At 42.7% G+C, this 72,089-nt stretch overlaps 1 protein-coding gene across 2 annotated transcripts; it reads right to left on the bottom strand.

Moving 5' to 3' along the window:
• Positions 1-33,977: 33,977 nt before the first annotated feature.
• On the bottom strand, positions 33,978-49,112 carry LOC147608524 (ATPase 11, plasma membrane-type). 2 transcript variants are annotated; one of them, XM_086789480.1, is made up of 21 exons: positions 48,328-49,112; positions 46,368-46,487; positions 46,094-46,192; positions 45,786-45,923; positions 45,530-45,664; positions 45,273-45,452; positions 44,947-45,153; positions 44,634-44,753; positions 44,426-44,545; positions 44,215-44,337; positions 43,981-44,085; positions 43,759-43,903; positions 43,438-43,602; positions 43,020-43,258; positions 42,888-42,920; positions 40,947-41,028; positions 40,676-40,836; positions 40,415-40,588; positions 35,101-35,283; positions 34,621-34,799; positions 33,978-34,443 (listed from the first exon to the last, which is right to left on the bottom strand). In XM_086789480.1, the coding sequence occupies exons 1-21, from the start codon at positions 48,379-48,381 to the stop codon at positions 34,347-34,349; spliced, it is 2,859 nt and encodes a 952-aa protein (XP_086645606.1). In that variant the 5' UTR covers positions 48,382-49,112; the 3' UTR covers positions 33,978-34,346. The 2 variants fall into 2 exon arrangements, with proteins under 2 accessions (XP_086645606.1, XP_086645607.1); XM_086789481.1 differs by having other exon boundaries at positions 45,786-45,918; positions 48,328-49,107.
• Between the last annotated feature and the right edge of the window lie 22,977 nt (positions 49,113-72,089).

Below are 72,089 nucleotides of genomic sequence, written 5' to 3'. Positions count from 1 at the left end.
TCACCTCACAGACCACCCTCACCCCCCTCTTTCGTTCCCTCTTGCAACCCCCCCTTCATCGACCCCCTACTCCCCCCTACTCCCCCTCACTCTTCTTCACTGACCCTACCCCCCTCTCTTGCGCTCCCCACCACACCCCCTTACCTCTTGCACTCCCCACCCCCCATCGTCGTTCATCATCCACCCCCCTTATCTCTTGCTCTCGCTGACCACCCTCCTTGCTCTCACTCCCCACCGACCTCTCTCCCTTTCTCCCCTGTGCACCCCACCACCCCCCTCTCCTTCCCTCTCCCGCGACCCTCACCCCCCTTCTCTCACTCCCCCCACTGACCTCTCTCCCCTGCGCACCCCACCACCCCCCTCTCCTTCCCTCTCTTGCGACCCCCACCCCCCCTTTCTCTCACTCCCCATCAACCTTTCTCCCTCCCTCCCTCTCTCCCTTGTGCACCCCACCCCCTCTCCTTCTCTCCCTTGCGCACCCCACCACCCCCTCTCCTTCTCTCCCGTACGCACCCCTCGCACTCCCCTCACTGGCCCCCCTCTCTCCCTCTCCTTCGCAACCCCCTCCTCCTCCCTCTCTCCTTCGCAACCCCCTCCTCCTCCCTCTCTCCTGTGCACCACCAACCCCCCCTCTCCGTCTCTCCCTTGCCCCCCCCTCTATCTCCACCAACAAAAAAAAACAAAAAAAGAGAAAAGAAAAACAAAAAACATAAAAAACAAATTACAAACAAAACATACCCAAAAAAACATCTCTCCCACTCGCTTTTTTTTAAAATTATTATTTTTCTATGTCCCACTGACCCCCTCTCCCCCTTTTTTCTTTCTCATACCTGCATCCCCCTCTCCCTCTCTCACCACCCCCTGCTCTCATCTCACCTCACCAACCACCCCCACCCCCCTCCCACACTGACCAACCTCCCTCTTTCTATCTCTCACTGTCCAACCCCTCTCATTTCCCCCCCCCCCTCTCTCTCTCTCTCTCTCACACACACACACACACACACACACACACACACACACACACAAGCCCAACCCCCCCTTTTGCTTGCACCTGATCCCCCTTTTTTTTACCCCCCCCCCCTCTCTCTCTCTCTCTCTCTCTCTCTCTCTCTCTCTCTCTCTCTCTCTCTCTCTCTCTCTCATTCTCACCCCACCCTTGCATAGCAGCAGTCGGGTCATCCCCACTATCACCATGGAGGAGCGCCCTATTCTCGCCGCTAGCACTTTGGCAACCAGCCAGCAATCATGCCTGCACCTATGGGTTGACTTCTACCCCAAGAGTGTCGCTCCTCTCCGGCCCACCATCGACTGTCACCTCAACTTCTCGGATCTTGGTCGTGCCTACCACTCTCGTTGCTTCCATCACCATCACCTCCTTGACAGTCGTCGCCGCCACCACCACCGCCGTCGCATCATCGACCCTACCACTAGCTGAGGTATCATCTCCTCGCCACCCCTTTCGGTCCTTCTTTATCTCGTGTTTTATAGCCAGACAAGCTTGCCCTAGTAAGTAGGGTTGGCTCATTTTGATTCCTTAGACTTCACCACGGCATCCGAGGACTTATGTCGCTCCTTCTTGGTCGACCTTGCCACCAAGCGCATCCCCACCCTCACCACCGCTTACATAGTCGAGGTCTTTCATTTTACCACCATTCCCAAGCCTGCAGCATGCATGATGGGGTATTCCAAAATTTCAGAGGCTGTTTGGTTCCTTAACTTCTAGGGGTCAATAGTCCATGGCATGATTCCTCGGTGGAACTCCCCTCATGACCCTGCATCCCCCATCATCTCCCTGGACATGAGTACCTTGGTGTCTACAGAATCGCTTCACCCCCCACATGTTTTCATTTACTATCTCCTCACCCTACTTGCCCCTCATTCCCAGCTAGGACTACTCCGCCTTCCCTTGTTTGATTCACCACTCCCTTTGACCTAGTGAGGCTCCCTTCTGAGTACTATCTCATGGTCGACAAGTTGATGGGGGCCTTCTGTCGGAGCACTGTCATTGGTCTTATCCCCACCAATGCATCTTGGGTGTCTTCAGTGATGCCAACCAGCACTTGCACGGGTCGATTTATCTAGCAAAGAGGGCCGCTCAAGAGGCTACGGCCTGAGTAGAGGATGCAGAGGAGGCCCACCAGTAGCTGCAGGAGAGGGCCGCTCAAGAGGCTATAGCCCGAGTAGAGGATGCAGAGGAGGCCCACCAGTAGCTGCAGGAGACCATCACACAGTAGGACAGAGAGCTCTAGGAGCTTTGCGGACGAGGAGCTATTTGAGTTGTATTTATCTCCTACCCTCGATCAGGATGCCATGGCAGCCATTCGGGAAGCAAGAGCACACCCTTTTGGTGGAGACCCAATAGGTAGCATGAGTCCGACATGTATGCGCTCCATCTGGACGCTCTATCTGGAGTATGCGATAGAGCTCGCCACCTTGTAGGACGCGCATGTGCACACTCTTACAGAGCTGGACATCAGTAAAATGAGCTTGAGGAACTTCGCCAACAAGCTTCATCTGTGGAGGATGACCTTATAGAGTTTCAACGTCTCATCAAGTGGTGTCGTTATTTCGGCCGCCCACATCCCACATCCACCCCCACTGGTTCTATAGGGCTTGGGACCAAGGCCTCATCCCACACCACTCAGGATGGTTAATTCTGTCTTCAATATTTTTATTTCTATTGTTTGCCTATAGGCATGTACTGGCCATGGCCACATTTCATTTTGTCTCTTTGTATGCCTGGACTTTGTGCTGGAAGTTTTGCTCGGATGACGTGGCCAGTGATTATTGTTTAGTTGATTTGTGCTTCTATTGGTGTAAGAGTAACCTTCGTGCTAGATGCTTTGCCCGGGTGGCGACAATTGTAATACAAGTAGAGATAGCTTGCTGGATGTAGGCAACTACATTGGTAATACAGACAGAGATAGCTTGCTGGATGCAGTTGCCTAGGAGCTTGCTGGATGCAGGCAACTACATTGGTAATACAGACAGAGATAGCTTGCTGGATGCAGTTGCCTAGGAGCTCAGTTCAATAATTTTTTCCCAAGCTAGCTTGCTGAATGAAGTTTCCCAAGAGCCTAGTTGAATCATTTTTATTATTTATGTATTTATCTAGAAGGTTTGCTTGGAAAGATAATTATATGGGGTATCCTGGGAGCCCGCCTACCGGATGTTTTGCTTGGGGTCTTGCCTGGGGTCTAGCTTGCTCCTCCATACTCCACCAAAAGCAACTCCTCTCACTATCACCTTCAACCGCCTCCGACCACCGTCACCTCCTCCACCAAGAGCAACTCCTCCCACTATCATCTCCGACTACCGTCACCACCTCCATCAAGAGCAACTCCTCCCACTATCACCTCCGATCGCCACCGTCACCACTGGTGCCCTCTGATATCTTTGACACATCGGGTCCTCCGACTACCATTGGCACTTATGATGTGCATGGCCAACTCTGAAGGTACTCATGGAGGCAATACCCCTCTCCCTTTCCCAAGGCAGGGCAAGATCCTCTTTGATCACCATCTCCCTTTTCCCGATGGAAGATCTTCCTATACACAACATGAAGTAGGGTTGGGACTTTTAGGAGGATGACACCCCAAGGAGGAGATAAGGGGAGCACTCTCTGGGTGGTTTTGTATCATTCTTTTTCGCCATTTTGGTATACAGTGTTATGCTCTCGTGGTGTTTTGTCTATCTCTGTGTGTGTGATGTGAGTGAGTGGTCAGTGGTTGGGTGTGTGATGAGTGAGTGGCCCATGGGGATACTGTGGTACTAGGAGGTGGTCAGAGAGCACGGTAGTAGATGGTGTGGAGCATAGGTCTTGCATGTCTAGCCAGTGAGGTCGACCCAATTTCATATAATTCTAGGCTTCATCTACCTTTCTCCCACATACATGTGTCCCATACATGACATGAAGGACACCATATTTTAACACACACCCTTGGTTCCCAAATGGGTCTCATCCCAAGAAGGTAATGTGACATATATAGACCTGACATTTGCCACCCCTTAATGGAGATACACACATACATCACTTAGCCTACATCATCGGGTGGCTAGAGGTGATTACATCAACATGACATACTGTGACATGAAAAATTGATCTCTTTCATTTTCAATTTTGTACATATTTTGATGGTTTCTCAATGGTAATACGGTGGAAGCTTGTCCAAGAAGATTGCGACGCCCACAATGGAATAACGACGTGGTGATGTGGTGGCCTGGCGGCTACCCTGATAACCACATTCTATCTTCAAATATAATGGTTTTACTTGATTTAGGGTGCACACATTGTAAATGCCACATGTATGCTTGATAAATACTTTGGTATGGTAGACAGGCTAGTGATGTGGAAAATAAAAGTGGGCCTTCATGCTCACATGGATTTTAATTGTATTATTAATATAGTATTCACCCATAAGGCTACAAGTTAGGGAGTGTGGAAGGCATGTGGAGGAGTGTGTGTAGGTGCATAATTGGAAAAGATTCTTCTAGAATGCCTACATGGAAGAGGAGAATTCCGCCATGTGTAAGTGGGATCTCCACCTACATGCCACTTAGACTTGGCTATTATCGCATCACACTTTCAAAGTCAAAAAGTCTTCAATTTAATAATCAATTGAAGACTTAGCCTAAGAGGACAATTGATGGTGACATCTACCCTTATGTCGCTGAAGGGTTGAAGATTTTTATGTTATAATTTTTAACAATGGAAGAGAGGGTGATTCTCCACCTATAAAAGGAGCCCTCCTATCCCTTTCAAATCAATGAATGAGAGGGTGATTCTCCACCTATAAAAGGAGCCCTCCTATCCCTTTCAAATCAATGAAAGGAGCCTCCTCAATTGAGTATTTTGTGTCATTGCCATTCTCTTATCTTCAAACCCTTATTCAAACACTCTCTTTATGTGTGAATGTCTCATTTAGCATTAGCTCCTCATGCTTAACCCAATTTTGGACCTCTTTGATGATTCATGATAAGTGGGATAAGGAGTTATTATCTTGGTGGGCCTGTGACTTCTCAAGCTAACCCTTGCCTTATTGCCACTCTCCTTTGGAGGTACCAATGGTTTTAGCGGTAATGAGCATGTGGAAAGACTTTGGGGACCATAGGTAAATCTTTATGATTGTCCGCTGAGCAATGTTAACCCTTAACCTCTAGCTTGAATCATGAAGGAGATGAAAGGCAAGAGGCTATGTGAAAATTGAGGTTTCATGCAAAGAGAGGGAAGTGCAGTTTTTATGGTCTAATACCTAAATTTCAACCGGTAATTACTCATCACTCGGGTATTGGTTTCTAAAATTGATCATATGGCTAGGAAGCTCTTTATATGCTCTTTCCACTCATGTAACTAATTTTTTAATCCTTTACTTCATTGATGATTAGAATTTCTGTAAGATTCCTCCCCCAACCCCCTTTTGATGTCTAGTATCTTCCCCTGTAGTATCAATCCCTCTTCAGAAATATAAAGACCTTGTTTCTAACTGTTTTAATCTAGAGAGAGAAAATATTCTAGAGAGAGAATATTTAAATTTTTAATATTTTTGGATAGAAAATTATCTCATCTTATTAAAATAAGTTCCCCTGAAACAGAAATTCAAAAAGAACTTTCCAATGTGCAATTGAAATTAATTGGAAATTGGTATAAAGGATCTTAGCCTAAAGGTCTAGATTTTCCGAAATTTTTGGATTATGGTCCAATTAAGGTTCCTATGGACCAATAGCATCAATCCATGTGTAGGGAGGAGAGGTAGCAGTTTCTCCTCTTCAGATGATCGTTCCATCTTTACACCTGCTTTTTATGACTACACGGATATCCCTTTGCCTATCTTTATGGCCTTCTTGTGCGTGCTTGTTCTAGGACGTTTCTTTGGGATAGAACTTTTGCGTGACCCAAGTGTCCTTGATTTTGCGAGGTCGATGCCTCAACTGCTATTGTAGTGTGTGCTGCCGCCCTTCTTCTATTTTGCAATTGGGTCAGTGCATTAAGAGGGGTCGTGTGGACGAAGATGTCTCTTACACTTAGCAAATTAATGCTGGTGCTAGGATTAGCTTCATGGAATTTTCCTATTGTGCCTACTGGGTGTGTGCTGGAAAAAGCCCTTGGCTAGAGGCTATAAAAGAGAATCTGTAAATGTGAGAGAACCTATGAAAAGGTGAGACGAATCTACTAGGAGAGAATAAAGGGTAGCATGAGGAGATTTAGGAGGTGTGGAGATATTCTGGGAGAGGTGGAGAGAATCAGGCAAAAGAGGTGGAGGTGAATCAAGGAGAAATCAGAGGGATTATATGCTTGGATGTAAACTCTATAAATTGAGGGATTGGCCTAATGAGAATTTGCTAGTTTTTTATTATCCATGCCTACACACTAAGCTATCAGTTAATTGCTCACTAATCACATCTTAATTATCATCTAATCTCTTTGTTAATGATGTTGATTCTAGCATTTAATCCACCATAGCTCATCACATTGCTGTAATTTTAACACGGTATCGGAGCCTAGCCTAGAATCCATCAATTTCTGAGCCCATTATCTTGCTAATAACTTGGCTAATTAGGATTAGTATGAAAAGATGCAGGGGGGAAGAGAGCTTGAGCTCTTGCAAGCACACACACACACACACTCACAAAACCCTAATAGAGAACACACAAGGTGAGAGGCTGAAATCTTCTTCTTCTCTACCCAACACTCAACACACCATATACAAGAATAAGAGTACTCATTATATGAAAGGTACTCAACCAATACATACACGGGTTCTTTATAGTGTGAACCCGACTAAATGAGCTGGCGCTATAACTATGCCAGTCTCTAGAATGGCTGTCACACAGCCTGTCATCCCACTGGTCGCATATCACCCAAGATCTCACCAACCATGCCAGTGGTGGTGTAAGTGTGGGGCCTATCCCCCATGCGGGTCATCAGTGGCCACCGCCTCACTAGACGAGCTCGATATCTCAACACTCCCCCTCGAGCTCAACTCCATCTCATGTACACCAAGCGAAGCCCTGAATCTGCGGAGCTTCTCTGTACCCAATGCTTTGGTGAAAATGTCAGCTACCTGATCCTCTGTGCTGACATAAAACAAGGTCAAGATCTCCTGCGAAGACCTTCTCTCTGACGAAGTGGTAGTGGACCTCTATGTGCTTCGTACGAGCATGAAAGAGTGGGTTCCTGGCCAACTGTATACTGCTAATGTTGTCACAGAAAATGTTGTCTATCCACTGATCTGCAAGTAGCTTTCTCAACCAAGCTACCTCACATGCTGCCATAGCAGCTCCTCTGTACTCGGCCTCTGTACTCGATAGAGCAACCGTAGGCTGCTTCTTGCTGCTCCAAGTCACAGCAGCACTCCCCAAAGAAAACATGAATCCACTAGTAGATCTTCTATCTGAGACACTACCAGCCCAATCAGCATCTGTGTACCCATGTACACATATCTCTGTCCCAGTCTCATAGAATTCCACAATGCAAAGTAGATTTCACATACCTCAGTATGCGTCTCACTACATCCAAATGCGGTTTTCGTGGAACCTGCATAAACTGACTCACCAACCCAACAGCATAGCTCAAATCTGGTCTGGTGATCGTCATGTAGATCAAACTTCCTACTATGCGCTTGTACATAGTAGGATCCTCCAAGATCTCTCCTGAATCTGCACTCAACTTGCCATTCTGATCCAATGGCACATAAATAGGCTTACAGCCTGTCATACCATACTTGGACAACATGTCCAAGCCATACTGTCTCTGCAGTAATCCAATACCATGTGGTGACCTAATCACCTCAATGCCCAAGAAATATCTGAGCTCCCCCAGATCCTTCATCTCGAACTTCTGTCTAAGCAAGATCTTTACATCAAACATCTCTGCATCATGGTCCCCTGTAATAAACAAGTCATCTACATAGATGACAACAAGCACAACTCCTCTATCACCATGTCTCACATACAATGAGAAATCTGCATTGGCTACATGAAAGCCAATAGTGACAAGATATTCAGAAATCTTGTCAGACCATGCTCTTGGTGCTTGCTTTAAGCCATACAAGGCTTTCTTCAACCTGCAAACATGCTCGGGGTGACCCACATCCTCATAACCAGGTGGCTGCAACATATACACCTCTTCTTGCAAATCCCCATGCAAGAATGCATTCTTTACATCCATCTGATGTAAAGACCATTGCTTTGACGCAGCCACTGCTATCACAACTCTCACCGTTGCCATCTTGGCAACTGGGCTGAAAGTTTCCTCATAATCAATCCCATATGTCTGTGCATATCCTTTGGCTACCAATCTAGCCTTGTACCTGTTTATGCTTCCATCACTGTTATGTTTAACTTTGTACACCCACTTGCATCCAATGGCTTTCTTGCCTTCAGGCAATTGCACTAAGTCCCAAGTCTCATTTCCATATAGTGCATCCATCTCCTCATCCATAGCTTTCTCCCAACACACATTTCCAACAGCCTCATCAATGCATGTGGGCTCAACAACCTGCACAACCTTTGCCATATATGCATAGTGATGTGCCACATAACCATCATAAGTAAACCTCTGCACAGGGTTCTTCACTCTACCAGATCTTCGCAGCTTTTCATTCATGGCTTCCATAGTTTTCTTTACACCAGGTGTTCTCATAGCTGGGATCCCAAGCTCCTCATCAAGGCTCATATCTGAGCCACTAGACTCTCCATCAACATGAGAATGCCCTGCAGAAATGTCAGGCATACCAAGGGGCTCAACCACTTTCTCTTTTCCTTTACGTGATGTAGTAATCACATTTGCAGGGCTGGTATTATGACGCAGCCTGCCACTCCATGGTCTATCAAACAAACCCACTAGATGAGGACTCTCCTGGTCCACTCAAGGACTGTGATTGCTGACCTGCATTCTGTGCAACCACACTTCCACTCACATCAGCCCCAACAGTTTCTTTTTCAGCAGCATACCAGCTGCTCATCTCATCAAAGACAACATCCCTGCTTACCCTCAACTCACGTGTAGCAGGGTTATAACACCTGTATCCCTTTTGCTCAAGGGAATATCCAATAAACACACATTTTTCAGCTTTCGGATCTAGCTTAGTTCTCAGCTCATCTGGCACATGCACATATGCAATGCATCCAAAGACTTTCAGATGAGACAAATCTGGTTTTCTGCCAGTAAACCTCTCCTCTGGAGTTACATCATGTATGGCTGCAGTTGGAGTCCTGTTCATGATGTATACTGCTGTAGAAACAGTCTCAGCCCAATAGCAATGCGGCATATTCTTCTCTTCCATCAATGCTCGCGCTCAGCAATGTGCCTGTTTTTTTGCTCAGCAACTCCATTTTGCTGCGGAGTGTATCTACATGTAAACTGTCTCCGAATACCATTCTTCTTTAAAAATTGAGAGAACTCATTGGAGAAGTACTCTCCCCCTCCATCTGACCTTAAGCACTTGACATATTTCCCTGTTTGCTTTTCAACCAAAACTCTGAAATTCTGAAAGTGAGTGAAAACCTCACTCTTCTCTTTCATGAAATATACCCACACTTTCCTTGTGTGGTCATCAATGAAAGTCACATAATACCTGCAGCCTCGCATAGATATGGTCTTCGTAGGACCCCATACATCTGAATGCACAACATCTAGTACATTTCTGCTCACATATCTGTTACGTGGAAACACATGCTTTGTTTGCTTCCCAAATTGGCATGCTTCACATATTTTCTGCATACCTTCCACTTTAAATTTTGGCAGCCCTGTCACAATTCCTTTTGTCTGCATAGACTTCAATCTCTGCACATTTACATGTCTAATTCTTTTATGCCATATGTCTGTGTCTGCAACAACTCCTGAACCATTTGCAAACATTGTAGCACTCATTTCAGGCATGTCTACATTCAATGTAAACATTCTGCCCACTCTGTTGCCTTTTGCAACCAACCTGCACTTGTCTTTGAAATCTTCAACATAACACCCATCAGGGTTAAACCGAACATGCAAACCCTGCTCAATCATCTGGCCAACTGAAACCAGATTCTTTGTTATGTTCGGTACATGAAGTACATCTGCAAGGTACTTCACTTTGCCATCCTGCATAGACAATGGCACATCTCCAACGTGGGCAATTGGATGAGCAGTGTCATCCCTTGTTTCCACAAAATCTGGTCTTTCCGGGTTTTTCATCTCCTTGAACCACTCCCCATGACTTGTCATGTGGTTTGAAGCGCCTGAATCCACATACCATACATTATCTTTTTGTGCTGCATCAACATTTTCAGACATGGCATTCACGACATGCTGCATAACAAACAAACTTTCATTATCCTCATTATTTCTGCTTGAGGATGCATAGTTGTTTTGCTGCACTTTCCCATTTTGCATGTCAGCCTGCTTCTTATAACATTCTGCCTGCACATGTCCAGGCTTACCACAATAATAGCATTCATGTGCATCATTATATTGCCTTTGCCAATTTCCACGGCCTCTTTGACTCCCCCTGCCTCTGAATTTGCCTCTTCCACCTGCGTGTTGTTGTTGTTGTTGATTCTGGGACTATTGTTGTTGTTGCTCTGCTGCTGCTGGCCATAATTCTGATTACCTGTTCGGCCACCTCCTTGACCGCGTCCACGGCCTCCTCTACCTCGTCCTCTTCCTGAACTCGTGTAGAAGGCCTGTTGCTCTGAACTGTTTTTGCTTTGTGAAGACTGTTGGTCTTCACCCAAGCTCTTCTCTTCGATAATCAGCATAGACACCAAATCTGTAAAGTTAGGAATGTTTTTCCGAGTCTGAATGGACGTCTTGAACGCCTTGTATTGTGGCCCGAGACCACGTAGACAGACTTCCACCTTGTCATCATCATCTACTGACACACCAATAGATGTAAGGGATTCCACAATGCCCTTTATCTTCAACGCATAGTCATTCACAGACATGCTCTTTTTTTCCACAGTATGAAGTTCATTCTTCAACTGTATCTTACGTGCCTTGGTATTTGTTTCATAAAGCTTTACCAAGGTGTCCCACGCCTCCTTGGGGGACTTGGCATCCTGAATGTGCCCAATCATGGTGTTCTGTATACTAATGGAAAGCCAATACATAACCTTCATGGCTCCTTGGTTCCAGTCTTTAAACTCTTTCACATCTGCAGCAGTCAGATTTATATCCGGTATCTCCGGTGCCTCTTCATGCTCACCTTCTATGTAGTCCCAATAACCTTTTCCCATCAGGAAATTTGTCAACCTGAACCTCCAAGCATGGACGTTATTCTTATCCAGCTTCTCAGCCACAATCTGTGTTATGCCATCATTAGACATCTTGCCAAACACACAATTTCACTAGAAACTGCACTCTGGTTTTTTCTGCACAACCTGCAGTATTTTCTGCACAGCGGTACTTTAGTACTCTCAAATGTCACAACCAGTGACTTCAATGTACATACATACACCCAATGGCACCTGTAGACCTCTTTGCAGCACCCACAGTGTCTGCACAGTCAATCTGTCTTCCTGCAGTTCTTAAAACAGAGTTTTGCAGAGAATCGATGACTTACCTGCAGTGCTCGAAATCGCCTGCTTTCTGAAAAACGAAGGTCCAAACACGCCCGAAACGCGTTTTCGGCCCGAAAATTTTAGTCCGATAGGACTGTATAGTTACCCTATAGCTTTACTCCCACGAAGAAAGCTCCTCAATCAGAGACCGTTTGCCGGTGCCTCCCGTAGAGCTCCCGACAAGGGTGTAGTCACCAACACAATAGGGAAGAGTAGTTGAAGCTCTTACCCTCGTACCGCTTCCTGTGGTTCTCTTGCTTGCAGCTCAGCCCTTAGCACAAACCAGGCTCTGATACCATGAAAAGATGCAGGGGGAAGAGAGCTTGAGCTCTTGCAAGCACACACACACACTCACAAAATCCTAATAGAGAACACACAAGGTGAGAGGCTGAAATCTTCTTCTTCTCTACCCAACACTCAACACACCATATACAAGAATAAGAGTACTCATAATATAAAAGGTACTCAACCAATACATACACGGGTTCTCTATAGTGTGAACCCGAGTAAATAAGCTGGCGCTATAACTATGCCAGTCTCTAGAATGGCTGTCACATAGCCTGTCATCCCACTGGCCGCATATCACCCAAGATCTCACCAACCATGCCAGTGGTGTAAGTGTGGGGCCTATCCCCCAGGCGGGTCATCAGTGGCCACCGCCTCACTAGACGAGCTCGATATCTCAACATAGTAGAAAATTAATATTTTCACCTCTTTTTCAACTAACCTCTGCACCCCCAGCCAGTGGAGGGGCTTAATCTCCCTCCAGGAGAAATATTAGGGAAAATGCTTCTAGCCCAACATAGCTATACTCCCCACGATTCAGCTCATCAAGAAATTTTCACCTCTTTTTCAACTAACCTCTGCACCCCCAGCCAGTGGAGGGGCTTGATCTCCCTCTAAGAGAAACATTAGGGAAAATGCTTCTAGCCCAACATAGCTATACTCCCCACGATTCAGCTCATCAAGAAATTTCTCCAAACTGCCAAGCACAGCTGTCGTTTTTCGCTGATTTGCAGGTGCCTTTTTTTCTGAGGAAAAATGGCATCTCTTCTTCTCTAGTTGCAATGGTTCTAATTCCTCTTAGCCCTAGGGGTTTTCAAGTATGCTCTACAAGCTAGTGAAGTCAGAATTTGATTTGATCAAGTCTATAGTAAGATCCAAGCTCTTCATCAAATCTGCAGGTGACTTTGGTAAAACAGAGATTAAGCATTCAATGTTTGGTCAAATCTTGTGTTTTTTGGCTTAATCCTCTACTGGACTAATTGCTATTGATGGCCTTGAAAGGATTTGAACTCTAAGGCCTCAGATCTGGGCTCCTCGCATACTCTCTTTTCTGCACACAAAACAAAGGATTAATTTGCTAATCAGTGTGATTAATCAGTGCTAATCACTATATTTTGGTGCAATTGAGGGTTCAAATTAACCATTGGGTATCTGATACATATCCCTATAACTTCACATTGCAATTCGGAGATGGTTTTATAATCCAACCATTCTGTACAAATTGGTTACCCTTGATTTAATGTAATTTATGGTAAATTTGTGGTAATCATCATTTTGCATTTAACCCTTGGTTAATGCCTACAAATCACACTCAAATTCAAGATTATTCATAGCCAGAGTTGCATTTGGGAATGTGCATAAGAATGAATGCTATATGCATTATGTATTAGGCACATTACATCAATGTAAAAATGGAATCAGACACTGCCCTTGTCCAGAATAAGGCAAGAGGTAAGACCTCCCACATAGATTTGGGTTTGCATTGCATAATGACACAAGATAAACATCAAAAGCCCAAAAGAACTATCAGCAAAACATTTAAACATGTTGCTCACATGGAGCAAGAACTGACGGAGAAGCTCATGGCCCCAGCCATGAAAGAAGAAGAACATCTCTTTCCAAGAGGAGGATCCACACCAAGAAGAAGAGCTAGAGGAAGCATTGAAGGAAGACATGGACATGAGAAGAGAAGATGTCACAACAAGAAGACTTAAAGAAGAGGAAGACATGGACGCGTGAAGAGAAGTTGCCACCCACGACAAGAAGACTGAAGACAAGAGAAGATGTGAGGCTCCAAAGAGTGAGGAGCCATGTGAAAATCTGAGAGAGAGAGAGAGAGAGAGAGAGAGAGAGAGAGAGAGAGAGACCCCACAACCCAATGTAACCTACCCCAACAGAGTAAAACCACCTCTGAGCCACCCCGATGATGTAGGCCATGTGGTAGATGTAAGCACTTTAGTCAAGGTCACGGGCACTTGTAGTAGCCTTGGACACATAGAGAGAGAGAGAGTGTCAAGGACTATGAGTTTAGGAACTTGAGGCACTGGTCGCAGAGTATCAAGTAAGAGGGAAACTTGGTATAGGGTCCAGGTGTGCTAGGAGTATTCACTTGAGGGGAGGTGTGCTAGGAGTATTCACTTGAGGGGAGGTTTTGAAATATACAAGTGAATAGGGTGTGTGCGGGAACAAGCCCTTGGCTAGAGGCTATAAAAGAGAATCTATGAATGTGAGAGAACCTATGAAAATGTGAGAGCTTAAAGGGTAGCATGAGGAGATTTAGGAGGTGTGGAGATATTCTAGGAGAGGTGGAGAGAATCAAGCAAAAGAGGTGGAGTGAATCAAGGAGAAATCAGTGGGATTAGATGCTTGGATGTAAACTCTATAAATTGAGGCATTGGCCTAATGAGAATTTGCTGGTTTTTGATTATCCATGCCTACACTAAGCTATCAATTAATTGCTCACTAATCACATCTTGATTATCATCTAATCTCTTTGTTAATGATGTGGATTCTAGCATTTGATCCACCACAACTCATCACATTGCTATAATTTTAACACCTACTCTTAGTGCACATTCCTTGTACATATGGTCAATTCTGCACCTTATGCATAAAGAGGTTAAGGTGAAGCACTCACAAGGGTACTAGTTGCCATTCCTTTTTTAATCGGACACTCAGCTACTCTATGAGGTCCTGCATAATGATAGCATTGCATGGGTGGTTGTTTAGCCACATTGTTCAAGCCCCTTCCCCGTGGGTTTGGGGTGTCCAAGTATACAGGGTACATCTAGTAGCCCTCCATCACATAGTGCCTTAGAATGTGGGAGGGTGGACTATTTGATTCAAGGGGTGTCCAAGTATACAGGGTACATCTAGTAGCCCTCCATCACATAGTGCCTTAGAATGTGGGAGGGTGGACTATTTGATTCAAGGGGTGGCAGCTCGAAGGTGGTCCCTTCAGCAAATTCCCCCTCATCACCTTCTTTGAAGATTTCAGTTAAGGTTATCGGATGAATGGGGATTCTGGTGGAAGTACGGGGGGTGGTAAGGGCATTTTTGGTACCCTAATAATTCCTCTCTAGGCCACTTCACGGTCTGGTTGAGGTGCATTATGAAGTGAAAGTGTTGGTTGTTAAAATTGTAGCAATGTGATGAGCTATGGTGGATCAAATGCAAGAATCAACATCATTAACAAAGTGATTAGATGATGATTAAGATGAGATTAGTGAGAAATTAATTGATAGCTTAATGTAGGCATGGATAATAAAAAACCAACAAATTCTCATTAGGCCAATGCCTCAATTTATAGAGTTTACATCCACAAGATGCCAAGCATCTAATCCCACTGATCTCTCCTTGATTCACTCCACCTCTTTTGCTTGATTCTCTCCACCTCTTTTGCTTGATTCTCTCCACCTCTTCACTTTTCCCAGAATATCTCCACACATCCTAAATCTTCTCATGCTATGCTTTATTCTCTCCTAGTAGATACCTCTCACCTTTTCACTGCTTCTCACTCATTTACAGATTCTATTTTACAGCCTCTTGCTGCTAAAAGGGCTTGTTTCCGCACACACCCATTCACTTGTATATTTCAACACCTCCCCTCAAGTGAGTAATCCTAACACACCTGGACCCTATAACAAGTTTCCCTCTTACTTGGTAGCCCGTGAACGGTGCCTCAAGTCCCTAAACTCATAGTCTTTGACACACTCTCTCTCTATGTGTCCACCAAGGCTTACTACAAGTGCCCGTGACCTTGACTAAAGTGCTCACACATACATCTACCACATGGCCTACATCATCGGTGGCTCAGAGGTGGTTTTACTCTATTGGGGTAGGTTACATTGGGTTGTGGGGTTTCTCTCTCTCTCTCTCTCTCACAGAAAAGATGATCTGACTCCACTTCCTTAGGAGTCTCCATGAAGTTTGCCAATGTCGTCCCTTCTCCACTGGGTTTGTTGTAGCAGTTTCTTGCCATGTGTCTTGGCTTCCCACAGTTGGCAAGTGAAGGTCCTTCCTCTTACTCTGTCTCTTCCTCATCCTCGTCCTTGTGAGAATCCTCCTCGGGTGACGAATGCTTTTTCCTCTCCAGCTGTTGAGTCTAGCCATTTCTTCTCTTTGACCTTGGTCTCTTTCTTTAGTAGAGCTCCTTCTATCTCATGTAGCTTCAATTCAGGTACATTCTTTAAGGTTGCTACAATGTTTTCATATTCACCTTTGTCCACACTCTTCAGAAGTAGCACTGCTAGTGCTTCATCATCCTCTACCTTCTTGCTAATGGCTACCATTTGTTGCTTAATGCTTTTGTAGGGCTCTAGTACCATGAAATGATGCAGGGGATAAGAGAGCTTGAGCTCTTGCAAGCATACACACTCACACAAACCCTAGAAGAGAACATACAAGGTGAGAGGCTGAAAATTCTTCTTCTTTTCACACAACAAAAGAGGTCTACAAAGAAGATAAAGTGACTAATACACATAATAGAGTATAAACAAGCGGTCCATAATGTGAACACACTAAGTGGAGTGGGTAGGTGTGGACTAGTCGGTGTAGGCCAGCTATAGAATCTCTGGCAAATATATGTTGGTGCCAGCTACCAAACCCACCAATGATGAAATATTGAACGGTCATGCAGAAGCCTCATGTGTGTTAGCTCATGTTGAGCTTGACATCTCAACAAGGCTGACAGTATGTCCTAACAGTGTTCCTAATTTTACTGTTGCAAATGCACACATGACTAGATTTAGCTTGAGCCTTATATCGCTGCATCACAGACATAGCCTCAAATGATAGATGTGCTTTTCCTTATCCCCAAATACACTGAAATCATCCACAAAGGCTTTCATGAAGTCTGTCAGCAGCAGGTAATCATAGAAAATCTCTTGCACCATTTTTTGAAAAGTGGCTGGTGCATTTTTTAGGCCGAACATCATGACAGTCGCCCAACGAAGAAATCCCATTCAGATGAATATTGTTTTTTCTCTGTCGTTTAGCACTGTTTTTACCTGGTTTTACCCACATCCATCAAGAATTGAGTACATTTCCTTCCCAGCCACTTCATCCAGCAAGGAGTCCATAAACGAAAGTGGAAAGGGATTCGAGGTAGTTGCGGCATTCAACTTGCGGTAGTCCACACAGATTCGAATCTTCATGTTCTTTTTGGGGACTACCACAATTGGGGATATCCAAACAGCTTTCTCTACTGGCTGGCATGATGAAACCTACTCTCTCAGAAGTTTGTCAATTTCTTTGCTGACTTGTTTGGTGTAGTTAAAGTTCCTTTGGTACCTTTGTTGTCTAACTGGTATGACTCCTTCTCTTAAATTGATGTTGTGCTAGAAGAATTTAGGGTCAGTTCCCTCCATGTCCTCATATGACCAAGCAAAGACATCTTGATATTCTTTAAGTAAGGACACCAACTCTTGCTTGAATTCTTCTTCTAGTTCCATACTAATCTTCACCGGCTTTTCTTCTTTTTCATTTCCCATATTCACCTCGTGTAGTTTGTCCAGGCTTACTTTTGCAGCATTTCCCTTCTAGTTCTCTTTTTGCTTTTGCACCCAATCATGGACCTCTTGCATTTCTTCCTCTTGCTCCATATTTTGGACTCGTTCAACCTCTTCCAAAGGCTTTCTCCTGCTTAGTTTTGCTCTTCTTGAGCCCTCTGGTTTTGCTCTCCTTGAGCCCTCTGGTTTTGCAGAATTTGATTCTTTTTTTTGGCTGCTTCTTTCGATTTTCCATCTTCTTCTTTCGCATAGTGCCCCATCACCTCATCTACATGTAACATGCACAAAGGCATCAAGTCAAGATGTTTGTGCCATATTCTGTCCTCTTCATCATCATCAAAGCCTTCTAACGTATTGAATGTTTCCGCATGAACTGGCCTTTGAGCGGGTTTTATTGTTCCCCTTACACTGGAAAGGTCTAAACAGACTTTCTGCTCCCCTTTCTGATGGAGATTTCGTTTCTGCCCCAGTCCTACTTCACTTTGCCATGTCTCCAACCAGGGCCTTCCCAATACCACCTAGTAAGATGCGATGTGGTTTTCAGTGTGGTTATAACCACTAGGTTGACCTTGAAGTCTACTTGTTTGATTTTCATTTGGAAATTTTTGACAATTTCCTTAGGAACCACCATTCTATTATCTACCATTCTTATGTTGAATGGAATGGGTTCCCATTTGAGACCCAATCCTACTATAGTTTCCTCCGTAATGACGTTTACTCCAAATCCAGCATCCAATACTGCATCATTGATGAGCACATTGTTGAGTTGGATTGTGACTTTGGCCACTTCATCATCTCTAGAAGCTGGGGGTTCCTTAGCTCTTGCATTCTGTTGCATTCCGGAGTTTCTTCTTCTTCAGGTTGTTTCAACTCCTTTTTCAGTCCTTCAATGCCTGCCATCAAGATTTCAGCCTTGAATCTTAGGCATAAATCCAGCACTTGTCTCAATAATACCTGTCTATCCAGCAACATTGATACTACATTGGTTTGCAACCAATTAGCATCCTTCTTACTTTCTTCCAAGCATCTTTCATCGTTGAGCTCTGCGTGCATCTTGTGCAGATTTTCATTGCTTCTAGAAGATCTGCAATGACTTCACATGAGATATCCTCCTTCTACTTGCCTTGCCTTCTTTTTATTACCTTAGTGGCTTGAATCCTCACCTTCTCTTGCTGGTCCCACTCCACAACTGCCTTCTCGCGAGCTTTGGGTGAGTCCAGATTATCTGCAGGAGTAGCTTTAGCCCTTGTGACTGCCAAGATGTCTTGAACCTCCATCTGTATGTCATCTAGCTACATCATGTTAGCACTTGGCTGCATCAATTCCGCCTGTCTTTCTTCATCATGCTTTTTCTTCATGGCACATTCGCCTTGGTGTGCCTAGGTTGTTGGCAATAGTAGCATGTGAAGGTGGTAGATCCACCGGCATGTGGCTTCTTCTTCTTGAGTAATTTCCATGATCTCTGCTCCCATACCTTCCCATTCTTGGGGGTCTTCTTTCCATTCCTTCCATGTCGTTCACCATGGGAGCTCTATTTTTCATGTTGTACCTACAGTTCCATGTACTATGATTGTACATGTTATAAATGGTACACGTTGGTGGCGCTGTGCATTCCTCCTTGAGGTGGCCTTCTTGTTTGCATTGAGAGCATTAACACATTTTTGTAAAATTCTGAGCTTTTTCTCTTTTACATCTCTTGTATCAGTTGCTTCACTTGCAACACGAGTTCTCCAAGGCTCATTTTTACCTTCGTGGTTTTCTTCTTTTTTTCCTTCCTTTTTTTCTTTGCCACCACTCGAGTGTCCTGTGAGGTGTCGCTTGAATTGTCCTCCTCAGTTGTGACACTTTTCTTGGGCTTCCTTTTTTGTCTTCTTTCCTGGCTTCATTTTTTTGCCATTTTGGCCAGCTCGACCAGCTCCTCAAACTCCTCTTCAGTTTCGGCATGCTTTGTGTTGACCACTGCATGGATGTTCGGCTTAAGCCCTTGGACAAACCAATCTGCAACTATTTGCATTGAGGGTCGGGATTTTTTCGCCACTGTTTGCCTCTAGCTTAGCAGTTTTAATGCATAGGCTTCTACATCCATGTTTTCTTGTCGGAGTTCTCTCATTTGATCACAAAGTTGAGTTGCAGACTTTATCTTGTGGAATCTTCTCAGAAAAGTAGTCATGACCTCTTCATAAGTCTGGAAATGGTTGTCTTAGTATCTTGATACCCACTCCGTGGCTTTGTCTTTGAAGGTGTTCATGAAAGCATCTCTACGGATTTCACTCAGCTCTGGCTCTTCCACATTTTGAGGTCTGGCCACTTTCCAGTATTGCTCAAACTTCTTTACATGCAAATCTATATCTTCCCCTTTCTCTCCTGAGAACACTGGGAAATTCTTGGCTAATGATGCCATGGCTCCCTTGAACCTTTCCCAAGGGTTTTGTTGTTGCGATTGTTCTTCCGGATTTTGTTGCCCCACCCTTCTTGGGCTTCCTAGACTTGGATTGTGCACAACTTCTAGCTCTTGGCACTTCTTATCTTAGTCTAAATTATTCTTGAACCCTGATACTCCCTCTTGCTCGTGTGGTGTTGTAGAAGTTTCCGCACTATCTTCCTGGTTGGAACGGTGACAGTCCTCCCAGTTGTGCTGCTCTGCGAGCTTCCTAGAGGGTTGCTTGGAAGGCATTACTTTTCTCCATTCTTAGTTTCATAATCATGCACGAAAGGCATGCTTGAATCCATTTCTGCTGGTTGAATTGTGTGGTGGAAGGTTCTTCGCACACTGACTTTCCCAGAAAATTCCCTCCATGTTATGGCTTCCCACCAACAGACTTGTTTTCGGGATATATTTTTAGCAAGATTAGTTTGTGGGGATCCAGAACTTTCTTTTTTCAGGATTTCCTTAGCTTGAAGATATAGAATGCTACTCAGCGGAGATTTTTCTGCTTCGCCCGCAATTTTCCAAAAGGAAATATTCTTGGCCTAGTTGTGGTGGAGGTTTCCCTAAGTGGGGAGTTTTCTAGCAGAGTTGCACTAGTGGTCCCCAGCAAGATTGCCAGGTGTTTCGCGCTGTTTTTTCTCTCAACAAAATGGCAAGATAGAAATCTAGGGTATCAAACCAGTCAGGCAATGCCGTGGGAGATATGTAGCCACCCGCGAGAGCTGCTGGATTCGAACACCAACTCTAGAGTGGTCATGGGGACACTTAGAACACAACTCAACTTTGGAACTTTATACACTCACACTCTGCTCTCACTTTTTTAAGTCACTCTCTCATTGTCTCTCTCTCTCGAGTATACAACATGTTCCTTAAAACAGAGTCACATTATTTCGATTCAACACATTGCGGAAAGTACACAAGGATAAAGTGGGTTGCAATATTGCTCTTTGATAAATGCATTACTTCCAAAATCAGTACAAGTTTATCAATACAAGTTCACTATAGAACATCTCATTGATACATGACTAAAACCTCCTAAGTTCTATAACCATAGCATGTTTCACATTACTGGATGTTCATTAGTTGTGATTATCAGAGCAACATGCACTTTTGCAACCTTTAGTTAGTGCCCTTGTTGCTCGCCTTCTTGCACCATCCTTTTAAGCTCGGTCTTCTTGATCTTGGCATGGCTACTCCAGTGGTTATAGCCGACCATCTTCACATGTGCAATACCAAGGTGGTGCTCACGACGTGTAAGGTGGTCAGATTGAGCACTCTGCTACACTGAGCTGTTGGGCACACCACCGCTCTTGGTACGTGTCGGTGTTGCAAAATGGATTTGAAATCATCATTTTTGAATGTCCATCTCAAGGAGGAGGTTTATGTGGTGTGGGCCACCTAGGTTTGAGACACCCGGTTCTAAAAACAAAGTGTGCAAACTCTTGAAGGCAATGTATGGGCTGAAATAGGCCCCTCGTGCATGGTACTAGTGGATAGATACTTTATAAGTATTGAAATTTTAAAAAGCCTACCAGAGCAAATTTGTATATTATTTTTGAGCAAGTCGGGTATCAACACAAGAGATCTTGAGTTCAGAGTTTGAAATAACAAACCTTGGGCTTATGTATTTTTGTTTAGGAATTAAGGTATGGCAAGAATAACATGGAATTTTCATTTCTCAACAAAAGTATGCATAAGAAATTCTAAAGGCATTTGGCATGGCTGAGTGAAAGCCATTGGTTACTCCCATGGAGGTTGATACAAAACTTTCTATGGAAGATGCTTCTCCACTTGTGTCTTCATGCTTCTTTGGGCACAAAGTGCATTCAACACAGGAGATGTTAACTGAGTTTGAAATAAAAGACCTTGGGCTTATGCATTTCTATTTGGGAATTGAGGTCTAGCTTCACTTCTCAACAAAAGTATGTAGAAGAAATTTAAAGGAATTTGGCATGGTTGAAGCCAGTGGTTACTCCCATGGAGGTTGATGTGCAAAGCTTTCTATGGAAGATTCTTCTCCACTTTTAGATATGAAGGAGTACAAGAAGTTGGTCGCGACTTTGATCTTTTTGTGTAATATACAACCTGCCACCTTCAGCTTTGTAGCTGGTGTCCTTAGCAGGTTCTCAAATCAGCCCTAAGAGTACCATTGAAAGGCAAGAATACATGTGTTAAAGTACATCAAAGGTATTATTGTACTTCCCTTATTGGATTTTGTGGCTTAGATTGGGCATGAAATTGTGATAGCTAAAAATCCATTTTTGGTTCTTATTTTCTTATTGGGTATGGAATTACATCCTGGATTAGTAAAAGAAGTAGCCTAAAGTGGAACTTTCTTCTATAGAGGCAGAGTACAAAGCAGCATACTTTGCTTCATATGAAGTAGTTTGGTTGAGAAGGATCTTAGGAGATTTTTTTCATTCATTCTTGTGTTTGGATAGACTAAGCTTTGATTAGGGATTTCTTTGGTTGTATTTGATTATTTCTTCCCAGATCCTTTGTGAAAATGTATGTGCAATTCTCTATTGTCGAACAATTGACTAGATCCACCTTTCTATCCATAATTAGCTCATGCATATACTAATAATGCATCTTAATGTGCTTCGTGTGAGCACGAAACATTGGGTTTTTGGAAATAGCCATGTAACTCTGATTGTCATATAGCAACACCATCTTTCCCTTTTGAGTAACACCCATGTCGCCTAAGATCTTTACATGAAGCAAAGTATGATGCCTTATACTCAATCTCTATAGAAGAGAGTGGTGCCACTGTAGGCTACTTCTTACTTATCACAATGTAATTCTAGACCCAATACAGTAATAACCAGAAATTGATTTTTTTCTATCACAATCTCCTCTCTCTATTATAGACTGCTTCTTGCTGATCCTCTAGGACGTAATTCGAGACTTAATATAGTAACCATAGATTGATTTCTTGCTACTATCACAATCTCCTGCTAATCTAAGTCACAAAAAATCTAGTCAAGGATTTGCCCAATTTGTAAGTGATGTCAAGACCAATGGTACCTTTGGTGTATTTTAACACCCGCATCATCCCAACCTTCCAATGGTTCTCTTGTTGGAGACAACACATGTTCTCATCCCTTTTATCATTGTATGGGTTCCAAAGTCAGAGCATATAGCGAAAGTGTGTGAGTGCTTATAAGTGTGGTAGCGTGTGTGTATGTGTGAACAACCTCTAAGGCTTCAATTTGATTTTACATAAGTGTGTAGGAAGCTTTTTTCTATCACAATCTCCTCTCTCTATTATAGACTGCTTCTTGCTGATCCTCTAGGACGTAATTCGAGACTTAATATAGTAACCATAGATTGATTTCTTGCTACTATCACAATCTCCTGCTAATCTAAGTCACAAAAAATCTAGTCAAGGATTTGCCCAATTTGTAAGTGATGTCAAGACCAATGGTACCTTTGGTGTATTTTAACACCCGCATCATCCCAACCTTCCAATGGTTCTCTTGTTGGAGACAACACATGTTCTCATCCCTTTTATCATTGTATGGGTTCCAAAGTCAGAGCATATAGCGAAAGTGTGTGAGTGCTTATAAGTGTGGTAGCGTGTGTGTATGTGTGAACAACCTCTAAGGCTTCAATTTGATTTTACATAAGTGTGTAGGAAGCTTCCTTAGGAAGACTAGTCCTTGATTTGATTAAGTCAAAAGATAAGGTTGAAATGCCTACAAAAAGGCATGTACTTGGTGGAGGTTTAATATCAAATTAATCTTCATTGCATCATGCAACCAAATCTCTCTCTCTCTCTCTCTCTCTCTCTCTCTCTCTCTCTCTCTCTCTCTCTCTCTCTCTCTCTTCATGATAGAAAAGTTTGAGCCTCGATAGTGTGTCATGTGCCTGGATAGTGAGTACCCAACAGCTCCCAATTTAGACACTAAAAGTGTGGCCAGATGGTTAGGAGATAGCTTATGTAGACTTGGCACTCTACCAAGTAGGATGCATGCTTGTGAAGGCTATTTGGTCGCATCATAGTGAGTGCTAGACAAGAAATTGAGGACACACTGTTCTTAGGTTGCAGGGCCCTTTTAAGGGTCCAAAAAATCTCAATAAATGGTCATGAGAGCTACACACTGTCCCTAGTAGGATGTATGGTTATGCAAGCTATTTGATCGCATTAGTGAGTGCTGGTGGGATAGGAAACTGAGGACACATTGCAGGGCCCTTTTAAGGGTCCAGACTGTCTCTGTAGATGGCCATGAGAGCTACACATAGTCCCTACTAGACTCTCTTGTAATCTAATATAGTTCCAGTCAGATGATGTGGTCGGTTGGTCATTTTAGACCAAGTCGTTGGTTGGCCGACGTGGTCAATCTACGTCGTGCCAACCCTAAGTACTATATATAGCGAGTGTGTAGCCTCAAAGCCAGGTCAACATAGTGTTGAGATTCAAGCTCGATGTCAGTGTGTACCAGCTATGCTATGTGCTGGCATGTTAGGTAGCAGCATGTGTGAGACATAAATGACCGTGTCCAGCTGGTCATAGTGTGTGGACATTAGCTAGGGTTAGCTATGTGTGGACACAACACATAATATGTCTTGTGTATTATGGATTATGGCTTTATGCATTGTGTGAGAAGGGAGATGGCTTCCCTCTATGGTTAGGGTTTTCAATATACATTAGGGTTTGCTCCCGTGTGTGTGTCTCCTCTCCCTCTACCTGTTTTTCATCATGGTATCAGAGCTTGGTGCTTTCTATTAGGGTTTATGAGTGAGTGAGAGGAGAGGGAGAAGAAGCTGTGAAGAAAAGCTGTGAAGCTTGCCATTGATGCTGTGAAGCTTGGAGCACACCGATTTCTCTCAGATCTAAGAGCTTGGCCTACCGGGTAAGGACTACTAAACACCCTTGAGTGGATTGCAGGTGATTCAAGCACAAACAAAGCAAATTAGGGTTGCCCAAAGCAAAAGAAAATTTTGGTTTTTGCAGGCTTTCCATTGGAGCTTGGAAGCAGTGATGTATGGTGAAAATAGATGCAATCTAGCAAAGAAACATGTACAACTCATGTGCAAGCCCTACACTGAATTTGGAGCAAATATGATGTATTTGAGTGATTGAAAATTACTGGTTTTGAAGCTCTCACAAAACAGAGAAAAAGAATCACTTGGTGGATGAAATTAGAGCTATTTTTTGGCAAAAATCAGACAATTGATGGGTTACACACATGCCTTGGAGTGTTAGGCAACATAACATGGTCTTAATTGTCACTACAAACCTTCCAAATACCCTCAGGAGTAGGCGGCACAGCTCATATAGAGAAAACATAGTAGTTTTTCACATATTTTGATAAGTGGAGGCCAAATTTCACTTGTGTGGTTGATTAATTCCAAAATTGGCTTAGCAAATTTGTGATTCACACACCCAAGGAGGTTGCTGTATGATTAGTTTGAGTAATTATGCCTTATGGAGCTGGAAATGAGCTGATTAAACAGGCTGTCTATTGTCATTAGTGAAATAGAGTGTGATTAATCGACTAATTACTCTATCATCTTAAACAATTGGTCTAATTCCTTTTACATGGAGTTAATGGACATCAATGCTAAGCTAATGAATGCCTGGTCTCTCAATATGGACAAGCATTGAAGAAATTAGAGCAATTCTACTACTGGTTTTATTGGTTTTTCTAGTTTTTCTCAAAACAGAGAAGGGGGTTTGACAAAATTGGTATGTACACACCTTGGTTGGTGTTGATATGCAACATTGAGCTTGTTTAGGTATCAATGCAAGTTATCCACACTTGATTGAACCACTACATTGCAATTTGCTACCTTGAAAAGTGCACCAAAACAGGGTATCTTGGACTGCGTATGCCAGTTCATTTTGGATGCATACAGTTTGATTTTCTACATCAAAAGTGAAGTTTGTTGAGTACCTTGGAGTATCTGGAACACTTATTGGAGTGTGGTTGAGCTAAGAAAGGCTTGTTTACAGATTTGGACGTGTGCGGAAGGTACATTTGCATTGAGCAAATATGTCGGATAATCTAGTACAAATTGTGGGTGAAAAATTGGATAGGAAGAACTTCCAGGCATGGAAGTACAGGATCAAAAGCTTTTTGAAGGGAAAAGGTTTTTGGAATCTTATTACAGGTGCGGAGCTAGAGCAGCCAAAACTACCCCGACAACCTACACAGCAACAGGTTATAGCGCATAAGCAATGGTCAAAAAGAGCATACAAAGTTTTGCATTATCTGTCTATATGTATTTCAGATGCTATACTCATACATATACATGATGCTGAGAATCCCAAGGATGCATGGGATACATTGGTAAAGCTGTTTGATACAGACACTAGTGCTCGCAAGTCTCAGTTACAACAACAGATTCATAATGTGAAACGGAATAGAAGGAGCATCCATGATTATGTACAAGAGATAAAGAAGTATGCAGATGCATTGGCAACAATCAATGCCTCCATGCCTGATGATGATTTGGTGGTAGACATTACCTTGCGTGGTCTTGGCAAGGAGTATAAATCATTTGATACATCCATCTCGGTTCGGAGTACAAGTTTACCAGATTTTGATGAGTTGGTTTCACTCTTGCTTGTTGAGGAAATCAAACTCAGTGATTCCTTTCATGATGCATCTACTAGCCATGATGATAATGGCAGAATCAGGCTTTCTATTCACAAAGAGGATTTAGAGGCAGGGGGGAGATTTGCATCACGTGGCCGTGGTAATGGTCGTGGATAGCAGGATAGGTCACCACAGCAAAATTTTCAGCCTACATATGGTGCTAGAGGTGGTCGTGGATATACACCTCAGAGAGGTAGAGGTAATCCTCGTGGTAGAGGACGTTGGCAAGGCCAACAAACATCTATGCAAAATGTGGAATGCCGTTACTGTGGGAAATTTGGTCATATGGCACGTGATTGTTTTCGCAAACAAAATGATTTGAGAAGGGGTAGAGCACAACATGGTGGTGGAAATTATGCATCAAGCAGTAATGATGGCAGCGCAAATCACTTGTTTGCCACGAAACATGTTGTGGGATCTATGATGTCGAATGGTGAAAATGATGACACTTGGTATATGGACTCTGGAGCATCAAACCATATGACTTGTCATGAATGGTTTGAGCATATGAAGCCTATGGATGTGAAAGGCTATGTGGAGACAGGAGATGATACCCAACATGCCATTACACATGTTGGAAGTGTACCATTGGTTATGCACACAATGGTGAAACAAAGTCTATGGCAGATGTCTTGTATGTGCCTTCTATTACAAAAAGTTTGGCCTCAGTTGGTCAAATGGTGGAACAGGGATTACAGGTTCGTTTCAACGAGCATGGTTGCTTCGTTGAGGATTTCAAAAATGGATGTAGAGTCATTGCCAAAGGCAAGAAAGAAGGCAAGTTATTTAGGCTGGATGTTGGGATTCTTGAGTTGAAATCAGCCATGTTCCCTAAAAGCCGAAATGTGGTACAGGACATTGATATGTGGCATAAAAGGATTGGACATGTGAATATAGGTTAAAGAACATGCAGGCAAGAGGCATTGTTAGTAGGCTGCCTAGATTCAAGTATGATGGGAATATGCATGTTTGTGATGCCTGTCAGTTTGGAAAGCAGGCGAGGTTGCCATTTCCTAGAGAAGGCAACATGAGTAGCAGGCCACTTGAGATAGTTCATAGCAATGTATGGGGTCCTGCACAAAACCCATGCATTAAAGGCAGTTTATATTATGTGACATTCATTGATGATTTCAGCAGAATGACTTGGATTTACTTTCTCAGAGAGAAAAGTGAAGTGTTGGGAAAGTTTATGGACTTCAAAGCTTTTGTAAAGAAGCAATATGGCTCTTGGATTAAATATTTGAGGACAGATGGAGGTGGTGAATACACCTCACATGCTTTTGAGCATTTCTTGAGAAAGCATGGCATAAGAAGGCAGTTAACTTGCAGGTATACACCTCAGCAAAATGGTGTTGCTGAGAGAAAGAATAGAGTCATTTGTGAAGTGGCCACGGCGATGCTCAATGAAAAGAGCATGCCAGATTATTATTGGACAGAAGCATGTGCCACTACAGTGTCTATATTTAATAAGACACCCACAACAGCCATACATGGAAGTACGCCAGAGATGCAGCGTGCAGGTTTTAGGCCAGACATTGGACACCTCAAAGTGTTTAGTTGCATAGCTTATGTACATGTGCCTGACGAGAGAAGGAGGAAGTTGGATCCTAAGGCAGAAAAGTGTGTGTTTGTTGGATATGCATAGGATTGCAAGGCATATAAATGTTACAATCCACAAACTAGGCAAGTGGTTATCTCATGAGATGTGTTTGATGAACTTGCTAGTTGGTACAAAGCAAAGGATGAGGGTGTCATTGATTCTCTTGAAGCTGATGTGCATGTGAACTTGCCACAAGCAAGTTCTATCTCTATGTCTGGGCCAGCAGAGTCTGAGAGTAGCACTGTACGTCCATGGTCAGGACGCTTGAGACATGAGAGTATGAGCACTGGGAGTAGTGCTGTGGATAAAGGGAAAAAGAAAGTTGAAGGAATTGGAATTATAGGTTATGAGTCGTCAAGTTCAGAGAGTTTGGATGAGGAACTTGGCATACTAGTTTTACGCACACTTGGTGCAAGGTAGGATAGATATGTGCCTCCACATGCTAGAGTGATAGGTGTTCAGAGTGATCCGCATACATTGCGGAGATCCCAAAGGGTCAGGTATCCAGTTTTGTGACAGGTTGACATATCGTGATTTTTCTATGCATTACGCATATATGACCTCTTTGGTGAAGCATGTGGAACCTACATGCTATACAGAAGCTATTGGGAAGCATGTATGGGAGAAGGCAATGGATGTTGAGATGGACACTTTGGTTCATAATGAAACATGGGATTTGGTTGCATTACCACACGACAAAAATGTCATTGGTTGCAAATGGGTTTACAAAGTGAAATGCAAGTCAGATGGTTCCATTGAACACCATAAAGCAAGATTGGTAGCTAAGGGTTATGCACAAACCCAAGGCTTGGACTATGATGAAACATTTAGTCCAGTTGCAAAGATGGGAACAGTGAGAGCAGTCATTGCTATGGCTGCAGCAAATGGTTGGAAAATGCATCAAATGGATGTGAAAAATGCATTTCTACATGGTGATCCACAAGAGGAAGTTTATATGGCACAACCAGAAGGATATGTACACCCAAAGTATCCCACTCATGTATGCAGATTAAAGAAAGCATTATATGGTTTGAAGCAAGCACCTCGTGCTAGGAGTGATAAGATGAGCAGATATCTTATCTCCCTTAGATTTCAGGTTTCTACAGCAGATTCTTCACTCTATGTGAAGAAAACAGATCATGGGATTGTCTTGCTTGTCATCTATGTGGATGACGTGATTGTCACAGGAGATCATGTGACAGATGTTATGCATGTCAAGAAGGCATTGAGTGGGCAGTTTGACATGAAAGACTTGGGTGAATTGAGATACTTTCTTGGAATTGAAGTGATCAAAGACCATGCAGGTACATGGTTAGTGCAATGCCAATATGCATTGGATATGTTGGCAAAATATAGGATGACAGGGTGTAAGCCAATGAGTACACCTTTGGAGCAGAATGTGAAGTTGCGGGCTGATTTTGGTGAAGAGTTGGATGATCCATCTATGTATAGAAAGATGGTTGGAAGTCTCATTTACATGACTATCACACGCCCGGACCTCAGTTATGCTATGGGGCTAGTAAGCCAATTTATGCAGAGCCCCAGAAAACCTCATTTGGATGCAGTGAGACGCATTATGCGATATGTAAAGACCACTGCACATTATGGTCTTCTTTATGAGCATGGTAAAGGCTTGGATATACATGGCTACACAAATGCAAATTGGGCAGGTAGCTCATATGACAGGAGGTCTACTAGTGGTTATGCCTTTACACTTGGAAGTACCGTGGTGAGTTGGAGTAGCAAGAAGCTATCTACTGTTGCTTTATCCAGTACATAGGCTGAATACAGGGGTGCAGCCATTGCTACATGTGAAGGAGTATGGTTAAAGAGTCTCTTGGGCTGATTTGGGTGAGCCTATTGATGGCAAGGTTGTCATTCATTGTGACAACATGAGCAGCATACAGTTGGCCAAGAATCTAGTTTTTCATGAACAGACCAAACACATAGAGGTCCACTATCACTTTGTCAGTCAGAGAGAAAGTGCTGGATGGTACAATGGACTTGCAATATGCGAAGACTGAAGAGCAGGTGGCCGACATCTTTACAAAGCCACTTAGCAGAGAGAAGTTTGAGTACTTCCGTACTATGTTGGGAGTACGTGGGATGAGCTTGAGGGGTAGTGTTGAGAGCTTTGATAGCCCAAGCTCATCTACATCTTCATCTATAGCAGTACATCATGAGCTGCAGATGGGCTGTTGAGATTCAAGCTCGATGTTAGTGTGTGCCAGCTATGCTATGTGCTGGCATGTTAGGTAGCAGCATGTGTGAGACATAAATGACTGCGTCCAGCTGGTCATAGTGTATGGACATTAGCTAGGGTTAGCTGTGTGTGGACACAACACATAGTGTGTCTTGTGTATTATGGATTATGGCTTTATGCATTGTGTGAGAAGGGAGATGGCTTCCCTCTATGGTTAGGGTTTGCAATATACGTTAGGGTTTGCTCATGTGTGTGTGTCTCCTCTCCCTCTACCTGTTTTTCATCACATAGGACAAGTGCCATAGGAAACCACACAATTGAACCCATGAGGCAAGAAAACCCAAACAGAGGGTTTTGGATAACCACTCCCTTACATTCCACTATCATGAGCCAAGAAAACCCAAATAGAGAGTTTTGTACAACCACTCCCTTACGTTCTATCCCTTATGTTCCACCACCACATGAATATGTAGAAAACATGCTTTTGATGGCGTTTGAAATGGGAAGGGGGTGGCCACAAACATAGCACCTAGAGGCTCAGATTTAGGAAAGACAATTTTGGAAAGACATAGCCAATCCACATCTCGAGGATGATGACTAGATTTGATGGAACTAGAGATCCCATTCATGTTTAGAGAAGCTCAATCAAATTTGCGATGCTATGGGAAAGATTGATGATCCCACCAAGATCTGCTCATTCAGACATGCAAAGCATGCCGACGGTTTAGGTCTCTAAACCCACAGCAAAAGGCTAGCTATAAGGACATGGAGACACACATTCATTGTGGTGTTCTCACCCAGTGGAGCCAGATGGATCCCCATCACATAAACCTATAACGTCAAAACAAGAGGAGGGAGAAACAATGTGGGACTATATTAAGTGTCTTCACATGCGATGCGGTCCCTCACAGAAGATGACTTATCGCTCATTATGATCAATTAGATTGGTTTTGCAAGTGCAAGAGGCTGCATGACTATCTTTGATGAATGTTACCACAAGGCAATAGACCTAGTAGATAATCTACAAGGTAAGGTTATAGAAGTCATGCACCCCGAACCAAGAGATAAGGCATGCGTCATCCAAAGCCTCAATGGATAAGGGTGCCCAACCAGCACGAGCTAGAGTCCTAGTATAGAGGACATGAGCATGGGCACGAGTCAAGAACATGAGCATGGACGAGCTAACACAAAAACTACTCAACCATTTAGGCCATCAATGTGGGCAGGGCTAGCCCCAAGGGTAACCCCAAGGCTAGCCCCGCCCAGCTCCTCAAGCAGGAAAACCACATTTATTTTCATGGGGAGATATGGTTTGGCATGCAATTTGCCATCAAAAACCTGTACAAGCACGGAGTGTCCACTACTAGCCTAGACAACAAAAGTATTATTCCCATTACTAGTGCCATGGAAACTATGATACAACCCATTGCTGGTACCAAGGAAATCTAGCACCACAACCTATGTTCTCAGTACTAAAGCACCACTACCACCCATACCACATGCTTCTCAAACTGGGACATAATCCAGTGCCCATTTCTTAAAACCCTATACCAAGAGGTATGTATAGACCACCACCAATATCATAATCACCTTTGATATTACCACCCCAATCAATTCCAAGGAACTGCACCCATACAACACTACTCGGTGACCACCAAACTCTGAGAGTCCAAAATAGGAGAGCTCTGAGTAATATGAGCAAATACGTTTCATATGGATATTTAGAACAACTCTCCTTGTTTAAAGCTATGGTGCAACAAAGGGTGAGAGACTTCATTAACTTGTTGTGCATGCCCACCTCTTGAATGTTTTCATTTGCAAGGGCCCACATCATTTTGCCAAATGTCCTTATAGAGCATTCACACCCGTCCCCCAACTCCATTCCCAAATCCAATGCTAAACCCCAATGTCATTCCATGCAAAGTCATATGTTACAAGTGTATATTCAAACATGCTTTCAAGGATTATCCCAAAAGCCACTTCAATGAGCCTGAACCTATTAGTGTAGAAGGATGACTAATTCATAAAGTCCCCTTTAATGCCATCATAAGGATCTAGACCAAAACAAGGAAAGTTGCCAAGGAAACATCCAAGGTATTGCTTCCAAGCTACTGCACCTTCCATGGCACTATGGGGGCTTTAATTCGATGAAGAAGGCTTCAATTTTGAAAAGCCTCAAAGTTTTGATGTTGCTCAAGTCTTAATTTGATGCATATTATTCATTTTTTGGAAAAACCCTAAGCTTTTAAGTGTTGCAAAGGCTTCAATTTGGTGAAAAGAGCTAATTTGCAAAAAATTACTAAGTGTGTTGCTGATGTGGCACTGTAAGGCATAGAAAACAACGATAAAGAGATAGGCTAGCAAGGAGTCATGCGAGAGATAAAGGAACATTCGGCAAAGGAGAAGGTAGATGTGGCAGTGGTGAAGATAACGGTGTGAACAATGGATGGCACTAGTAAAAGTGCAAGCATAAGACTTGACAGTGGCGCTTCATTGCTATAGGAGCTGAGAGGCCACAACGGTTGTAGAGAGAGAGAGAGAGAGAGAGAGAGAATATACAAAGAGAGAGAGTATATGCACAACTTAATGATAATTCTATTGATGTGATTGAAGTGTTTTACTTACCAAGAACAATGCTTTTGGTAGGCTTGAGAGTAGCCTTATCTTTTGACCTTTTGACACATACACAAGACACTTCACATACATATATACCTAGGAAAAATTAAAAACTTGAAACATAAAACAAAATGAAAAATGATAAAAGCAAACACATGTACTTCCATGCACACAGCACATACACACCCATGCCTGCACATGCACACTTTCTTAAAAAGCGCCTCTTCCCATCAATGGGGAATAACTATGGACCCATAATGATCAAATATTTGATTGAGTACATTCATTACTTGTTAATTCTTGGATTTTGAGGATAGCAACCAAATCATTATGTTCAAAATGGAGTTGACCATCGTGTTCACTATAAAGTTCTTACTGTGAAGTGATAGTTGGTGATGTATGTATTAGTGTGGATTACAAAGTAGATGCAACTTTATCGAGACAATGCTCAATTTTCTTAACGTATAAATCAATGCTAAATATGCCAATAGGGCACCAAAATGTTGTTTTGCATTTTCATTAAATACATTACGTGAGTTTTTCAAGAATAAGAGTGTTTTTCTAAGGTTTCATTTTAGTATGCAATGATTAATGTTGAAAAAAATCTCACCCATATCTTTTCAGGTCTAGCCATTTATTTATTTAGTATGTAATGTTTGAAAAAGTCAATGAAATGATGACTGTGTGACAGTTAACTCCCTCATTGCCCTTCTCTCCAAAACCCTCCCTCTCAATTCCTTTTCCTCCAAACCCTTCTTCCTACAATTCCCTCTTTGCATTTTCCTCTCTACTCCGGCTTGCAGCTTCCCATAATCATGCATTGCCTTCGGCTCCGGGATACATTTGGTAACAAAGAACAACTTAACCCTTTTTCTTTCAAGATCCCTAATAGGTTGAGAGAGAGAGAGAGAGAGAGAGAGGGGGGGCGGGGGGGGGGGGGGGGGGTTAAGGGGCTAGCTAGCATGTTGCATGGTGAGAGAATAGAGCTGCATGCCACACATCCAAACGTTGGGAGACACTGGGGGGGGGGGAGACATCGCCCAACAAAAGAGATGGGGTACTCTACATGCCAAAGCATGGGTTCAGATCCGGCTCACCCCTTGCCCCCCACTCCAATGTGGTGCAAGGGCGTGGGGGGATAACCTGGTTCTTAATGACTTCACCAGTCTTTTGAAAGTAGCAGCTTGCAAGCTTTTACTCACAAAGAGCTTGTGAGAACCATATTGATTTTAAAAAACTGTTCTGCTTGCTGCTGTTTACATTATTTCTCGTCTTACAACATCATGAAAAGAAAACTGTTCACTATGAGGCTTATCCTTTAAATACAAAAAGGCCCAAAAACAACTGACCTTAGTTTCATGGTCAGTTGACATTCAAGGTATATAAGAGTCTCTCTCATTACTACAAACAAGCATATCATGGGGTTTTCTTACAGATCTGCAGATGGTGATCTATATAGCTTATTTAGATCTGAGATCAAAACTTCTCCTTCTATTATCCAAGCAAGGGTTTTGTAAACCTCTCTCTGCATCCTCACTCCAAAATAGCAAGCACAACAAATTTAAACAGTGTATGATTGCTGAATTGTGTCAATATCTAAGCCCTTGAGCCTCACAACAGACTCCACGTGTCCCTTTAATGTATGTAATTCCCTGAGCCTGTTGAGCATATCACTAACTGAGTTAGTGAAGAGCATAGCATAAGCAAATGAAACCAACATGAAAGAGCAAATGAAACCCACATGAGCAAATGAAAGAGCATGAAGAGTTCTTGCATCTTCAGGCACTACATGGGAACAGTACTTTATGCTATGGAATAACACCAACTGAACTTACCGAGCGATTTCAGCGCGCCTTTTCGCCTGCTCTGCCATCTCACTCAGCTCTGTATAGCTGCTTCTCTCAGTGAAAAACTTTGTCTCTTTGGGGTGTAAGCCATGCAATGTTCGCTGAGCATGGGCCCACTTTACCTCTCGTGCCTCTTTTCCAAAATCCTTTTGCCTTGTGAAGGCCGTCTGAAAGAAGACAATGCCATCAACATCTATGAGGCCATCAAAACTGTAAGTTACTATAAGCAAGCACTTGCCTGAATGTGCAATCCACACTCACAAATGCACAAGCAAACAAGTGAAAGGATTGTAACTAGTTCACGGCTCAGCATACCAAGAGCATTAACAGCATACACAGCAATGCAACAAAACTTGTCCATATAGAAATGAGGCTCACAAATATGTTCATGCCTTGCGCACACGCCCCGCGCGCGCGCGTGCACACACACACACACACAGAGAGAGAGAGAGAGAGAGAGAGAGAGACCCTCTGTTCAATCACAAGGTCCCAAGCTTTTCCACTCAAGGTGTATCTGATGATAAACTTGATAATGTCAAGAGGAAAGTAGAAGATAAGGTTGTAGAGCCAAATAACTCCAGCCCAGCCCCATCCCATGCCTTTGATCATTGCGAAGCCCCAGTTTGCATAAACTGCAATAAACGTTGCAATCTGCAAAACAAAACAGAACATAAACTCAAATGGAGCTTGAGTCATTATTATATACACTTGAAAGCTTGAGTTGAAGAGGGAAAAAAGGAGGTGAGGGGGGAGGGGGAAGCCCCTGATCATGGCTTTACAGCCTCTTCAGATGCCTTCAATGGAGGCAAGTGATTTCACCGAGATGGTCGCTCCCCTCCGACTCTGCCTACTTTTCCATCACTCCAGAGCGTAACCACCCCCGACAATGGCACGGTGATCTATTCATTCCCACCCAGCATCGCCCCGGGCAGCAAGTGGGACTGTGAGACAGCATCCCCCACCATCCACACTCAGGCAGTCGCCCTCTCTCGGCATTTGTGAGACAGGGATCGTACAGCTCGTTGATATTGTCGGCCCTTGGCTCTCATGGAGCTAGGGAGCTCATGCCTTCCGAAGCAGAACGGAGCTCTGGACTCTTTGAGCCTGGAGGGGGTCTTGTTCGTTTTCTTACATGTGGCATTGATTGTCCCTCTGTGACGCCGGCATACAGCTATCTTCATTGCAAGGGATGGAGCCCCGAGTACGGCTAGAGTAGACTGGAGCTTATTGGAGGGCAGGATCAACAATCGCCTGGCTCACATTGGACCACGCACAGAATGCGACTACTCTCCTTCCAAAAACCCTCCGTGAAGAGGATGCATCGAGTAAGTCTCGCTCTTCCCATGCCTGACTGAGATGCAAACCCCCTTCGTTCCCCTCTGGACCAAAGCGGGCAACCAGAAAGTGTGGCTGCGAATATCTTCCAGTGAGCAGTTGCCCCCATCAGTTCTGGACACTGGCACCATGGTTCACAGGACAGCTCAGTGGGTGATCAGCAGGGCATCTGGGCCGATGGATTTCTAGCTACAGGTGCGGCAGGACTCCCCCGGGCAGATTTTCCGTGCATGGGAGGGGACTTCAACATGCTAGAGGACCCTGCAGACAGACAGGGAGGATGGTTGGACATTATCTCAGGGGCTGAGTACTCCGCCTGGGAGGAATTGATTCTCACCGTGAGGACATGATCCCTGGCAACTCTGCCAGAGTTTGGACGCCCCCACGGGAGCCTCCGTTTTTCTAGGTCAGCAGGAGAATGCACTAACCGAACCCCTCCCGCATTGACAGATTTTATGTGGATGAGTGGGCATGCAGCAGGGGGGCATGATAGGCATCATTACAGGTACCACATTATCTGATCATGCCTGTCCTCCGTCACCTACAGGACCCCTGGCGGCGGCCTGAGCAACAGCAGTGTCTGCATCCCCAAGAGTTTGGCACAGATAGAGGAGATATGGCGCACTCTCACCTTCGGATAGGGGTAGGCTGCGGCAGACCTAGATGTGGGGCAAAGAGAGATTGGATCGCTCTTGCAGAGGGCAGCCCAAGACAGAATCGTCATGTTTCGAGAGCAGGAGAGTAGCATTCGCAAAAGCCTCGCCTCCCTCTACAGACTGCAGAAGCAAACCCGACATAGCCCATGGCTGGATTCACGGATGGAGACAGCTTGCACAGAGGTACGGTCAATGGAGGAGAAGAGGGAGGAGTTTCGCCCGTGCATCCTTCTGGAAAGCGACAGGGTCACGCAAGATTTCTTGGAGATTACACGCCCTCACCACCGCCGAGACGGGGTCCACAAGCTGAGTCGTCCAGATGGCACCATTGAGTCATATCCCCCTCAGGTGCGGGCAATTGCCACGGATTTCTACAGAGAGCTCTCAGCCGGTTCCCTCACCCCCAGATCAAGGCAGCAAGAAAGAGAATATGGCAGCACACATGAGAGGTGGTCTCCCCCAGTCTGCAGAGATTTTTAAGCTCCCCCCTCTCGAGTGAGGAGCTGAGTTACACCCTCCAGGACTTACCTTATGGCAAGTGCCCCAGAGCAGACAAACTCCCAGTTTCCCTCTTCCTTCGTCACTGAGACCTCATGGAGGATGGCTTTCGGGCCGCCTTCAATGAGATCATAATCACTAGCCTCATGCCAGAAGGGCTTCTGGAGGGGCTCATTCACTTGATTGCCAAGAAGGGTGGTGACCGTTTGGAGGTACAACAGTGGCACCCCATCGCCCTCGGCAGTGCCTACAAAATCCTCCCCAGAGCCATCATTGCCTGCAGCCTCACCTTCCAGATCTGATTCGTAGCACACAGACAGGCTTCATCCAAGATAGGAGCATTTTGGAACACATCTTCACCTTTTAGGAGGCGGCCACCACGGGCTGCCTTTGCCAGCGGGATATGGCAATGCTGCTCCTCGACTTTGAGAAAGCCTATGACAGTGGATTGGGATTTCCTCTAGGGCATCATGATTCAGTTACAATTCCTGGCCGGATGGATCCGAGGAATCTCTGTGCTTTATTCCACCACCCACAGTAACGTCCTCATTTAGGGGGCCAAAGGGGACAAGTTCTCGATTACCATATCTGTCCGTCAGAGTGCCCTCTCGCTCCCTTCCTCTTTGTCTTTGTTGCTGAGGCAATGAGCAGTTTCTTGGCTGCCCAAGTGTCTGGACAGCACGGTCTTCGTCTCCCCATCCTCTCACAGGAGGAGCTTCTAGACTCCGAGTTTGCAGATGATACCACCACCTACCTCTCAGGAGAATAGGAGAATCTTCAGAGATTTGTGCAAGCCATCAAGGATGGCTTCAGGAGCTCGGATCAACTGGCACAAGTCATGTGGTTTTTGGGTTGGATCCTCACCCACACCGGCTTGGAGACCACTTGAGTTCTTTCAGTGGATTCCCCAAGGCACCCCAGTCAAATATTTGGATGTCAAGTGAGGATTGATATCTCGCCAAAGCAGCAGCTTGCCCCTCTTCTTCTAAGCATTTGGAAGAAGCTCCTTTACTAGAGCACCACCCGGGTCTCCCTTGCTGGCAGTGCAGTGGTGGCCAACCAGGTGCTCTTGGCCACCATGTGGTACATTACCTTTTGCTAGGTGTTCTCCCATGCATGCCTCGGACAGGTGCAAAGGTTGATCCAAAACTTTCTTTGCGCAGAGACAACGGCTGTCCTGCGCGGGACAATGGCACCCCGGTCAAATATTTGGATGTCAAGTGGGGATTGATATCTCGCCAAAGCAACAGCTTGCCCCTCTTCTTCTAAGCATTTGGAAGAAGCTCCTTTACTAGAGCACCACCCGGGTCTCCCTTGCTGGCCACGCAGTGGTGGCCAACTAGGTGCTCTTGGCCACCATGTGGTACATTACCTTTTGCTAGGCGTTCTCCCATGCATGCCTCGGACAGGTGCAAAGGTTGATCCAAAACTTTCTTTGCGCAAAGACAGACGGCTGTCCTGCGCAGGGCAAGATGTCCTAGAGGATTATTATCCACCTCATCATCGTGGAGGATTGGGCATCATTGATCAAGCTATTCAGAGCAAAGCTATTTAGCTGGTCGTTCAAGGCCTTCCACCAAGGGGTGAGCCCTGGAAGACTTTCCTCCTTACTCGGATTTTGGGCCGCATGTGGTCTCTTGGTGGGACCTGGACCCCGAGTGTGCAGTGGATCTTCATGCCGAGCCCACAGCCTGAGCCCCTCCTTCGAGGACCATTTCCTTGCCAGTTTGATCAGAGCTTGGGGCGACCTCAAGCTAGCCCTCACCCAGTTACCTCCAACCTTTATCAAGGACTCTACCAACTGTTGATTTGGAAGCCCCTCTTCAGGATGCCCAATGGTCACGCCTTGGGCACTCACTCTCACATTGCACGGGGGCCCCTCAACAATGGTCCCGCTCAATCTCTCCAAGAGTGAACCACAGCTTTAGGAGACTCCCCCAAAGACACAAGACATACGCCGATCCGGGGCTGTAATCAGAATACCCTCATCATCGACTTGGCCATCCCCACCGATTGGGAAACCCCCCCCCCCCCCCCTCCTCCCCCCTCTTTCTCAAGCGGTTACGCATTTTCACTCCCCACGATTTCCCTTTAGCAATCCTCCGTTCAAATGGGGGCCTGCACTCTTTCTCAGTTGGTCCCCAGGGCCAGCTGACCCTCTCCCCTCTCAGAGGATTACAATGGTGGCTCTCTTCAGTGGGTGAGGATTTTTAGTTTTCATAATCACAACCCTCCTCCGACCAAGGCGACCCGACTATGGCTCTAGGAAAGCCGACATATGTCTCGTGTCCAGGGGTCCAGGCGAATGGGAGTGACAGCACCCTTCCTCTGGAGAGCCCGACCACCCACTTTTTCCATTACAGGGCAAATCACAAGATCGAGATTCATGATATAGACGGCACCCCAGCAACGGCAGACCGCTTAGCCTCCCACGACATCTCCTCCAGCTTCCTTGGAGATTTTTGGAAGCGCCTATGGGGACCGCTTGCAGCCTAAGATGGTCACACTCTTCCTTTGGCAGTTAGCCCACCACAGCCTCTCATTGTCAGCACTTGCTTGTCCATCGGAGGACGGCCTGCACATAGTGTTTGCGATGCAAACCCCACGGGGCCGTAGCGGCCATGCTTTTGGGACTGTCCCAAAGTGCAACAGGTTTAGAAGAGGATCCTTCGCCTCTACACGATGGTGTGGTCCGTGCCATGTGATAGTACAGGGGGGCAGTAGCCTGGGTGACTGCGGCTAACCCCGTTCTCTTCTACGTGGAGGCAGCAACAGGTAGGCAGGCCCTCCAACTCTTTCATTGCAGGATTGATACAGTTCCCACCTTGGCAGAGCCCTGGTCTCTGGGCAGCACCAATCGCAGATGGGAGATCATCAGCAGCATAGCTGCATGGCATATATGGCGGGCCTGTTTACAGCGAGGCCATTGAGGGTACTCTCACCCCTCCATGAGTCCATTCTCTCCATATGGATTGACATTCATACCATCCGCGATCAGTGGGGGAAGCTTCAAGGCGGACGCATGCGTAGACGGCGAGAGGCCTTCTTATGGCACACGGGGCCCTTTCTCACTGTTCGGACCAGCAAGATTACTTCTCTCTCTCTCTCTCTCTCTTTATGAGGTAGTTGCCCTGTGAGAGCGGCCAGCCATGGAGGGAACTGCCCCTCCCCAGCAGTTTGTTTTTTACATCTTATGAGGGTTCTGAGCATGTACATTTAGCGATACTGATTTTCAACTCTTTCTCGGAAATAAAAAAGCGGGAGGGGGAGGAACTTGACAGAGGAACCCATACCATTTGGGCAATTATAAATGCTGACACAAGAAGCAGACCAGGTCGCTCCAAGAAAGACCAACCCCTTGAGCGAGTGACAAATATAAGTGCCTGACTTATTGTGCTGACTTGCAAATAAATAGCCGCAGCCATCACATCATGGTTACCCCTAATGTCTCTTACCCCAAATGTTTTCTGCAACAAGGAGAGGAAAGCATCAAAACCCATTCATCATCAATGAGCAATGGCATGTACCTCACAAACAAGGTTAAGAAATCAGACCGGGAAAAAATCAGTCTTGTCAGCTGCCCAGTAGAAAATGACAGTCATCAAAGCCAGATAGCTGCCTATTACAACACCTGTAGCAAAGATCTCTGAAAGCTTCCAACTGTCTGGTGAAGGTGATGGTTTCACTCGGTCTTTGGAGATAGTCATGATTGTGCCTTCACAGTGATCAAGATAAAAGTCAGTTCTGTGAGGCAGAAAAGTTAAAACAAGGCTTGGATAAAAATCCCAACATGATGGGCTGAAGCTCCTGCCACATGTTATTTACCATCATTCAGGATTGCAATGATCAGTACCATGAATGGGGGGAAATCAAACTGCCAAATAAGTGCTAGAAGCATAAATCCAAGCTGTCAAAATAAAACAGGAGTAAAATCAAACTAGAAGCATAAATCCAAGCTGTCAGCAGGAAACACCCAAGCAACAATGCTTCAGCAAACAATGCTCAAACTAGAAAATTTGCAAGTGCCAGCAGCTAAACCCTATTTGTACATCCATCAAGCTTGAGGAGGAGAAAATGCCTCGCCCGCGTTTAAGGTGCTAAAATGCAGGACACTAAGGTAACCTTCACAAATTTTTCCCCTAATTTTGATGGAATATCTGTGCACCTATTTTGGAATTCATTTCATGAAACTGAAAAATGGCAGCTGGGTTTGTTGCATGCATTTGGTATCTTCTTCAGCAGCACATTTCTCCAAGGCCGCTTTACACCCATGTGTGTTGCCATGGCACACTTATCTTTAGCAGCTGCAAAGTCTTCTCCGTTCGTATCATCTGCATGCTGTATTCCCTGTACTGGATGTATCTTAATCCCTAGTGGTTATGGCCCTCATTGTTTTCCTTTTCTTGGCTCTGGCTGCCACAGGTTATTTAGCTCACATCCGACATTGTTTTTCTTGCTTCAAATCCTGTCTTCTGGTTGTTTTTTATGATGGCTCAGCTCAGAAAATTCTCAAAGGCATGTATTGTTCCATCAACTCCACACCTGCTTGCATCTGATGTCATTGGGAATCCGTTATCCTCAGAGGACTCTGACACAACTTTTCTTTGTGAGTCCTCTCCTATCATGACAACTTCTGGCTCTGCAGTACCTCATGCACATGCTTTGAGTCGTCCACAGGAGGACAAGAACATGACCCCAGGATTGTGAGACCTCCTCGAGGTCTAGAAGGTCTGAAGAATCTCGGGGGTGTTAAGTTCCATGCTTTTTTTTTTCCATCGTTTGCATGCATTCTGTCTGCACCTCCATCAAGGTTGTCGGTAATCTGCTTGAAAGATACATGGCCTAGGATATGTGTATAGGCTGTTTGGCCTGATTGTCATGTGTAGAATGCCTCCATCAAGTGAAAATGCACGCGTTTTGAAGGGATGCTGCGTCAAGTTTTATGCTCACACAATGTAACGCCAGGGGAAATTTGGTATATTGTATGAAAGATCTGCATTAACCTCACTTCAAGTTTTATGCTCACAATTTAATGCCAGAGGAAGTATGGGATATTGTATGAAGGACCTGCATAAACCTCACTTCAAGTTTTGTCCTCACAATGTAATGCCAGTGGAAATCTACAGAGGTCGTGCTCAATGCAATCAAGATGATCTGAAATACAAGGTTTCATGCATTCATACATCTACCTCCTTGCAACAACACTACGGATGAGGCCTTCATGTAATGCCAATGCTGTACTGCAATCTGCGATAGATATCAATAAATAAAGTGTGTGTTTTTCTTACTGATGAGACATTTGTGTAATGTCTGTGCTGTACTGCAGCCTGCAGTAGGTGTCAATAAATAAATAATCATGAAGCTGTGTGTCTCTGCTGTTCTGCAGCCTGTAGTAGGTATCAATAAATAAATAATGATGAACCTCCTGCTGTAAACTTCAGCGCACCTGTCAGAGGTTCTGGTTTTCTGAACATGTTCTCCGTATGGTTTACAGAGGTTCTGGTGTACAGCAAGTGTGGAGTTTACATACAGCAAGGCTGTGTTCCGTACATGGTCCTCATGAGTATATAAAAAGGCTTTGTTTTTCACTGCTTCTGTCTTTGATATTGTCAGCCTATGCAGTCCTTTCATTTTTCACATTTGCATTCATAGGCAGCTGTATGGTTAGTCTAAAGTCCCCATTATGGGTTTCAATATTGAAGCTCATTTTAGAGAACAAATTATAAAAAATTCCACAGAATGTTTTTATGAGGCTTTGAAGCTTACCACAATACGAATAGTGATAGAAACAGCATAGATCTGCAGCACAGGCAGCCAAAATAAGAAAGGAACTCTTGCTTAAGTTTAGCTGACAAGCTTCATTCAGATGGAGTGTAGGGAGGTGAGGGTGTGCCTTACAGTGTAATTTTTCATCCTTTGAAAGATAGAGCGGCTGGTGAGGACAGCACTGATGATGACACTAAGTCCAGGCTCTGTCAAAACTATGTCCGATGCACTTCTGGCAGCATCAGTTGCATCCGCGACCGCAATGCCAATATCTGCTTTCTTCAATGCTGGTGCATCGTTCACACCATCACCAGTCATCCCACAAATGTGCTTCTTTTGCTGGAGGCGCTTCACTATTTCATACTTGTGTTCTGGAGGCAAAATAAAGAAGAAAAACATTGAAAAATCAATGCCCAGTTGCCATTCAAATCCTACATATATACATTGGCTTGCACATGCACTCAGAAAAATGTTGCTGCCCATGTGTGTAAACACGCGCACCTATGTGTGTCAAAAGGTATGAATGGATGAATGTGTCAAAGATTCTTGCCTGGAAAAACCCCTGCAAATCCATCAGCTTTCTCAATAAGTTCATCCACAGGTAAGGCAGCAATAGATTCATCCTTATTTTGGCCAAGTAAAGAGGATGATGGGTACATGTTAGTACCCATTCCAAGCCGTCGACCAGTTTCTTTGGCTATAGCCAATTGATCACCTGCAGATGATTACTGTACTAAGCACAAGTTCTGAGCCATGGTCACAAAGTCGTGGTGTCCATTACCAAATCAACCTCAATCATCTCAGCATGCAGACTTAGTGTGGATTGAGTACCATAATGGTTGGTAATATTGAATGTTCGACATGAGATCACCTGTGATCATCTTTACGTTCACACCAAGGTTCAAAGCTCGCCGTATTGTCTCTGCACTGTCATGGCATGGAGGATCAAATAACGGCATCAACCCTACGAACTGCCAAGGCCCTCCAAGGCTCTCTTTCGTGCCTTCTGGGACTTCCTGAAGATGACATTTACATCAGCTTTGTGTGGGATGTCCAGACATTCCCAAGAAAACAAGTCAAATAAAGAATTTGCCTGTCTAGCAACCGCCAAAGAGCGAAGCCCACGCTCTGCAAACTTGTCTATGATTGCATGAACCCTAGACTCGATTTCTACTTTGTTTTGTGCAAGTGCGAGAATCTGCAGCATCAAATGTTATTAAGAAACCTCAGTTTATAAAGCTACATGAACCCCATGCTCAAGTCCTGCATGGGCAAGTATGTGGAGCATGTACTTACATTATGGTGCCCAACTTAGCCTTAAAAATACCTGCTCTGGTGCACCCTTGCTGACCCTGTGCATCCTTCCTTCCACATCAAAGTAAGTGAGAGCCGTTCTCTTGTCAGTAGGATTGAAAGGCAAGAAATGAATTTCTTGAACACCTGCACGAGCCTGAAAAGTAGCAATACATCACATGTAAGCACCACCACACATGGAGACATCAGTCATATGAGGTACATGACAAGACCCTGAAGCCAACCTCCTTGGGATCAGCCAACATTCCCACTATAGCTGCATCGATTGCATCTTGATTTTCAGTTCGAGAAGCCCTAGCAGCCATCAAGACCACAGTGTCCTTCTCAACACCTTTAGCAAACACCTGTCAACAAAGGAACTGTTCTCAGAAATTGCAGCCTAGGTTGAATCTGGCATAACTGGTCATCAGCCTTGCTTTATCCAGCTCTGACCTCAATTAGATTTTTATCAACTGTGAGCTTGTTCAATGTCAAAGTGCCAGTTTTGTCGCTGCACAAAACATCCATTCCAGCCATCTCTTCAATTGCAGTCATCCTTTTTGTTATGGCACCCTAGAGCATGACAAACATCACTTCATTTATCCCAAATATGAGATGGAGTAAGCCCAATACTTGAGCTGCAAAAATCTCAACCTTTGACCTGCATCTTGATTGCTACGCTAGAGAAAAATTCAAGGTAACAGTTCATTTCATAATGCTCTCCCTTGACCTGGAAATGATCGAGAAACATGCCCACATTACCCACCTGCTGAGAAAGTCTATGAGATCCAATGGCCATTGTTACAGACAACACCGTCGGCATAGCAATAGGGATCCCACCAATCAGAAGCACCAATAAGTTATCAATGCCTTGTCTGTATGTTCGGTCTTGTATGGGATACATGACTATAATCTCCACTGCCATCCCAATGCCAATAGAGCATATGCAAAAGTTTCCAATGGCTGTGAGAACCTGCAAATACATTGAGAGCCTAAAGACCATACATAAATCCGAAATTCTTTAAATCTTCAAATGCATGAGGTAGATGAGAATCTTCAGAAGCTCGTCTGGATTTAGAATTTAAACACCACCTTCTGAAAATGTCCAACTTGATTCGTGGTATCCACAAGATGTGCAGCTTTGCCAAAGAAGGTGTGCACACCAGTGGCAATCACAACGGCTTCTATCTCACCCTGTTTGCAGGTGGAGCCTGAGTAGACACCATCACCCGGATTTTTGGTGACTGGCAGGGACTCTCCAGTGAGGGCAGACTGCGTAAGATAGGAAATGAGTGCTTCAAAGCCTAGAGCTCAAGAACTAGATGCTTGGACATAATCAGCAGTTGCACCTGATCGATCTTCAAAGGATCCCCTTCCAAAAGGCGTGCATCTGCTGGGATAATATCACCAAGTTTGATGCTGATAATGTCGCCTGGAACCAAGACTGCTGCATCTTCTTCTGTCCATTGTCCATTTCTAAGCACCTAGAAACAATGTGAGACACATTCCTTAGAAACACCACTTGCCAAACCAATATGAGTCTTTAAGATATAGCCCCTCAAAACAGCATTGATGTGACTAAGAAGTGTCATGAGGCAACCAAACCTTTGACCTTGGAGCCAATCTAGCCATTAGCGCAGCTGCGGCATTGCCAGCATTATTTTCCTCTAGGAAACTGATGGTTGAATTGATCACAAGAAGTGTGATGATTCCAACAAAGTCTTGCCAATCTGGAGGCCTATTCTGCATAAGTTACAAGGTGGATCATGTCACACAGGCTTGCCATACTGGCTCACAAGAGTTTGTATTTTTTGTCGACCACTAGCAAGCACAGTTTTGGCATACAGTTCATGCTTTGTCGGCAACTAACATATAAAAAGTGCAGGCCAATACATCATTATTTATGCACTCACATCACCATTTGCCATCGCAATGGCCATGACAGCAGCAGCTTCCATAACCCAAGAAAGAGGATTCCACATAAAACCCATAAATTTGAGAAATTTGCTCTCCTGCACACATCCAAGAAGCAGTGTAAGCCTGGAAACATACAAGTTTGTGTAGGTGTGTGTATCACAGCAAATATCTGAATGTCCTAGACACCACCAAGTGGTATGCATTACAAGTACTTTAGTAGCTCCTAACTCAAAATTCTATGCCAGGGAATTGGGCGAACTGAGAACTCACTTTTTTCTCTTCAAGTTTATTGTGGCCAAAAATGTTGAGCCGCTCTTCGACTTCATCAGAGGTAAGACCAGCTCTAGAACATCTTAGCTGCTCAAACACTTCTTCAACTGGGATATTTTCCTGCAGTTTGATGCACAATACAATTACTACAAGTAAAGGCAAAAGACCATAAAGCACAACATCCCCATTCACATCATCAGCGCCATGCAGGTTTTTGCATAAAGATATCCGTATTCATGGACAAATCTTCAAGGATAAACCATCATACTGAGTTTTTATCACTACTCCAGAGGCGAAGGGCGACTCAGCCCCGATGCAGGCTAGCACACACAGAGAGGGTTACTAGTAGGGATAAACCATCATACTGAGTTTCTATCACTACTCCAGAGGTGAAGAGCAGACTCAGCCCCGATGTAGGCTAGCACACACAGAGAGGGTAACTAGTTGGGGTCCAGTGGACACACCAGAATTCTTCAAAATGTGCGTGTTTAATCTGAACACATCAGAGGGTAACTAGTTGGGGTCCAGAAAACACACCAGAATTCTTCAAAATGTGTGTGTTTAATCTGAACACATCAACTTATCTAGCACACACATTTCTATGATTATGCCTATGCAGTAGTATGCATTACTTTCACAGCCATATAATAAAGGAGGGATCCCAACAATCTAGCCATGGTGAACATGATCGTAAATACCATGTGGATGGTGGATAGCCCACACTTACAACAATCTAGCCATGGTGAACATGATAGTAGATACTATGTGGATGGCGGATAGCCCACACTTACAACAACAATGATGGTTTGCATGCAATTGTGCTGAGCCTCATGTCCCTCTTGCCAGTAAGGAAAAACAAGATCCTTTTGGTGTGAAATTACTAGCATAAACTTCTGCAAGTCGAGAGCATATTTGAATCTTTGTAAAATGAGCTCTTCTAACAAACGAGCAGATTCTGGGATCTTCAAGCCAAAAGCCACAGATGGGCTATGCAAATCTGTGTAGTGTTAGTATAGTGGTTTACAAATCAAGCTTCTAACAAAGATCCCAAGTTCAAATCCCATTCCCAACCCTTTAGTGCTGTCACATGGATCATAGGAGGTTTGCTGGCTCATCTATGACATTAAAAGTCCTCTCTCTCTCTCTCTCTCTCTCTCTCTCTCTCTCCACAAACCAAAATCAGAGCAACTCGGCAGGAAGGCAAGTGGGCAGTCTATTTTGAGAGTAGAGGTCTTATTGAGAATTTTTGTAAAACCCATACTCAATCCAAAACAGAAGCCAAAAGCAGTACAATTATGGTTGCAAACAGCCAGGATGCCGCTAGGTTTTGTCATTTCTAGTGTTTTAGTGTTTCCTTTTTCGCGGCACTACAAATTTGTTTCAAGACTTACAAATTTCGGTAGCCTTTTTTTCCCCTTGAGTAGCTCCTTATGTAGTAGCAACTTGAGTGCCCACCCGAAGGCAGTACAATTATAGCCATGCAAATGGCCCAGATGCCCCAGGGATATGAACTTAGAACCTCGCCCTTCCGGTTACAAACCCACACCGCTAGGCTACACACCCATTGGTGGCATTTTGCAGACGTTAATGAAGCTAACTCACTCTCGCTCTCTCTCTCCGTCCATTTTCACCATGCCATGGCCATCACAGGAGTGATTGAAATCCAAATACACATGAAAATCTACACTCTGGCACAGCGAATAGCAGAACTTGAATTCAGGTATGTAGCAGATGAGGGGCGGGATGTGGTAAAGAAGCATGCAGCAAGGCTGGCAGAAAGAACTCTCTCTCGTGCATGCTTCTCTAGGTTCTCTCTCTCTCACACACACACACACACACACGCATGCAGAGGCACGAGTATTATTCACTCTCTCTCTCTCTCTCTCTCCCTCTCTCTCTCTCTCTCTCTCTCTCTCTCTCTCTCTCTGCACACGCACTCGCACCCACAAGGAGCACTTACAAGATCCACAGCTTCCTTGTTGATGGCATCGAGGCTCGCTGCTTTCTCCCCCATGGCCGAAGCAACGAAATGTAACACTCAACTCAATTACACACAGGAAAGTTACTTCGCGAATCTATTCCCATGATAGCTTTGATGCTACTCTCATGGCAAGCTCTCAGCTCAGAAACCCTAGTTTGTTCTGCTTTCTTTACAACACATTACCCCCTTCCCCCTTCCTTATCTCACCAGCTTCCAAACGCTCTCACTGCTTTGAACACTTGAGACAAAGAAATGCAGGGAGGTACACACTCTGGTCCTCTCTTTCCCTGTCAGAGGTTGTCTGCCATAGCTACAAAAGCTCTAATCTGGGGTGCGAGGCACAGATCAAAAGGTACATAAATCTTCGCTGGGCTCAAACTGTGGCTTTACAACCGCAGAGATGAATGGAAGGCGACCAGAAAGTACAGAAACAGCCTTTTCTCTTCTTTATCTCTGAAAAGCGAAAGAAGCCTTAAATCGCCATAGCCGACGAGCTCCAAGCTCTCCCACTGAGCCACTCTCTCTCTCTCTCTCTCTCTCTCTCTCTCTCTCGTAAAAGGTGGCTCACTGCTGAGTTACTTTGCTAACCGCACCCCAGCCCCCAAAAAAACAAAAATTTAAAATCTAATAAATGCATCATCACTATCCTATGGTATGTATGTAATATATATATATATATATATATATATATCCTCGTGTATACACATACACTTACATGCATAGCACCTGCCGTCCTTCCTTCACATAACCGGACAAACAATTTTAACCTTCAAAACTTTAATTTGACCCTCTTAAGTAAAAGCAAAGAAAAGTGGGTAACATTGTATTTTTCAAACTAGACGTGCATGGCACCACCTACAAAATGGCACCACCTACAAAATGATAGCAATATGGTTAAAATTTACATGAACTAAGTACACCATTGTTATAGCATTACTAAGCTTTGCCTCTATATGTGTGCAAAATGCTTTTTTTCATTAATTAATCCAATAAAAGGTTCAATTACGGTCGATTATACAATGTTAGATTAAGGTTATGAGTGTTAGGTGGAGGTTGGTGGATTTGGCTGTGTGTCTTGTCATGGTGACCACATGTGGGAGTTAAGTTTAGAATCTGGGGCGGCGAGTGGTCGTCCTTGGGGCGGTGAGTGTTGGTCCTTCTTCTTCAACGTGATTTTTTGCTATTTTTTGGCGTTGGGAGCTAGTGCTCTGGCCGTGGAGGCTCCTCCATGGTGGTCGTCATGGTCGACCTTACGCATGTGAGGTCTAATTTGTTGCGTGTGTTTCTACTCTGTGCATGGCTTTGTTTCAAGTACCTTGGGGTAGTGAGTGGTGGTCCTTCTTCTTCAACGTTGTTTTTTGCTATTTTTTGGTGCTGGAAGTTGGTGCTTCTGTCGTGGAGGCTCCTCCTTGGTGGTCGCCATCGTGTATTTCATCCACGTGACGTCTGATTCGTTTACATGTGTTTGGAGCTTGTCCGTTTCTTTCGGTATGCACATTGTTGTCGCCTGGAATGTTTTGCAGGTTTGTGTGGAGGTAGTGCGTTTGTTTTGGCCTTGCATGTTGCCTTGTGATGGCCGTGTCAACTATTGCTATGCTTGGCTTCTTTACGTGTTGTTATTCCCATCATTTGCTTCCTCTTCTGATGGTATAGGTGGCAGGTGTGTTTCTCAAAATGGTTTATGTGCGACTCGAGATGTTTAGTCTTCATATCATTTTCAGCATGGTTGAGGGTACTCGGTCGCAGAAGAACTAAAACACTTTTTGTATGTCCTCCAGTGTCAGTTGGCCTACCTCCCTTAGGTGCGTCACCTTATAGATCTCTTGGCCGAGCACCTGTTTGTAGCCCCCAGCCATCTGAATCAAACAAGGAGAATGTTCCTCCTCGAATCGTCACTCCTCCGGAAGGTCCAATCAGTTTGCAGAATTTAAAAGCCGTTAAACACAAAGCTTGTTTGCCAGGTGTTTAAAATACATGATGTTCTTTACAATGTTTTACTATTTTAAAATATATGTGACATCTGCTCTGCATCTGCTATGTTCGTTGTCGCAGGTAGCTCTGAGACATCTTGCGCTACAACAAAGAGGAAGAAGACCAGCAATATGTCACTTTCATCTCTTGGGCATCCAAGCAATGTCGCTCTTGCATGTCCGCATTTTTCGACTCGTAACAACTTGAAGATGCTAGAGGTTTCTATCATGATTGGGATTGGGAACAATGATGTCAATATCTCTCTGTGGGATTGCCTTATTGGGTTTGTCCGCACCATAAGTGCACTCAAGCTGTGTTCTTGTTGGAAAGAGGTGGAACTCTTCACCACCTCTACTTTCAAATGGTTGCTCGTATACTCTCTACATCATTATTTCAGTTAGCAAAACTATAAAGCAATATTTAATGTGGAACATTAAGGGGGTATTGTCATGTGCTGTGCATTACATTAGATTAAAACGCATACTTTTGAGGGTATGGTAGGATACTATCTAAAGGATCTCCATAAACCTCACTTTCACTTCCACGCCCATAACGTTTCTACTAAGGAGATGTTTAGAGGTAAAACTTTGTATGCACAATTTGGTCAGGGTGATCTAAAAAATCGAGTTGTCTAACCCCAGTGAATGTATTTGAAAGGGCTTTGTGTATATGGAAAATTATATATTAAACAAATAGACTGTAACACTTGGAGTCACTCTTTTGAAGATGATGAGGACTGGTAAGTACTTTCCCATCGCACAGTGTGGATAATTCTAAAAGCTGGTAATGGCATGGACCATGTGGAAATGTCTGAAGACACTAGAGTTTGCTGACATCTCTGACATAAGGAAAGTTTTCTTCCAAGATCATTACATTGAGGGTAAATCCGCCAGGTACTTCCTTCTAAGAGGTGAAGACAATCCTGAAGAAGGAGATCAAGAAGAGCCTCTGTTTGACAAGGAAAATGATGAAGTTTCGAAAGGTGACTACGAGAATCCAATCCTCATCGAAGAAAGCCCGCCTGATGTGGATCCTCATGAGCCGTACATAAACTCCTCCGAAGAAAAAGCTGTAGAGTTCTTGAGAGTAATCAGTGAGAGGGAGATGACTTTATACATGTGCCTCAACGACATGACCGTACTTATGAGGCCTTCATGTGGAGGCACTTTCACTTTTGTAAAATATATAAACGAGCAATATATATGCTCTACTGTATATATATTATGGCTTCACCAAAATAACAAGGCTCTACTCTTAGCTTGTACATGCATGCAACATTAAACTACCTAAACAACAAGGCTCTTATACTAGGCTTTATTCTCTACATGTAAGCTTGGCTCAACCCCCCCCCCCTCCAGCACATGGCATGGTCTTAATTTTCAACACTTATATCTAGTTTTATCAAATTTACAATTTGTACATGTTTTTCCTATTTTTCAAGGATCATTTCCAAGGCAACAACCACCCAAATGAGTTGTGCTCATTATCCACCTATATGTATATAGCATGGGCATGCCAATCGATAATGCCTCAGTTAACGTGGGTTTTTCTTTACTCCATGTGAAAGCCACCTTCGTGTCACCCCCACTTGCTCTGTGTGCGTGCGTGCGTGCGTGTGTGTGTGTGTGTGTGTGTGTGTGAGAGAGAGAGAGAGAGAGAGAGAGAGATCATGGGCATAGCTGAGAGGGAGGCAAGATAAAGAGGATGGAATAACAAGGAGAAGGAGAAGAGTTGCTAGCTAGGTGGGGGCGGAGGAGGATGACATGTTGTTGTTCTCGTTCTTGTTATTTTTGTTGTTGTTGTTGTTGTTGTCGTTGTTGTTGTTGTGTGTGTGTGTGTGTGTGTGTGTGTGTGTGTGTGTGAGAGAGAGAGAGAGAGAGAGAGAGAGAGAGAGAGAGAGAGAGAGAGAGACAGAGAGAGAGAGAGAGAGAGAGAGAGAGAGAGAGAGAGAGAGATTTGGTGTAAACATACGAGGAAGTAGTTACCCAAGGTGGGGAGGAGGAGGAAGAGCCCATTTTAGTTTTGCTAGATGATTTAAATTCCCAAACTCAAGCTTATGGTTTGAATTAAGGACTATACAACGTGATGATTGTAACATGATACCTTAAATTCAGTTTTATGTTTTGTAGCCACTATTTGCACTTGTGAAGTGAAGGAATTTGGGATTGCTACTAAGCTTGTGGCACTTCTTTCATTTGAAAAAGCTAAAGCTTGAAAGATTTTATTTTAAAAGAAACATGATCTTGTCTGGAAAAACTACCACAAAGTTATAATGAGTAACTGTATAATATTGTAAAGTTATAATGAGTAATTGTATAATATTGTAAAGTCAAAGTTATAATGAGTAACTGTATAATTTTAAAGTTGCCTACCTAGTACAAAAGTAATTTATCATACCTGACAAGCATATTTCCCAAAAAAAAAGTCCATGAAACATCAAGATACCATAATTTTTCATTTTTTGCCTCTTAAAAGCATTTGTGGTATCATAAAAAATGCGTATGCATGAAATATAATCAATAACTCCAAGGAAAATTGATTTAAGTACTTACCTCATCGTTATACCTTAGCACATTCAACAATAATTCAAGGTTATGATCCCATTTAAAGTGACCATGATAGTTCGATAAAGCATACCAGCTCTTCAACACCATAAAATCATGTAGAATCAACAACAGTATATTTGAAACACTGAAAAATATGAGAGAGAGGCAAATGATGAAGAGCACGATTGCACAAGCAACACCGATTTTGTGAATTCGTACCTTCGTTACTTTTGAGAAGATGTTAAACATGATTTTAGAAAGTTTTACCCAATAATTAAGATATGGATGATGTAGATGTATGAAAACATGTGCCTCTCAACACTTGACAAAATTTTTAAGATTTTATGTGATTCAAGTTGATTGTTTAAAGGAAAAAAATATCACAATTATTAAAATACATTTCTAGGCATCATTGCCAAAGGTTTCATAGAAAACACATCATTTCGATTATATGTCATTTCTCGTGAGAGGAAGGGGATTAAAAGGTGGCTGAAATTTATTTGTGGGTACTAATATGAAATACATGGGAAAACCATGCCTTGGTGGAACGGGATTAAAAAGTGGTTGAATTTGTGGGTACTAACAGGAAATACGAGGGTATAGCATATATGAGTTATTTCAAAAACATGTTATAGTCTAGTATTTGCCAAGCAATCTAGGATTATGTTAGAAAGCTCTCCAAATAGATAAGGCTCAAAAGTGAGACGTAACCACGTGAGTTTTCAAAAAAGATTACTTAGCTATGTCAACAAATATCTTGGATATGGCAATGAATAGAGAATAAACACATGCTCTTAGCTTGATGTGATGTAAATAACCTTTTCTTACATTAATAAACCTACTTGTATTTCCTCGCAAAAAAATAAAAAATACAAACAATAGATCAAGAGCTCTTCAATTCTCCTCCTTATAAGCATTTCAATATTTTCTCTTCTCTTCTCTATATTATCTTAAGGAAGAGTTTCACAAAGCTACCATGTGGCAAGAATTTGGAGGTTCGGAAAAGGGAGGAGGGTTTGGGTAGAATTTGAATTTGGAGTCTCAAAAGACGTGCAAAGCACGGGTTGCCCACTAGTTAAAAGTTAATACTTTTATATGTTACTTTGGTAGCTCTTAAACTTTTTATGAGTCAATACAAAACTACTTGGTAGCTTGAGAAATAAAGGAAATGCACTCATATCAAAAACTTAACTACTGAAGCATGTACAAGAATACTTGGTGCCCAAAGACTCTATTTCTATAGCAAAAAGAGTGTATTTATGAAATACAGTGCAACTGTATTTTCTATTAACAACATTTCAACTTTGAGGTTCAAAAGTAAAATGATTATAAGACGACTAAGCATGAAAGAAACTTCAACACGAGTTTTGTAAAGGCGCTCAATATCTATTACCTTAGACTTTACCACACAAAAAATAATCTCTCAAAAGGAAGATAATCTTAGCATAAGGAAAAAATCAACATCTTTGTACCAAGAGGCAACAAATTGCATGCTCCCTTTCCAATAGTGGACAAAATCATGCTCTTTGTTTTCAATTTTTTTCCATAAAATATAGATTTTAACATCTCACCACTTGCACCTTAGTGGAGTTAACATTTGGCCATTTCAAACTCCACGATTTTAAAGAAACATAATGATATGGCCGCATATTTTTGTACATAAGATAAGCTTTTAAGAGCATGAACAGGTGGTATTCAACAATCTCTTCAACTAGTAACAATATAATTTTTATAACCTCTCTCTCTCTCTCTCTCTCTCTCTAAGGACCTTCTCAACCTCTGCACTACCTTGGCCCATTGTATTGCTCCATTTTTTTTGTTTGGCCCCATCTCTCCTTGTTAAATTCTTTTGTTCACACTACGTTGCTACACCATCATACCCATCCAATCATCCTCCACCTCTGCATCACTTTCACCTCCTTCACCTACACCTACAGGCACCTAGAGAGAGACTCTCCTACAAGAAACTTCTCAACTTCTACACTACCTTGGCCCACTGTGTTGCTCTTTCTTGCCCCACCCCTCCTTGCTATATTCTTTTACTTGTACTACATTGTTGCACCATCAGCCCCATCCAAGCATCATCCACCTTTGTATCACTTTCGCCTCCTTCATCTTGACTTACATGGAGAGAGAGAGAGAGAGAGAGAGAGAGAGCTGTCATACTGTGCAAGAAGCATAGGGAGGACCTTACTTGTGAGCCCAACAATATTCATTGATAATCATCCATCCTAAGGTTCAAAACTTTCAGGAAACTTTTTTCTTTTGGCAATAAGGTTCCTTGAAGAAAGTTATATTAATATTACAATATATTGATAATAATTAGTTATTATGGCATTTGGCCCAGCAACAATGAGGATGACAATGTGGACTCATGGAGGAGGCCACGTTTCCTACAAGGTTTGGTTAGAAGGCAAGAAAAGCGTGTTGTGTTATTTATTATTTATGAAAGCGGGTCTCCCCCACGTGTCTTGTTCTGATTAATGGCTGCAACATTCTTTTCCACAACGAACGCCAGCCAACCAGTACGGGCCAGTACCCTTCCTTGGCCACAGCTCTCGATACCCCGCAATTTGAAATCCGCATAATATATAACTGACCTGCAAATTTCTCTTTATTCCTGGTAAAATGCATTTTATCATTTAGGCACAACCTGGGAAATTTAAAGCATTTTAGCTATATTTAACTCCACTTTAAAAAAAAACCTTGTGTAATTTTGTAGCTTTTTAAGTTTTATCACTACTGGGCTGACCCGCTTCGCACATACATAATTGCACATATATTAAATTCTCAGAGTAATAGGAGCCTACCTTTCCTCGAACCTCCAAAATTGCTTCCCAAACCTTCAAATTCTTGCCGCGTGGTAGGTTCGTGAAACTCTTCATTTATATAGTATGCAGAGAGAAACATAGAAGAGAAGAGAGATCTATTTTTATGAACACCGTAAAAACAGTACATGTATATATTCATTCATAACATATACATATATGCATACATGTATGTATATATATACACACACACACACACATACATACATGTATGTATGTACAGTACATACATATATGTATATATGTATATGTATGTATGTATATGCATGTATGTATATACATATATGCATCTACATACATATAGATTTTCTTGTTTGACTGAATTAGCAATGGAATTAATGGTAATCATTTTCGAATCACAGATTTTAGAAACCCTAATTCTTACATAGATTTGGGAGAATCTTAATTTTCTTGATTTTCAGATTTAGGTTTCTAGCTATTTTTTAGAGCAAATTTCTTTGATGTTTCTTGCTACATCCTCTTTATTAGTGTTTCCTTTCATCAAATCTATTAATAAACCTTAGTTTCCTTCTATATTTGCTTAGTTTCTAAGGGATCTTGGCAGTTTGGAGGATATCGAAGGTTGTTGTGCAATTTTCATCAAGAAAGTGTGCAGATTGAAGATTTTATGTAGATTTTAGTGCAGGTAACAGTTCTGTAGTAGATTTAAGTAGATCTATGTGAAGATTACTGTTTTGTTGAGGATTTTATGCAGATTACTGTGGCACTTTAAGTTTCAAGAATCTTGGTGCAAAATTTTCAAAGTTTGTAGAGATTATTGTGCAGAATTAGATCTTAGTGCATTTAGGAAGCTTATTATCAAGAAAGTGTGCAAAATTAAACTTCTTCTACAAGTCACCCACAACAAGGGATTGGAGTGCAAGAATTGATGTAACTGCTCAATTTCTCAACTTATGTTGCAGTTCTTGTTGATTTCTTGCAAAAGTTTGCAAAGAAAGATTGCACAAAGGGCAAAACAGTTGGACAACAACAACTTCTGTCGAGATTAACAAGTTGGAGGCTTAATTAAAGTGATTAAGGACAAATCTTGTAGTGCCTTGCTCTGACAAGGACAATTTGGACAAAAATTAGGAGTGGAGAATGAAGAAAGCAAGTTAGGGGTTGCTCAACAAGCTCCAAAGATTCAAAAGCTGGTTATCTCAATCACTCTACAAGCTTAGGGCTTTTATCACCGATCCAAGAGCAATTTTCCCATATCAGTTTTCTCGTTTTATTATGCACAGACTGTTAAAAAACCATCCTAAGGAGGATCAAACACTAGCTCCATTGCATAGTTGAATAGAAATGAAGAAGATGAAGTTAAGCTACTAATCAAGAAGTAATTAGCATAATGATGAGCATAATGACAACATAAGTGAGGGGCAAATATGTGTTGATTTCAATAGATGAGAGCCTCTTTATATAGGCTGAAGTACATGAGGATTAAGCTCAAGATTAGGTGTTAATCATCATCTAAATCATCTCCACCTTCCCTCCTAGATTCAAGCACCTAAAAGTGACCACCAACCCTAGAATCTTGCTAATCACACCAATGCTACCTAATCAAGGGATCACGACCCCTTTGGCTGATGTTGAGCTCCTAAATGACTCTTTTACATCATGGTAAGATTGCATAATAACCTTTGTATCCATTTGCCCATAATCTATGACTTTAGTGCATAGTGCTAGTTACAAGGTATGTGCCCTACACATCATTTTAGTGAAGGTGTTTGCCATATTTTTAACACCCCTCCTCAAACACTGAATCCACTCAATGATGCAGTTGGTCATGCTGACTCTCATGAGCCTAATTAACCACCCAATGCTCTGTGATAGCATGCATGAGCGTGGTCTGACTAGCAATGCCATACATAGGTTATGCCAATGTGAACTCAGAGGCTTTAGTCATGCGTACAAAAGAGGTATGGGATGACTTTAGAAGAGTGTGACAAGACGTGGCTACATGTATGAGTGAAGAGGACACCCATGTGTATAGGGCATGCCCTTGCTTTTAGCACTTTAGAATAAATGATTTGATCTAATCATAGATAGGGCCTCATGATGGTGGCCCTTGTCTTCATCTTTTTCTTCTTCTTGGTCTTCTTCCTGCTGCACTTCTTCCATGATGTAGACTCGTTGCATCTTCTTCTTGGCAAAACAATTCTTCTCTACATGACCAGGTTTGTGACAAAAGTCACAAATGAGATTGTTGTTGTTGTAGCCCTTGTTGTAGTTGCCTTTGTTGTAGCCCTTGTTGTAGTTGCCTTTGTTCTTGCCATACCTACTAGATCCTGCATAATAAGCATTTTCAGTAGACAAGGTTGATGACGATGGAGACTCCATTTGCTTGGTCTTTAGTTTTCTCTCCTCCTCAAGAAGAGATGCTTCAATGTCCACAAGCTTTGATATTGGCATATTGGTCAAGGTTGTGACCACATGGTCATATTCTTCAGGTAAAGATTTAAGTAATACACCAATGGAGACATCTTCATCCATCTTAAGACCTATTCCTGCAAGTTGTGTTAATAGGCCTTTCATGTAGTTCAAATGTGAGGCTAGGGATGTGCCAGACTTCATTTCTAGCTTAAAAAATTCAATGAGCAAACCAAACTTTGAACTTTTAGATCGAGCCCCAAATAGAGTTGTGAGTTGGTCCCAAACTTCCTTGGAAGTTTCGCATCCATCCACATGATGAATGTAAGTGTCATCAAGCTCCAATGTGATGATGGCACGAGCTTTGTCATCTCTTACTTCCCAACAAGGAACATCAGCAAGAGTCCTTGGCTTCTTCTCATTCCCATTTACTATGTTGAAGAGCCCCTTCTTCATGAGCATTAACTTGATGCGGGTTTGCCATGTGTGAAAACCATGACCTTTAAAGCGCATTGATGGAGAATCCTTGGTAGCCATTATGATATGGAATGAAGGGGGTCTTACCTCTGATGATTGAGGCAGTGTCTACCCTTTTACAAGAGAGATTAAGACCAAGGAATAGTGCTAAATCAAGTTATTTAGCATATGCTTTCCAAAAGATAAAAACAGAAAATATATTGATTTGTGGGAAGCAAGGGAGACACCTAATCAAGGGGCAAATTAAGTGTGAAGTAATAAGGGGATGTAGCAAGTCCCTAATGACATGTATGAACCACTTATTGCACCAAATGATAAGGATTAGGATAGATTAATCATTGATTAGTGGAGTTGAATATTCTGCTCACTATGCAGAGAAATGAGCTCACTTGGAGTCAATATTTGAAGGAGTTGCACAAAGAATGAGCTAAAAATCTTCAAGGGCATTGAATAGCAGTATGTCTAGATGATTTTAGAGCCCACAAACACTTGCTTAAGCAACTTAATCAATGAGTAATCTCAAATTTACCAAAGTACCTTTTCTGGCTATGGCAGTTCTGGACAGCACCCTGGTTTTTTGCTTGGTGTGTGAAGCACACTCAATCATTTGCAAAACCCTCTTAGGAGGAGTAAGTTTAGGTTCCAATGAAGCCACACCTCAGAGGAATTAGACCAATTTGATGTGTGTGAGCTGCAGCAATGCTTTTGGTGGTCGCCTATCAAAAACGTGCCTGTTTTGGGGAAAACGAAGCTGCCGGCGACGTGGAGCTATGAATGGTGCAATTGAGGTGCCATGCCCCTTAGCAATATTGCTGGTGAAGTGCCCACAGAAGGAATTTGGCAATGGTTACGTGGTTTGTGAGCACCAAGGCCTCCACTCAGCTGCTATTCTAGATCCTATTTTCTAGGAAACCCATAAAAGCTAATGAAACCCTAATTCTCACTAATCTCTTGCTAAGCAAATAAGATGGGGCTTGATTCTAGATGAATGGGCTAGTACTAGCTCTGATACCATGTTAAAAAACCATCCTAAGGAGGATCAAACACTAGCTCCATTGCATAGTTGAATAGAAATGAAGAAGATGAAGTTAAGCTACTAATCAAGAAGTAATTAGCATAATGATGAGCATAATGACAACATAAGTGAGGGGCAAATATGTGTTGATTTCAATAGATGAGAGCCTCTTTATATAGGCTGAAGTACATGAGGATTAAGCTCAAGATTAGGTGTTAATCATCATCTAAATCATCTCCACCTTCCCTCCTAGATTCAAGCACCTAAAAGTGACCACCAACCCTAGAATCTTGCTAATCACACCAATGCTACCTAATCAAGGGATCACGACCCCTTTGGCTGATGTTGAGCTCCTAAATGACTCTTTTACATCATGGTAAGATTGCATAATAACCTTTGTATCCATTTGCCCATAATCTATGACTTTAGTGCATAGTGCTAGTTACAAGGTATGTGCCCTACACATCATTTTAGTGAAGGTGTTTGCCATATTTTTAACACAGACATCAATCCAATATGCTAGAGTTGTTACTATTTGGGGTAACATGGCTTACGAGAGTTATGATGGGAGGTGTGTTTCAACCTTTAGCTTTTAATAAAAGAAAAGGTGTTTTTAAGGCTTCATTGAGCTCGGAGCTCTTAGCAAGCTAGAGAAGAGTATGACCGGCTTCACAATCTGTGAAGGTACTAGGCTCCGTCAGTTAAAGGCAAAAGTTGATCTAGAACTTGTTCCAGAAGTAGAGCCATAAACAAATGCCACCCATGTCGAGCTAAATGACACAAAGGCAATGGGAGTTTCAAAAGACGAAGGTGTTGCACCAAAAGAGAAAGATCCTGGAAAATCCGTTCCAAGAAATGGCCTTGGACTTTTAGAGGCAATTTTGTCAGAAGAGCATGACACTGATGGTGTGGCAAGATTTTCATCTTTTGCTTCACCAACTTGCTTAGACAAATCACTCTGATGGACTTTCGTTTTTTTTCCTTGCCTTCACCATCTTGTCGGCCAATCATGATCACAAGCACAAGTGCAAGCCTGAGATGAAGATGTGATGACTATTGAAAGAAAGCTATAGTAGCGTGCACTAGTTGTTGCATATTGAACCTCATGCTTGCTCTCGATAGAGGCATATAGTAATTAGGAATTTGAGGGGCTCCATGTCTCATACCGGGGACCATTGGCGTTTGGTACCCAAGATTGGTGTGGCTTGGCTAAGAAGCGAGTGGATGAAGCTTCACCAACAAAGAAGAAAAATATAAGAGCCAGAATTGTTGTAATTTTATGTGGTCAAAGATTAAAAAGTGGTCGAACAATCCTAGAGGAGTTGGTCAAAGATCAAAAGGTGGTCGAACAATACTAGAGGAACTGGTAAGTAAACTAAATGTACCCTGTGAGCTAGCCAAGTGCTTGAATTCTGGTGAAGTAACAAAGAAACCACTAGAGAATGTGGTGCTCAGTGATCAAGCTCTGATGGCTTGGTTTCTACACTTGGAAGACATGGATTTTCAAGCGATTGTTGATGGTGGTTATAGTTCTACACAAAAGTACTAAGGAAGAGGACTACCATGAGGTTGGAGGTTTTGCTAATTGTTCTTCTTCAAGGGATGTCTTTTTTCCATACTCAAGTTGAAGCTCTTTTTTTTTTCCTGGACACTACTTGGGAGGAAGAACACAAAGGTTTTGGTCAAGGTTATACGAGTCCTACTTCTTCCTCTACTATCAAACAGGGTAGGAAATCTAAAAAAGGAAAGAAAGACATGTTCTCTTTCACAAGCACGTACATTTGACATGTTAAAAAGAAGATGAAAAATCGAATGATTCATTTTCAAATAGCATGATAAATGATAGGAATACGTCCAAAGTAAAGAAAAGGCATTGAGGAGGTAGAGCAGCATTTCATTGCAGCGTTCAGTGTGTTGATAGATCAACATTTAGAGCAGCATTTCATTGCAGCGTTCAGTGTTGATAGATCAACATTTAGAGCAGCATTTCATTGAGGAGGTGGCTCTTGTCTGATTTAAGTGCATCATTGCCTTTATCAAAAGGCTCAGCTCACCACAGTTGCAAAGTGCATTATCGCCTTATCAAGGCTTAGCTTACCTCAGTTGCAACACTTCATTGCTTTCTTTATAGCATAGCACCGATCGTTTTTAAAAAACAAAAAGAGAAGAGAGAAAACTTCATTGCCTTATCAAAGGCTCAACACATAGAGTCAAGGGAGGAATTTTGCCCACTAGCGGCACCATTGTGAAGAAGAAGCCACCTTAGTGGTCGCCCTAGGAGAAACAATAGCATAAAGGAGGAAGAGTGGTTTGAGCCAAAAATGGACTACTCATTTGCATTAACACGTTAGGGTTTTTTAAAACCCTTTTTCACACCTTCTTTCCAGCTCACTAACCCATTTGTCTAGCCATCAACCCTTTTCACACCACATTGCCCATCTACATTTGTTCATGCTTATTAGAGCATTGTTGACCTTGTTCACGATGTTCACACATTGTTGGGCTCACTTTTAAGCACTGTTTTTTATACGTGTGCACATTTTTGGGAGTTCTTGGGTGGTGTTCACGTGCAGCCATGGTTTATTACTACTATCCTTCTGCTACTCGCCATGGTCCTTCCTTTCTTTGGTGATGACATCATTTTTTACTCTTGATTGGGGATGAATGTGTGATGCTAGATTTTTATTGGGGATTCTTCACACTCAATACCATGGACTATTCGACATGATCAGATTATACATCACCTTTTGTTGACTTTGTGCATACTTTTGGGAGATCTAGACTTTGGCCATTGGATCCTTCATCAACTATCTCTCATGATGAGGAGCTAGTCCATTTAGGCCATAGATGGAGGATGGAGTTGCAGAGTTTATTGTCTACACATGTTCAACATCTATGGGATGAGAGAGATTGGCACATTCGGCGATCCCTTGACTGTTGGCCATTGATGGGTTAGTTTTTCTCAATTGGGATAATTCCTATGGTTGCTTATGTGAGTGTCCTATATGCTTGAGTGGTCATGATTATATTACTGAGGATGTATACCCCATTGACATCGGCATAGATGATGTTGATGTATCTCATATACATACTGTTGCATCCCCTAAAGTCTACCATAGCTAAGAGGGTCTCAAGATCTAGTCACCAACCAACCGTAGAGGATAATGATGAGTGTACACACTTATCCAACTAGTATAGGGCCTGTGCGACCATCCGATTTCCCGGTCATCTGACCGCCTAGCTCTACGGCTAATCAGTGCTTCGACCCGGGTGTCCTCACCCCTAAGCACTTGGGATTCAGGCTCCACATTTGAGCTCTTATGTGCCATTACATGTTATATGACATTAACCCCCCTTAAGGATAGTTTTTGTTCGCGAAAATAAATCGAGGAAAAGATTTGGTAAGCATTCTTAGTTGCTTCCATGTTGAGGTTTCCTCTAGTCTATTCTTCCACTTAACAAGTGCCTATCGGTACACATTCTACCTTGTGTTCCGATCTTTGCACCCAATAATACTCTCTGGGTCAAGTGGAAGTGACGATGGCTCTAAGAACTCAACCAAAACTTAGAAAAAACTATGTTGTCCCGATGGACCACTATTCTTCGCAGTCTATTACCGTGAAAATTGGATGCACTTGAGAGTTCTCCAGCAATTCAAGCATGTAGGCTACGCTACCTGTTGAAATATACAAGTGAATAGGGTGTGTGTGGGAGAATCTGTAAATGTGAGAGAACCTGTGAAAAGGTGAGAAGAATCTACTGGGAGAGAATAAAGGGTAGCATGAGGAGATTTAGGAGGTGTGGAGATATTCTGGGAGAGGTGGAGAGAATCAAGCAAAAGAGGTGGAGTGAATCAAGGAGAAATCAGTGGGATTAGATGCTTGGATGTAAACTCTATAAATTGAGGCATTAGCCTAATGAGAATTTGCTGGTTTTTGATTATCCATGCCTACATTAAGCTATCACTTAATTGCTCACTAATCATGTATTAATTATCATCTAATCTCTTTGTTAATGATATTGATTCTCACATTTGATCCACCATAGCTCATCACATTGATGTAATTTTAACATGGTATCAGAGCCTAGCTTAGAATCCATCAAGTTTATGAGCCTATTATCTAACTAATTAGGATTAGTAGATGATTAGGAAATAATCACTTTTTTAGTTATTTTCAAGTAGCCCACTGTACCCCCAGCCAGTGGAGGGGCTAGATCTCCCTCAGTTGTGGCTCCAGCCCATCAAATCAGTGCAGCAAATCGCCTACCAGAGCTTCAGGTGCTGTTTTTCTGAGGAGAAATTGAAATATCTGCTTCATCACATGCAATGGGTCTAATTCCTCTTGGCCCTAGGGGTTTTTAAGGGTGCTCTACAAGCTGGTGAAGATAGAATTTGATTTGATCAAGTCTACAGTGAGATCCAAGCTCTTCATCAAATCTGCAGGCAGGTGACTTTGTAGTAGCCTTGGACACATAGAGAGAGAGAGAGAGAGAGTGTGTGTCAAGGGCTATGAGTTTAGGGACTTGAGGCACTGGTCGCGGACTATCAAGTAAGAAGAAAACTTGGTATAGGGCCCAGGTGTGCTAGGATTGTTCACTTGAGGGGAGGTGTGCTAGGCACTGGTCGCAGACTATCAAGTAAGAGGGAAACTTGGTATAGGGTCCAGGTGTGCTAGGATTATTCACTTGAGGGGAGGTGTTGAAATATACAAGTGAATAGGGTGTGTGCGGGAACAAGCCCTTGGCTAGAGGCTGTAAAAGAGAATCTGTAAATGTGAGAGAACCTGTGAAAAGGTGAGAAGAATCTACTGGGAGAGAATAAAGGGTAGCATGAGGAGATTTAGGAGGTGCGGAGATATTCTGGGAGAGGTGGAGAGAATCAAGCAAAAGAGGTGGAGTGAATCAAGGAGAAATCAATGGGATTAGATGCTTGGATGTAAACTCTATAAATTGAGGCATGCCCTCATGAGAATTTGCTGGTAGAAATGGACAAAATCTATGGCACAAATTTTATTGAATCTTGTATAAGTACCTTTATAAGGTATTAAAATTTAGAGCCCTCCATTATAGATTTTGTGTATGCTTTGCACTTAGCAATTCTGAAATTAGGGTCATACTTTAGAGCCCTCCATTATAGATTTTGTGTATGCTCCGCACTTAGCAATTCTGAAATTAGGGTCATACTCCTCTTGCCTTGCTGATTAGATCCATACCACAGATGGATTAGGGAGAGGATTAAGATTCTTGAAGGTGGTTTTGGAAAGAAGAAGGGTGGTTTCTCTTCAAAAAGAGTAGTTTTCTGATCAAAGTTGATATTAAACCATAACCGTTGATCTAAATCTTGATCTAGAGGCTCCGATAACCCTTCAAACTTTTGTCCATGGGTTCTTGAGTCTTTTGCTACTTTACCCTTTTGATTTTACTGAGCTTCTCCCTATTCTTCTATGTACCCCTATGCTTTGATACCACGGACAAGATCTTAAAATAAATTTTGAAGAATAATATAAAACTCATAATAAATACAATAAAGACTAAACCATAGCTTTGAATTTCATTTGACAAGATGAGCATAAATTGAAATAAAAACAAGAAATTGAGTAGACATCACCTTGAATACAATATTGGGTCCAATCTCCCTTCCAAGAAGTGTCGGTATGCTCCCACTTCTTGAGTATTTATGCTTTATTAATAAAAATAGCCCATAAGCCAAAAATAGATGCACGCTTATGCATGGGCTTTCCCTTTACAAAAATGGGGGGAGGGGCTGCTTTTAACACAAGCTTAGATAAATTCTTCTTATTTAAACCACTAAAGGAAAATTACATAAAGAACCCCAAGGGCTAATTCATATCCAAAAAAATCAAACTAATATAAAGTTTGATGTATAACATTTCCTTGTTGCCTCCTCATTACAATGGCAATGCACTACCTTCTCATAGGTGGCAATATACTACCCAATTGTAACCGATGACAAACAAGGAATACTAGGTCCTCAAGGAGTACAAGTTTTTTTTTTTTGGTTGATGTTTGCTTGGTAAAGTTGAACTGCGTTCACTTTACCTTGTCTATCTAAAATGGCAAATCCTTCCCTCGATTTGGTTGAGTAACTTTGTGCTCATGGATATGGAGCCATCCCTTATAAGACGCTCGAGCCACTTATGGCACAAAGATTAACCTAAGACCTTTGGCACTACGGCACAAAGATTGGGTCATTTCTACACCAAATCCTCATTGATCCAATGACATCACATTAACAATAATGTCAATCTCTGAATACTATAGTTTAGCCCTGGGTCAGCAATAGCGGATTTTCTTGAAGCTGCGTCAAACTTCGAGATGCAAAATGAGTGGAAGTTGGGGGAGGAGAGGGGCACGGATATAAATAGCAAAGTCCTATTTTCAAGAATTGGTCCAAATATTTTGTGGATTCACCTCATGGGCTGCTTGCCATGCTTGAGTATGGTGTGAAAACACTTCCATACCTACTCAACTAACACAACACTCTTGACAATTTGGACACACAAAATTGACAAGTTTAAGACTCTATCTAGAATTTCAAGCACCTAAGGTTTGCAACTTTCCATAAAATTTGAGCTCGTTGGAAGCCAACACCCAATATTATTTAGATTTAACTACCACCTTTTGCTTCAATAAATTTATACACAAGGTCAATTGGACATGAAGGTCCAGACTCGAAGCACTTCGTCTCAGTACATAACCCAAGAGACTTGTTTGATCGCTTCTTTGGATTAGCACTCACTCTTCTTCTTACAAAAACCTTGCATAATCGATGTGGATCAACACCCCTTTTTGATGAGGAAGGTGACGATTGTTGGAAAGTGGACACGCGTATAACAAGCCATGCCTAACAATAGAATGATTAAGTTAACTGTTGGGCACTTTATACCAGCATCAAGATCAATATTTGAGTGTAATCATTCTTAATTATTACCAAATTTCATGCGGTTTGATTTCTCCAAATCAGCTCCTCCCAGCATTGAGTTTACTTTTAAACCACCTTGTTCAGCTCTAAACTCAATATCCATATCAAGAGATCTCTCTGATCACTTCATATCAACACCCCCTATAGACACAATAGACCATGGCCACAACCACCAATGATTAGCAAAGTCTATCAATAATGTAGATCATGTGTCTAGAGGTGGTGTGGATCACTCTAGATCAACACCCCCTCTAGACACAGTAGACTATGGCCACAACCACCAAAACAGTTAGCAAAGTCTATCAATAACAAAGATCATGCGAACATAATCTACGTAGTGACTATGTACCAGGAAAACAAAAGCCAAGAAAGTGAACTTTTATGTGTTTTCATTGGTGTCCCATACCACCAAGGTCATAAGAGCCTATGTAGAACATTTGATAATTATGAAAAAATACTGTGACACAAAAAGTGAACCTTCTTTCTTTTGGTTGGATGATTCCACATCCCCAAAACCCAAGAGTGATGCAAATTATCACCATTTGTATAAGGCACAATTTATTTTTAACCATGTGTTCACCATTTAGGAGATTAAAAATCAATCTTAAAATTCTATAGTACTCCCTCCGGAGTATACATGTAGAATTAATCCAATAAATATTGGGCTAAGTGTAATCCCAACCACTTGGATTGTAAATTTTATGGAGTTACAAGATGAAAAAGAGGAAATTGACAACTAGTATTTCCTAAGATGAGATATGTTATACATACTCCCAATTTATCGAACAAACGGAATATATCGTATTCCATGTAAAATGGAGTAGCTACGTAATCAAACATAAACATAATGAATAACAAACAATAAATGTTATAATACTTGGGTTTTACGTACTCAAAATCTATTGATTCCGAGCCTAGGATTTCTACAACCCTAGAGTTTAGGATTATTACAAATATTTGAAGCCTGATATTTCTCAAATTCGAGTTTGAGATCTCTAGGAAACTTAAATTTTGAGACTACTGCGTATCTTGGTCAGATTTTTGCAAATATCAAATGTAAACTCTAAAGAACTAAACATCCTTCCTGCTTATAATTAATTAATAGTTTAAGTTACACAAGGTAAGACGAAAGTTGTCTCCTTTTCTCCCATCACTCAAACTAAGTCACTATTTTGGTGTGTTGAAACCCACGCACAAGGGCATACATCTCTATAGACCATGCGTGATGGCTTGCCACCACGGACCAAGCAAACAACACTTGGAATATTAAATGACATAACACTAAGGTTATTCAACACACAAAGATGCTTTCTTATTAACCTCTGACAAGGACAATGGACCTAATTTGGTCTCTGTCACACTATGGTGAATTTAAAGCCAATAAAAAGTAGACTTTTAGCTACTGTAAACTCTATTTTAAACAGGAACTACATCAGAGGCACAATATCTGGGCCGTAAAATCGTCTCTGAATAAATATGGTAAAACCCAACCATAATTAGACCAAAGCATGCACATTTCCTCGGCCTTACAAACCAAAACCAACATAAAAGAGACCAAAATGTGCAAGGGGTTGATATCCATTATCTTAACAATGAACACTAACGTCCATGTGCACTTACATAAAAATTTGGTGGAGTGTTACAATTCTCACAACTTATAAAAACAAAATATGAAAAGTTTAAAACTACCAACCTGACCGCTCCAGGTTTGCTTTCGACATAAATCCTTGAAGCGCAATGGCAACTCCCTTGTGGGTGAGTTACGTCACTGCCAAACTATTCCCATATTGTGCCGGAACACACCCTCACTCGCTCGTATTGTCCTAGATGCCCGTGGCCTATGGGCATGCACACAGGAGGTATGAACTATCTTAGACCCACTTGTATATGCATGGCTACAAGTGCACATGTTGCTTTTCCTTTTCCCTTGGACATAGAAAGGGGCCACACATCAATGCCTCTTTCTCCATTTTTTATGGTCATCACCGGAGTATGGTCTCCTCTCTTAGATGAAAAAGAGTTGAGCTTTAACTCGACAAATTTTTAAAGTAATCCTTTAAGAATACATCTTATTTTTTCTAGTGTACGATTTTCGTTCACATTGCCTCCGAGACAGTCGGGGCACCGTTAGCTGTCTATATCACAAATCTCCACCATTGTATAACAAGCAGTTGGTCAAAACTTTTCGTCTTAATTCTATGCAATTGAAGTAATTTCTTGAGCACATTAATGCTCGTTACTTTCCTTGTAGCTCAAGAGTTGGCTCAGTCTCCAAGGAAACTCCAGATGAGCGACGCTTCTAGGCTTCAGTGTTGTCATCCGAGGCTTCTATCAAATAGCAGTACTAAAGGATGGAGAAGTGGGATGGTTGCTAGCTAAGATAGGGCTCCTCCATGGAGAATTGTCTCTCATGCTCTACAGTTGCAACTAACATGCTTCATCGTGCTGCTATTCACTCCTCCCACTTCCTCCAGCTCTAGCCCGCGGTTGCCCAATTAAGCACTGTCGCCTACTTGCTTGGTTGCTTGGTTCTCTCACAGCCGCTTCTTGCCTCCATTGAGCACTGCTGGTGCCCTCTTGCCTTTCTTCAAAAACTTCATGGCCACTCTTCCCACTTTTTGAAACCTTATCTCTAAGGTTCTCTCCTTATCCACCAAAACGGGTGCCTAGTACTAATCATGTGTCCATAAATGTTCACACTACGTGTGCTCCCTTGCACTTTCCATGTGCTACCTTTTTGACTTTGACTTCACCTTTTACAAATGACCAAACAAATAAACCTTTGCCAATGTACCCTTAGTCTTTTCCTCTTTCTAATGTGCATGCTCCTCCCCTTACTCTATTCATGTTGCACCCTCGCACATTGCTTTTCTCAACACTGGTCAACCAGAGCTCCATTGCCGCAAAAGATAGAGTATTTTGCGACAATGTTGGCAGCAAGGCCACCAGCTGATATGCACAATATGGTTTAAAGCACTTCCAAACATTTGAAGAAGGCCTTCCTGAAATGATTCAGGAGAGACAAGACCATAACAAAAATACTGAAAAAGCTGCAGAGGCTAACTCAGAAGAAGAGGCCAATAGAGGACTATGTAGTTTAATTTTGAGCACTGCTAATGCGCTTGGATTAGCCCAATCGACCTGCTTTAGCCACATTGAGCTAGTTGTTCATGAGAGGACTGAAGGAAAAGCTCCAGATAATAGTGGCCTCATATGACTTGGATGGCCTCACCTTTGAGGAGCTACCAGAGCTGAGGGAATCTTGAAGCAAACAAGCAAAGACCATAAGAAGAAGAAGAAGGGCAAAAGGAAAAAGGAGGAGGAAGAAACTTTCGAGTTGGTTTCTAGAGAAGACATCTCGGAATTAGAGTCCAGTCACGAGTCGGATGTTGAAGAGCAAAAGCCCTGAAAAAATAAAGGTAGGAAGCAAGCACTAAATGTTCAGGAAGAACTAAAGGCCGCCCTAGCCGCCCTAGCCAAGATTGTCGGAGGACATGCATGATCCAGACTTAGACTAGACGCCTGGTGCACAAGGTCAGATGAAGGAGAAGTGCCAGTTAAAGAACACTCAGTAGATATGCAAGGTCACATGGAGGAGTGCCACTCAACACATATGCACTATCTGCGAGAGGAACAATCACACTACAGAAATATGTTTCTACAATACTCGGAATAGGAATCCAAGGGTGATGGAAAGGCAACACAATAGCAAGCCCCATTCTATCCAACCAAATTGCCACAGAACCTCAAATCAATAGACCGTATGGAAGAGGAGGTGGTAGATTTGGACAAAGGGGAGCTTGTTTCTACTGCAATGGTCTAGGACATAGACAAAATGATTGCCCCATATTTCAGTGCCATCAGCAAGAACTGCAAGAGGCAAGGCGCAAGGGAGGCAAACCGAGTAGGAGCTGATGTAGCTATAAACATGGTAAAAGTGGACCATGGGACAGGTAAAGAATAAGAAAAGCCACTAGAGGTGATGGCTGTGACAAGATCACAAGGACTTGTCAAGATGCTGAGACATGCATGAATGCCAAGCCGGAATAGAAGAAGAAGCCAGAACAGTGGGCAAGGTACCAAAGAGTCTGTGAAAAAATCACCAAGTTGGTGCAGAGCGCACAAGGGATGGTGAGGACAATGCAGGAAAGTCTGCCCCTAGGAGAGCATTTTGAGGAAAATCTGGACATGACAAACCTAGTCAAGGAAAGGGAAGAATTTGACGTAGAGTGTGTAGAGCAACCAAAGAAAGGATGCTGAAGTGCCAACTGGAGCCAATTACAAAGTAGAAGAAGCGTCTCAAGGAAGGAAACATAGGGAAATCTGGAAGGAATCCAGATAGGAAAACTGACAAGGGAAAGTTAGGAAAAGGAAAGGGAAGCAAAAGAGGAAGAAGGAAGAATGTACAGAGGCTAGGGTATGCCCACTAACAAGGAGAAAAGCAGTAACTCCTCCGTGAAGGAATACGACCTGTGTGAGGATCTCAGCAAGATGAAACTAAACATCACACTAGATCAAATGCTGAATCTTGCTCCCAATTACAGGCAAAAGCCGTTTTAGGCCATAGTACCAAATGAGAAATTGCTGTAGATGACCTTGCAGGAACTGAAAAATTTAGCAGCAGATTGTGGAAATAGTCTAGGACTATGACACGTCCATTTCAGAAGTGACCATCAAGATCAGAGGACAGACAGTGACAAGGGTCATTCTGGATGGAGGATTAAGAGTGAACATAAATATTAGAGATAGCCTAGCTAAAAAGCTCGGCATCACTGACATGCAGCCATCTCTATTCCATATCCGATGTGGTTGACCAGAGAAGAGTTCGACTAGTTGGAATAATCAGGGAAGATGTAAGATTCCTTCCTAGCCTCTCAAGAAGTCCAGTATCTTCCCCTGTAATCAAATCCCTCTTCAGAAATATAAAAGATCTTGTTTCTCCCTGTTTTGGTCTAGAGAGAGAAAATCTTCTAGAGAGAGGTGATTTAGTTTTTAAATATTTTTTGGATGGAAAAATATCTCATCTTATTAAAATAAATTCCCCTGAAATAGAAGTTCAAAAAGAATTTCAGAAGGTGCATTAGAAAAAAATTATAATCTATTCAAAAGGCCTTATCTTGAGGGTCCAAATTTTTTGAAAATTTTAAATTAAGGTTCCTATGGACCAATAAGATTAATCCAAATGTAGGGAGGAGGTAAATTGAAGAAATAAAGAAAATCCCGCCAAAAATGAGTAAATACTCACATAAGATGAAGAGTGGACTAAGGACCAAAGGAAATACTAAAAAAATGAATTTTTGACACCTCAGAGTGGGGATTCCCCCTCATGAAGTAGGCGCCTTTTCCCCATCATTGCTTTTGAATTTTAAATCAATAAAATTAGATATTTCATCTCTCCTCTCTCCTAATTCAAAAATGGATCCAAAAAGTGAACTAAACTGACCCAAAAATGGTCAAAAATTGACCAAACTCATCTGGAAAATTCTAGAGTTAGTTTGCTTGGTTAGAAACTCACTTTTTCCTATAAATAGAAGCCTCCCCCTTTTGTAGAAGCTTAATGGTGTTTTATGCACTGTTACTCTACTCCT

Source organism: Cibotium barometz, chromosome 53, assembly GCF_041138505.1.
Source record: "Cibotium barometz isolate CiBa-2024 chromosome 53, ASM4113850v1, whole genome shotgun sequence".
NCBI lineage: Eukaryota > Viridiplantae > Streptophyta > Polypodiopsida > Cyatheales > Cibotiaceae > Cibotium > Cibotium barometz.
This window is presented reverse-complemented; position numbering and strand designations above follow the sequence as displayed.

Coding starts and splice junctions, on each gene's coding strand:
- LOC147608524 (XM_086789480.1), bottom strand. CDS start 48,381: ATGGGGGAGAAAGCAGCGAGCCTCGATGCCATCAACAAGGAAGCTGTG. Junction 43,603..43,758: donor GAACGTAAAGATGATCACAG/GTGATCTCATGT, acceptor AATCATCTGCAG/GTGATCAATTGGCTATAGCC. Junction 40,837..40,946: donor CATTGCAATCCTGAATGATG/GTAAATAACATG, acceptor ATCACTGTGAAG/GCACAATCATGACTATCTCC.